Below are 67,633 nucleotides of genomic sequence, written 5' to 3' on the forward strand. Positions count from 1 at the left end.
TTTAGGTCACCTAGAGGCTATGACACTGAGGATGAGAAACTTGCATGTTCATGCCCGCATAAATTTTCTCCTCCTAAGTATAATACATCCTATACTCCCCACCATGAGGAACCTAAAGACAAAATACTAAAACACATAAAGGTTGAGGCCCCTACTAATCCATGGCTATATACATCCCTACTAATCCCTACAAGTCATTGGCAAGACCTCAACATAGACTTTATTTTAGACCTCCCGCGTACTTTTCGAAAGCAAGACTTCATTTGCATCATTATAGACCGTTTTCCAAGATGGCAAATTTTATCCCTTGCACTAAAACGTCTGACACATAGAAAATTGCTTGACTTTTCTTTAACAAGATCGTTAAGCTATATGGTCTACCTTAGACCATTGTATCTGATAGGGATGTCCACTTTATGAGCTATTTTTTGAAAAGCCTCAGACATTTGATGGGTACCAAATTGAAAGTTTCCATTGCCTACTGCCACCAAACCGATGGTTAAATCGAAGTTGTTAATCGAAGCTTGGGAAACCTCCTTCCTTGCCTCGTAGGAGAGCACCACTGCAGGTCCATCTGCATGAGTCCATTCCAAGTTGTCCACAATTATCAGCCTAAGAAACCATTAGATCTCATACATGTGTCACCTGATGCTAGAGTTTCAGAGTCTGTTACAGAATTTGCACATAGAATTCAAGACCTGCATGTTGAAATCGCTAAACAATTCCAAGCAAGTAATTCTAATACAAACTTTAGACAGATATGCATACGTCATAAAAATTTAAAGTGGATTACTACTAGATCTGCCTGAAAGTTGCAATCTCGTAGTACAATACCTTTTAAAGTGTTATCCAAAATGTTTATGTTGTGGATTTGCATTAGAATCGGGCATTAACTCCACTTTTAACATTGAAGATTTGGTGGCATATAGGACCACCTCTCCATTTTGGATGACCACTTTTCCTCACCTTCTGACTCCATGCCATCCTTCTTCACCTAATATTCCTTCGAGTCCTATTCCATTATCCATAGCACTAGCACATAAAGAACATATTGATGCTACTTTGGATGAACAAATTGTTTTTACCAGGAGTGGCGGGCTTCAATGTTTCCTAGTGCCATGGACATGGCGTCCAGATTTTGACTACACATGGTTTACCAGGGACACATTACAGCAATTGGATCTTGATTTTTTTGAGTACTACCAGAGTCAACAAAAGTCTGAATTGACAAGGTTGAGTTTTTCCCAGCCCAAGAGAGTTGATGGGGACATCTTTCATGTGCCACCGACTACTCGAGACTATACCCAGAGACATCGGACTATGACAAGACCCACCACGTTCTGGTTGGGGAGTGAAGCATTTTAGGACATATTAATTGTTATTTTATTTTTATATTTTTTTATTAGGAGTAATTATTTTATTTATTTAGGAGTATTTTGGTTTTTAGGTACATTTTTATTATCATAGGTATTTTGAAATATTTTAGGGTTTTGGGTTGCTATTTAAACCCGTTATACACGTAATTGAGCAATATTGAATGACTTGAAACCTTTCTTCTCCTGTAGTTATTCTTCCTTCTCTCTTCCTTTGTTATTCTCCTTCTTCTATTTTCTCCCATTCTCCTTCATTGCAACAACCCGACTCTCGTCCCACATCATAAACAAACCCAAAAAACAACAAAATTTTCTAATGATTGGAAAAGAAAAATACCTTGTCATGCATTTGGAGTTTGCATCGTGACATTAGAGGAAATTTATAGGTAAAACGACAAGCATCAAATACAGGAAATTTATGGGTAAAATGACAAGCATCAAATACAAGTATCCCAAGCGTCAAACATCAAATACAAGTATCCCAAGTGTCAAACATCAAGTGAAAGTAAATTCACTAGTTTCATGGCATGAATTCACTTTTACTCGTTTTTTCTTTGAACGAGTGAAAGTGAAATACCTACATAATTCACTTTCACTCCCCACTTATACAATAAATCAACCCTTTTGGGACCACTTCCCCAAATGAAAGTGAATTTACCTTCACTTACATTAATTGTTTGTAGGTGATACGAAATGCCTTTCGTTTTCTAAGATAATTACGAAATTGCAAACTGTTGTTTAATAGAATTAAGGTCTGCAATGTGCTCCCAGTTACGGAGAAACACTCTAGGCTGATGCTTGAGAGGTGTCTTTCCGAGTATTCAATCATTCCAAAACTGTCCATCGGTTTCATTAAATATATTCAGAAATTGTTGAACCTTGTAATTAAGACAATGTCAGACACAAGGATCAAACATACTGAGTTTCGTTAACTCACATGAAAGCCATCAAACTGATATCATAATTTTACTTCATACCTCTGCTACTGCTGTAAGAAGACCAGGCTCACACCAAACGAGGGAGAGATCATCCGCAAATTGATCAATTGGATTCTTTCACCAACAGTCTGGTGTCTTCATTGAGCAAAACCTTTTGAAAGCAACGCATCTGACTATAATTCAACATTACTCCTTTTCAAGATTTTGAAAGAGTTCTATATCATGTAGGTTTCAGAAACTGACACAAAGGGGTATGTTAAAATAATATTTTTTTTACTTTAACATCATATTGCCGGACGAAAAATATTCCACGATGTGACAACTGAGGTCGCCCGTACAGGTAAAGTGGCCATAGATAGTCTAGTAACCGAAACAAAGTTTCACCTTCTCAAGGCTTTAACCAGCTGTGAAACGTGCCGACAGAACCTTAAAATCATGCAATGACCAGCTTCAAGATTACAAGCCAGATCAGCCATTTCAGCTATAAGTGGTGGCTGCTGTCCAGAAAATTGAATTTGCAGCTGAGATGGGTCAATTTCAGATGGATAAACTGCACTGTTAATAAAAGCAATAATATCAGTATGTTTCGCCACCAACTACTACGTTATATTCCAAAAGGCATGCATGTACATCTCCAATAAGTGTTAGCAATTGCACAGGCACAGGTTAGGTCAACTTTATTGGCACTCAGTTAGTTGTTCCCGAGTTAAACTAAACCTGACACTGTCAATCATGTTGAACATCCAACATTCCGATTCATGTCAACCTGTAGTAGATATAGTATGAGTAGGAAAAAGTTTTAAATAGGTACCACAACAAAAAGAAGCGCAGGACCATATACTTATTATAAATGAAAAAATGTTTAAATTGGGACAGCTCACACCCATGCCTAAAAATAACTAGGCCCATAGCATAGGGCACATAGACTTGGGCCACAAGCACACGTGCCACAAGGGCACGAGTCACAAAGAGCATCTACACATGCCTGTAAACAAAAACAAACAGGCTGAACTTGCTTTCTTATAACATGTTGAAGTTAGGCCAATTCATGACTAGCCTAAGTTAAGAAGTATTTTCCAAACTAATAAGTCTAGGATTAATCTTCCCACAACTTTAGTGGAATTAATCTTCCACTATAATACCTTTCACTCTCAAACAATTAGGCTACTGTCACAACTCTCCCTCAATCCATCATGTTAAATTACTATTTTCTAAAAATTAAGAGGGAGTGTTAAATTACTATTTTATAAAATTTAAGGTGGGTGTTAAAATTTAAAGGTTTGTTCGATATCTACTCTCCAGCTTAAGGGGGAATGTTAAAATATCAGTTTGGTATAAGGGTATTTTAATCATTTCCTATATTATATTTTTTTCTTATGTTATGACTATTTGATAGACAATGTTTTAGTTTATCCATGATTAAATTTTCATTCAATTTGGACATGTATTTTAGGAGATAAATAATTTTGAATATTGAGGGGGATTTTTTCTCTTTTTGTAAAATATCATTTAAACCCTGATTTAAAAGAGGGGAGACATGCTTTTTGGGCACGAATTCCATGGTAACAAGGCTGCTCTTCTCCTAAGTCGTATTTCCTTCTTTTTTCTCTTTCTATTTTCTTTCCAAATGTCATATTTTTCACAAAATCACCTTCTTTAGGAGACAAGGAAAGAAGAACAAACGATAACAAGAATATTAACAAGACTTGCCAATGGGAAAAATATTGGGTTGATCATTGTGAGGTAAATAAGTTTTCCCACAAACCTCTGATATTTACCTATATCAAAATATTCTCTAGAGGATGCACAGAGCTTTGAAAACATACTTCCTTTAAGATAATACAATCCGATGCTTTGACTAGAATACCTCAATACCCATAAAATATTTTAGTAGTCCAAGATCTTTCGTTTTAAATTATTTGCATATCTTCTCTGACTTCTTTTATGTTGTTCGCATCACTACCAATAAAGACGATATCATCCACATAAACTGCCAATAATATTTTTCCCTTTAAGGTATTCTTGACAAAGACAAAATGATCTACAGAGCACCGACTAAATCCAAACCGCAACATTGCTTGGCTAAATTTGTCAAACCAATCCCGAGGAAACTATTTAAGCCCATATAAAGATTTTCTCAATCTGCATATCGACTCCCCCTCAACCACAAAACCAAGTGGTTGATGCATATATATCTCTTCTTTAATATTTCCATTCAAAAGGCATTTTTTACATCCAATTGTTATACCGGCTAAGAGGAATTAGCGGCAAGAGATGATAAGACGCATACCGAGTTTAATTTAGCCACGAGGGAGAATGTTTCCTCATAATCCATTCCATAACACTGAGTGTACCCCTTTGCAACGAGTCGGGCTTTGAGGTGAGCAACAAAACCATCCGGATTGTGCTTGATAGTGAAAACCCATTTACAACCCACATGTTTCTTGCCAAGAGGAAGAGAAGAACTAGAGCCCAAGTCTGATTCTCATATAATGCATGCATTTCTTCTTCTAGTGTGGCTTTCCATCTTGGATGTCTCAGAGCCTCCTAATACGACTGTGGAACAAAGATGAAAGAAATAGATGCAATAAATTAACAGCATAAAGAAGACAATCGATGGTGAGAAATAAAATCGGAAATAAGATGAGAAGTGGAGGGCTTAGTGCAAGTCCTAGGCTCCTTTTGCAGTGCTATGAGCCATGTATCAAATTGTGGGCCAAATACAAGAGGAGAAAACAGGCTTACCTTGAAGGGATTCATAAACTCCATTAGGTGAGGTGTCGACTGATGCTTCAGGGGGCTGAAGTAGTAGAAGATGTAGAAGAAGATACCATCACAGTCTACATCCTCTGCAATAACTCATAATCATCTTGGTTATAATCTTCTTGCCTTTTTGTAACTCAAATTTATCTTTTTCTTCTCATTATAATTAACTAAGGCTTGGTTGGCAATGACTTAGTCTAGTTTGCCATGAAGCTTTCAACAAGAGTCTACTAGATAGTTTAGTCCACCATAGTGAGTGCAAACCCAATTACCTGACCTTGAAGAACCAAAGCCAGTTGTACCACCTCTTACTTGGTCTCCTCTATAAGGCTTGGTTGGCAATGACTTAGTCTAGTTTGCCATGAAGCTTTCAACAAGAGTCTACTAGATAGTTTAGTCCACCATAGTGAGTGCAAACCCAATTACCTGACCTTGAAGAACCAGAGCCAGTTGTACCACCTCTTACTTGGTCTCCTCTATAATTTCTACAGTGTCCTTGGGTAGTAGAAGATATACCCTTATTACCTGAGTACATAGTAGATGATACTTCAATCTGAGAGGTGGAAGAAGGCTTTCGTATCCAAAGTAATATTGCACTTATGTCATCGAATGAGGGAAGTGTGGATGAGCTGAGAAGTTGAGTTTTGGCCACTTTCAAGATATGACTTGATATTTGACAAACAAATAGCAACTGCTAAGACCTTCTGCTGCTTTTCTTGAACTGAGATATCAGTGGAGTAGGCCTGAGTAATCTTCCACTTTTAAATCAATCCTCTAAATTGAGCCAAATATTCATGTAGATTGTCCCTTTGCTTTGTATTGAATATGTTTTGGAACACATCATATAACTTTTGTAAGTTTTTCTATACTAAAGTACAACTTAACACAAGTGTCCCAAATTTGTTTTGCAGTCTCAAGGTGAACAACATTGTTGGCTTCATGCTCCTCCATGCTATTAATTAGCCAACTAATGACCAAGGTGTCATTCTTAAGCCATTTCACATAAGAACCATCTTCTTCATCAATCAGTGGAGCTAGTTTGGTTAAGTGACTTAAGAGGTCTCGAATAATGAGAAGCCTCCTAACCGATTGTGACCAACTTAGGTAATTGGACAACCCTCTAAAGGGTATGGTAGTAATTTTGAGGAGGTCACTCTGACTTCCCATGTGGTCTTCAGCCATTAAGTATCACAACATGACTACTCTTATTCAATGTATGTAAGGAGTTGCAATAATTCAAGGCTTAATATCCGAGCCTTAGAAAGTCTTAATCACGTCTTAATGTACTCCTTATATGAATAAGTGAAATAACTCCAACAGATGACCCAAATATGAACCAGCCCGAGATCTTAATCAAGGCTCAAACTAACTAAACTAACCCGAGATCTCAATCAATTATGCATTAAGTAAGGAAACCTTATGCTGGCCAAGATCAAATAGGCAACACATATCTTTTTTAATCAAGGAGTAATATTCAAGGACATAATCAAATCAACTCATCCACTAAATCAAAGTATGGAAGATCTTCCACTAAATCAGCACTACTTCACCAAAATATCTCAATCTTCACTTGCCTTAAGCATTTTAAGCAAGAGGATAATTAATCAAGGCAAGTAATAATCATACAAAAAACAAGGGATCTTGAGCAAGCTAAAGGATTTTTCAAGAGAAGAAGCTTTCCTCTTATGTTTTAGGCACCAACTATCATCCAAAAGACAACCTTTTATTTCCTTTTTTCCTTGAATCATTGGGTAAGTCAATCCACATTTTATCTCAACGTGGAATACTTCCCAATGAGAGGAAAAACACCAACATGTATTCTCTATTAATCAAAACAAATTCAGCGCTTCCAAAGAAAACTTCACGAGTTCAATTTTGAATATCAACTAATCATCATCAAACAATGAAACTTCAAGAGATCTTAATCATGTATGCATGACTTCTTTAAATCGTATACTCATGAAAGAGATGTATCTTTCAAGCTTTCTATCCAAATTAAACGAGAATCATCATCCCTTGCTCACCTTTCAAAGATCAAAGCCTTGGTGCCAATAATAGTGGAGAAAAAAATAAAAAACGATAAAGAACTTATCTTTGGCACGTCCTAATCCTTGCTTCTTCAAAAGAAATTTACATAAAGCTTGATAATCTTAATCACCATCTTAATGTTGGAATCCTAAATCCACTACTCTGATACCATGTTGGATTTAGGATCCCATGACAAGGTCCTCGACCAAGGTGATGAGAGAGGAGAGGAAGAAAAAGAGGAGAAGAAAGGAAGAGGAATAAAGAAGAAGAGAGGTACAGGGAAGAGACGGCTAGAGAGATGGAGAGAGAGAGAGCTTGGGAGAAGAGAAAAAGCTAGGGACGAATTTGAGAGAAAGGGGAGAGACTTAATGATCTACCCCATGCCTTGAGCCTCTATATCTATAGTTGTGTAAGGAGGTTCACAATGACTACAATGTCCTTAGGGCTACAAACTTTGAAAAAGAAAAAACTTAAAGTAGACATACATCTTTAATTACACCCTTGCGTCATCCTTATGAGAAGACCTTTTAATTACCTCATTTGCCATCTCTTTGACATGGGAGAGGTATTTACATTGATGCCACTTCGAGATGTCTTCCAACAATGTTCAGAACCTATCTTAGTAGCATGGAATTACTATAACTACATAAGTATTCCTCAACAGTCAAGGACTGTAAATTTCACAAGAAAACCATGTGCTCTTGGAAGGAAGATATTTCACTTCAATATTTCAGAGAAAATTTCTGGTTATGTCCATGAGATACCCATTCAATTTCACAAGATGTATTATGTCACAGGGATACAAAGAAATTGAACCCTGTGAAAAGCCAAGACGAATACAAACAAATAAAAGTACAAAAATAAAATAAATAAAACTATTTAAGATAATAATAAATAACAATTTCTAGTCAGAGTATTAAAACTTACTGCATAAGGTCAGTCATGTCAAGAATCACCTTCACTTTCCTGCCGATTCCGAAATCAATGAAACAGAGATGCAATTGGAGCAAATCAGCTGCAGGGAGCCCTAATGTCATTTTAATAGAAATTGGAATTCTGTAATCACTTCAAATATCTATAAACATGGATGTTGCTAGTCTCAATAACCAAGTGAATATGTTAGTTTTGGTGAAATGTATCCACTAGCATGAGCCTAAAAACATTAACATCGATGCCAAAAGAAAAAATTTATGCTCTACGATTCCCCTCGTATGAAAAATGCAAGTTATAAAATGTAGTCGAGACATACCCAATGAACTTTGAAGACTGAAAATAAATGCTTAAAAAGAGGAGAGATAAAACAGGACATAATGTCTTAATATACACCACTTTATTGATTCTGAAAAATATCCAACAAAAGAGTCTTAATTCACCATGCAAAACCTGATGAAAGAAAAGAAAAGAACCATCTTACAACATGAAGAGTGGAAACTAGCATGTGCAAGATTTGAAATTTCCATTTGTGCTTGCTGTACTTCATTAACCACATCCAGCAAATTACCCAAAAGGAAGCTGGTTACCTTCATAGAAAAATGGAAACATAACAGATCAGATACACTAGACATTTGCACAACAGAAAAAAACAAACTTAACGAACAGTATTCAGTGAATGAGCAAGTGATGAGAGAGAAACAGAGAGAAAGTAGCCCCTCTAGAGCCTACTACTCTAGGTACCAAGTCAGGTATATAAATCTTGATGCTAAACTCTGTCAGGGAGAGTAGCCCCTCCACTTATCAAAACCCTGGAACTAGAGTTTTAGTTCTGTAGACTTATTTTGACCATGTTCAGGTCAGTTAAGAGCCCAAGATGTTTATTTTTGTTAGAAAATACATCAAAAGATATTTTGGCTATTTTACCTCCAGGGGTATTTTGGTCATTTTACCACATTAGTGGTTAATTTTCTTTATATAATCTTGTTCTGCATGTTAAATTATGTCAGTGGCAAATTTTTCATGTACATAGGATGTATAGTTAGGGAGATATAAGGAGATTAAGGTTTATTAAGTGTATAGGGGCATTTTCTGTAATTATCACCTCAAGACAATTATTTAAGAGAATCTGGGAATTCGTGCACGATCCCCAACGAAGCCTTTTCAGGCTCTTCAGAGAAATTTTCTTCACCATCCTCTTTTTCTCTCAATTTTCTCCTCTTCCTTCACCCAGATCTTGATTTTTACAATTGTCAAAAGTTAACATAATGATGTATAATGTAGAACAGCAAGGTTCTAGGATTCTAATAGGTGTGGCATTACATCACAAGGGGTTGACTAAGCAAATAAGGAAAAGGGTACATTAATTGCATGCTAACACCATAAAAAAATAACTTGCACAATGAAAATATACTACAGTTACTACAAACATATATAAAAAGCACTAAAGAATAAAATACCTTAGGAATAAAAGTTCTTAAAAAATCTGAGAAGGTAAAGAATGATAAAGCTTAAAAAGGGCCAACGGGTTAGGAAACAAAAAAATAAAAATAAATCCAGGTCTGTCCTATGACTAAGGCAATCCAAACAAGAAAAAGACCTATGCAAGAACTAAAGGTGAATGTGAAATCTAATAGAGAGATGTTGTAATTGAAGCAAAACAGTCTTAAGTTGAACAAAAAGTACTTCAATTTGAAAAAAAGAGAGAAAAAACGGTAATTTTAGGGTTTGCTGCAGTAAAAACGAAAATAATTGGCTTCTTTTTCATTGAAATAAAACTGGAATGAAAGAAGAATATTTTGAAAGCAAAATTTTAAGAGAAAAATAAAGAAAGAAGGAGAAAGGGAGGCGTCACACCTGATATTGGAATTCACTTCCAAGAGAGAGGTAGTTTCACACTCAAGCAACACAATTCTGGAATTTCATTCGTTGAGTGTTAATTATGAGACTCTGGTGGCTTTAGATAGCCACAACCCTAAAATTTAACTGTCTGGATAAAAACACCTTATAAATTCAAACTAAGGGCCAAGATTAAAACTTCAAAAACCCTAACGAACCTTAAACCAATACTAAAAAAAGCCCATTAAACTAAAAAACGAAAAATACCAAAATAACCAATTAATTCTTATGGGCTAAAACAAAGCCCAACTAAAACATAACCCACAAAAATTAAGAAACTGAAATAACAACTAAAACCCACCCAATTTACTAAACCTATTAACTAATAAAACTCAAATCTTGGGGTCCTAGCAGAGAAAAATAGCCACATTTATCTTTTTCTTCCTTGTACTTGTTCAGAATTTTTGATCCTCATAGTAAACAAATGGTCTTTAAAAGTCTTTTGTTTCAGAAAACTGAAAAATCAAGATAAATGTGGGAGACACAATTATATGGAAGGATTAGAACAACTAGCATGCAAGAGATACAATTATAAAACAGTAAAAAAGTCACAGAGGCTCTTCTAATCTTTCTTTCCCAACTGATCTCTCAATGACCATAGGAGCATTCTGAGCAAAAAATTGGTTTGGGCAGCATACTCGAGCATAAGCATGCATTGTATCTGCTCTGCTTTTCCATATCAAAAGCTACAGTTTTCTTTTCTTAAGTACAACACTCACAAACTTACTTGAGTCTGCTTTCTGAAACTGTTGGGACTGCATTTCATGTGCACACCCTTCTGACCAAAGACAAATGCAAACACTGTGCATGCATTCACAGTTGGAAAGTTCTGGTTGGCAATAAAAAGCTCATATTAAAATTGGAAGATGTTACAAGTTTGAAGTTCTCTGCTGATATGCATGATACACACCTGCTTGATCTTTTCATCATTCCACTGATTGAACAAGAATATACTTGAAACTGAAGCTGTGAACCTGTCCACTATTGAAACTTAGAATCATACTGATGAGGAAAGCATATTGAGTTTCATCTCTTCCTTTTCATTTTAAGGTCCTTGAAACATATGGAGCCTTCTGAACCTAAAACTACATTTGAGTGTAGCAGTTTGACCAAAAGGTAATCTATAAAAGCTAAAAAAAATAAGCACAAAAGGAAAACCAGTCAGCATACTTTTGATACAGAAGACCTGAGTAGTTAAGAATAATGCTCTGCTGACCATCCTTGTTACATGTGTCCTCCAACTCCCACAACTGACAAGTGAGAGATCAACCCAAACAGTTAAACCAATTGCATAAAATAGACACCACATAAAATGTTATTGTAAGCTCAACATGATTGGGAGAGAGATTTTGAAGTTTACCCAAGGAAAAGAAAAGAAGCATCAAGAAGCTTTTAAATGAACCCAATATTTGAGCCATGCAGCCCTAGTATAGAAAATACAGTTAAAAACTTAGAAATATTTCGGTCCACTTGGCATTCTGTATACTTTATTTTATGTTTTAACTAAGTTTTAATTTCTGAGTTTGAGGCTGAACAGGTAATATTGTTGTCATGCTTTACTAAAAACTTTTATTTTAGAAGGCAGTCATTAGTAGTTATTTCATGGCTATAGGCTTCATCTATCTCTGCAGTACCAGGTGTTTCAGAGATATTTATGAAGAAATTATTACCCTGACATCAGGAATTGGTGTTTTTTGGAATCATGTTCTCTGGCAAGCCAGTCATCTCGCAGATGGATTGACTAAGTCTGGTGTTTCAAGAGGATATATTGTTGTTGAGGATTTCTTTCACTTTGGGCCTTGACGGCTTCCCCCCGCATAATTTAGTTAGCCGCATTTTTTCCTTAATGAAATATGCACCATTTTAAAAAAAGAAATGAGAATAACATTTTGTGATGGTCTTCATAGATTAAGGCTGTCTTGGTTTAGTAGAGTTGGGTTTATTTGGATTAGTTAAGGGCTTTTTCATGTTTTAATCTTGACGTCTACTTCTAAATCATTTTGATTTTCTAACATGCAAGCGTTACTAGTCTTGCATGACATTAGAATGAATAAAAAATTCAGAGAACGTCTTATGAAATTGGTTGGAAAGTACTGTTGGATGTGATATCCCAAATCAAGGTGTGAAGCTCCCCTTTATGTACTTCTTTAACTTTAATCATCCAATCCACTCCCTCTATAGAGTTATTTTTAATTCTGCTCTCTCTATTTTAACTACACTTCTCTCTTCTAAGTTCTCTTTATAAATGTCCCTTTGAAAAATTATAGCATATTGTTGTGGCAAACTATGTGTCATAACAGTAAGATGCTTTAGGTGTTTCTCTTTCATCTCTTTCTATGCCACAAACTCTAAAATTTTAGGAGTTTCTCTTTGATCTCTTTAAGGATCAGGGTTATTTTGGTAAATTCTCCAGAGGGTAGATTTGTAATTTGTTAGGAAAAAGAGTCCAGATTAGAGTGTTTATAGAGATGTGGTTTGTAATTCCCCCTGTTTAGCAGGCTGTACGTCAGCCTTCTTCTTCCCCCTTGTTCCCCTCTTCTCTCTATTTTCTCTGCAATTTATCCTTCCATTTCATTCTTCACAATGTTTCTACTGTACAAACTCTAATGCTTTAGGTGTTTCTCTTTGTCTCTTTCTACACCACAAACTCTGAAATTTTAGGTGTTTCTCTTTCATCTCTTCTACACCACAAACTCTAGAATTTTAGGTGTTTCTATTTCATTGCTTTCTATAACTAACTGCTCTAACTATTTGGGATCTCTCTCTTTTTTCACACATCCTCTTTTTCTTCAATTTTCTTTCTTTGGAATAGTTGTCCAATTCAAATTTAGGGTTTTTTAATTTGTAAACTCTTAGCTGTTTTGTAAGATCTAACTTTTAAATCCTCATCGAAATTAAAGCCTAATTATTGTACTATAAAAATTAATAACCTTTTTGAGAGAAAGTACGGCATACAATAAAGGTTCCTTTTTCCTTCTAGAGTCTTTTTTCTTTCTGCATTAAAATATTCTAGAATCAAGAGGTTATTGAGGTTACTTATTTTCTAACTTTCAACCTTAAAACATTGTTATTACCATCTTGTGCCCTTAATTTTGATTAATACTTATCTTCACCCATCCCAATTTTTTAATAAAATATCCCATCTCAAGAAAAAATATACTTAAAAATAAAACGCGAAAAAATTTAACTGGATAGTCCCACAATGACTGCTTTAGCCCTCCAGAGAAAATTATTTATACATTACACACCACATTTTGGCAGGATAGTAAAAAAAGCATACTTGGATACTACCTCACTGTTCAGGAATATCAAATAAAGAAAAAGAACAACATCATGATCATATGTACCTGCAAATATTTCAAGACATTCCTACGAGAAGTATGCTTTTGCACAAAATCTGTGACTAGCAAGATGGTCTCATCATTCTCTTTATTCCCATTTATATCACAAGAAACATGAAAGGTTGCAATCTTCCTCTTTATACTTTCATCCAGCAATGCCAGCTCCTGCCTCATTACAGTCACCCTATGACGTACTTCCTAGAGAAAAAAAAAAAATTAACAGGACGAATGCACATGTTAATATCATATAAGACAGCTTTATAAAAGATGATAAGTAGACAAATAGAATAGTCCTGTTGAAGAATTATACTTCAACCAGAAGTTTTGGTCTATTTATTTTAGGTAATTTTGCATCAACTAATTAGTTGATAGAAGACAGAAGATCATTTGTTTTCAACTTAGTCAAAAGTACATCTACTATTTCCAAGTGTTTTAATGCTCTCTCTTGTACTGAAACTTTTACCAATGGATAACCTATTTGATAATATCTACTGATCATCTCAAAACCAGTCAGCCAGCTCTACTTTCCTTTCCTCTCACTTCATCTTTCCTTATTCTCAAAGATTTTTATTTCATAATTAATAATTAACTACCTGATTTTCACTATCACTTTCAGCCGAAACTGATGCAAGCCATGTTGCCCTAGTTTGAGAATCCCCAGTACCGCCTCTTTGATGTTGCAAGAAGTTATCTTTTAAGGCATGACATTCTTGTAATCCAGAGTGCAATTGTTGATAGCTTTTCTGTAAGCACCAAAGCACTTAGTAGCTGAAGGTTATAGAAACAGAACTAGATTATGGAATATGTGATAAATACATATCGTCCATCGGGCAATTGCATACCAGGTTTCAGGAGTCCAATAGAGGCCTACATGGCTTCATATCAGCCAGTATTGGAATTACAGTCCTTGATACAGTGCCCGATACCGATATGGTGAACCTTGAGAGAGAAGGAAAAGAAGATTACTTGCAATCTGTCTAGTTTCAATTTAAGTAGGCAATGCTTAGCCTGTTCATACATGAGCTTATGTAGTAACCATCTTGCTTCCGTTGCTCTGAAAAAATAAAATAAAATAAATAATATGTTATCAACAAAAAATCAATGGGTAACTTCTGAATATGACCCTAAGTTTTTGTTATCTTTCCTAAAACAGCCTCTGCAGTGAAACTGTGTTGGCAATTACAGCTTTGCAATAAGTGAGCTCTATCCAAAAAGTTAAAAAATATGGTATGTATCCTTGTTTTTTTTAAGACAATGAGAATTGCATTAAAGGAGAAAGAGAGAGATTATAAGAGAGGAGACCATAACAATAAATGCCACTAGCAAAATGGCCAGCCGCAAAGGGCCAAAAGACAAAAACAAAACTATTAAAAAAGACCCAAAAAATAATTGAAACAAAAATGAACAAATCGGCCAGTCTCGAACAGAGAGAACCCTTGCGAGCAAGTATAGTTTCAACAAACACAAAATATATTTGAGGCAGAGGTGGACCCTGCGTCTTTCCATTCTTTCTTGCCAAGTAGAAAGGAGGCCTCACTTCCCCCTCCCCTGGTCACAAGTGAGAGAGAGAGGGCCACTCACCTGCCATAGAGAGAGGAGGGACAAATCCTCCTCTAAGCAGCAAAGACCAAGAGTGTGGACCTCATACCTCCTCTTGTTTCTGCGCAGAAGGAGGCTCTCCATTCCTTATAACTAAGAGAGTTAAAAAGGAAGCCTTCCCTTCCTCTAGAAAGAAACCCTGCATGTGCTGCTCATTTTTGGGAGAGGAACAAGTGAGCTCACTCTGTTTTACCCACAATTATTGTTATCAATTAATAAATGAAAATGATCTTATACTCCTCATATCACAGATTCCATTAGGTTCTGATGGCCATAATTGGAAAATGGCATTTAAGTGGCCTTATTTGGAATCAAGCTAAAGTTAACATGCATATTTGATCATTCAATGAACGAAGGTTTTATTAAGGAAACCATCCAAAGAAAGAAAAGAAGCAAAAAGAAGAATAAGAAAATGGAAAAAAAATCTCAATGTTGAAGTTCTAAATTAAAAAAATGCCATGATGTTCAGTAATGGAAACAGCTTAGGAACACATTACTTTTCATTTTGCACTTGATCTCCATGAGAATCCACTGTCTAGGGAAAAAAAATTGATCAACATCAGCGAGAAACCACTTCCATAAACTTAAACAAAAACACTTAAATGTGTAAAAATCCAAAAAGACTCTATTAAAGAAAGGAACCTGAACAAGTACTTAGTTAGCTGACCTGGGACTTGATCTCATCACAAAGCTTCTCATACTTTTTAACTTCTTCCCACAGAGATAGCCTGTCCTGCAGCTTGCTAAGCTGTACTCAACAACGTTGAAGTCCAGATCAAAATAAAAGAACTATTGTTATGTAAAGCCTCAAATTCCATGTCATAATACTTTATTTAACTTGCAATATATGCAAAGTAATTGAATATCTAGCTCAGGCTGAATTCAGAGAGAGAAATAAGTACCTCTCTCGGATTAAGAAAATCAACTGATGTTTGTAGAAATTTTCCAGCGGTCATCGAAAATCTTGAGCAAACCTGTTATTTATTATTGGTCAAAGTTTGACACTAGGCATATTGAAGTTTACAATCATGCATGTTGCAGAAAAATGACTGAAAAAATAGAAGATGAGCTTACATCTTTCCAATTGTTAATTAATTGTTCACAGTTGACTTTGCCCACCTCACAATGGCTTACAGTGTTAAGTTCAGAAGCAGATTCTATAAGTCCATCCTCCACTTGAGGTAATGGCTTCCATCTCTTTTTACCACTGTTCTGCCCATCCACAGACTGTAATTCACTCAGAGCCCTATCTTCACTAACTTTTCTTCCAGAGCTATCAACATTGTATATAGAAAATGATCTTTTGTAATTCTGCAGATTTTGCTGGCTGTTATTTGAATCATGTGACCTCAAAATTCCAATCACTTTAGGGGAAAGTGGACCCTTTAAATGTACAGCATTGGGACTATCATTCCCCATTATATGATAGGTATCTTTTCCACCTATAGTCTGCACATTATTATTGACCTCTTCTGGATGCAATGCGGTTGATGTCATTCCCAAGGTGATTGCTGAAGAACCTATAAAAGAAGCATGTAACTCCCTTTTATGGAAGGGACTCCTTCCAGACATGGCCAGGTCTATCTTTGCATCAACCCTCCTCTCACGGCATCCAGAATGCAAGTCAACAGTAACTGCATGGTCCAAAGGAGTTTGATAGCACCGTGAAATTTCAGGCGTTTGTTGCAAGCCAAGAAGCAAAGGCTGATCAGCTTGGACAAAGGATTTAGACAATTGCTGTATACTTTTTTTGCACAAAGTACTTGACAGTGAGTAACCTGCAGTTCCTGGAGTCAAGGGTGTCGTTTTCACAATATCTTCTCTGTGAAGCCTTGGGCTTGCATGTTGATCATCTAATTGATCATGTTGATTCAAAATCCTGAATGCGGTATCCTTTGGCCCCAGCAACACAGGTTCCTTCTGTCTCAACATTTTAACAGAAGAATGGATAAACTCGTTAGGAGTTCCAATTATTTGTGTATCCATCCTAAACTCTGGGGTCGCCAGCTTAGGCAAAAAGTAAGGAAGAGGAGTCAAAGGAACCTTTTTATCAGAATCAGGGTCCTTTAATGCTTGCATGTGCCTAATATTTTCTAAACCTGATACTTCATGTATTGAAGAGGAATCCACTGTCAAGCTCCCATTCTCCATGCTGCAGAGAGCACCAGCATGTATCGCACTTGCTTTTTCATGTGATACAGATCTGGATCCTCCACAATGTTCCAAAATAACAGATTCCTTTGATGTCTTAGTCATAGAAGTAGTGTCTGTTTCAACTTCAGGGGTTATGTTTCGATCAGCATTATCAGATGCATTATCCACTCCTAGACTAGCAACAGAAACAGTTTGCTTTAATTTTAGATTTTCAGCATTTTTTTCCAAAAAATCCTGGAAAGAAGAAGCATTTAGAGCAGAACCAGGAAATGATGCTTTTGCACTGCCAATTCCTATCCCTTCTGTTCCAGAAACCTCAAAATTTAAGAATTTCTTCCTCGTGGAAGATAAACTCTCACTGTACCTAGTGTCTTCCTTGTTCAAAGAAGACAAATGCTGCTTTGTTGGAGGACTAGAGAAATCATTGCGGGATAAAACAGCACTACCATAAAAGCGCAGTCTCCCCTTAGCTTGCAAAGACGACACAGATAATGGATTTCCACAGCCTGGTTCAACAGCAAACTTGGGAGTATGTCTTCCATCCTTCAGAGATGCTGAAGACTTTTGAAGACTTGTTGCAATTTGAATGGTAGGAGTTCTTGCAAGAGGTAAAGGAGAAGATTGCAAAGGGTAATTAGTTTTTTCAATTTCATCGTTGACATGATTTAAATGTCCATCAAGTGATACATCTTTATTCAGAGGTGAAAGGGTGATATCTCTATTCACATCTCTCAACTTCACTTGAGGCAGATGGGCATCTTTGTTTGACTCATTATCTTGGAAAGAAAGTGCAGCCTGCAAAAGAATGGTGAAGTTTTAACTAAAAAGATTGTAACTTATTAACTGGAAGGAGGTACTGGTGAAAAAATCCTATAATTTCTCAGTGTTGCAAGTATTACTTGATAGCATTAGCATCAGATATTTATTGATAGAAAAAATGAATAAACAATAACATAGACCACAGAACATAAGAAAAGAAACAAATGGAAAAAGATGCCAGAACATGAAAGCAAAATTCTTGCAATAGAACAACTATAGGATGATGTAGGGTGTTGCATACTTTCCACAAACTCCCTGCTAGAAAAGGTTATGCAGAACATGACAGCAGAAGTCTTGCAATAGAACAAAAATAGAATGATGAGGGCTTTCCACACTTATTTTGTAAAAATGAGAAGATTTCCACAAATCACCCTACTAGGAAAGGTCATGTGGCTTGGATTGCTTGTTGAAATCTACTAGGCTGCACTAATTTATTACCAATAGCAATGTAGCTTGTCTGCACAAAGCTAGGCATGACAGAGTTTACACTTGCACCAGAAAAAGGGAAGCTTAAAAACAGTTGCCAACAATTTAGTTGTCTAATCAACAAAAGAAGAGGATCAAAGAGAACCCCCAAGTACTAACGGATATTGAAAGGATGGTTGTTGCACCAAATAAAAATCACACACTAGAAAGCGTTATTTGTATTCCAGGGAAGGAGGTATTTAGAAGTTCACATATTGATATGCGGCCATCAGTCAATAAGGTTGTCTGTAAGTAAAAAAGTTGCAAAAGTAAGTTACGATTTACGACTAAACTACAATAGGATAATAGAAAAATAAGATAAATGAAGTAATTTTAATAGTGAAGAAACTTGTGTAGGAGAGAATTTAAAGAAAAATCTACAAAAGAGTTAGTAGTAATGATGATGATGGCAAAAATGAAATTGTACAAACAAATAACTTGAAAACAGGCAGGAATTTTGCATAAGCCTCATGATTTCATTTATACAAAGAGTATGTCCCAAAGACACCAAACTCCACCCAAGAGTAAAAATGACATTTGAATCCAAATCCATCTACACCCTAATTTAATACATGCTACCTATTCACCATGGTAAATTTAGGCACATTATAGTTCAGTTTGCACAAAATTAAAACCCAGGGGGAAAATGCACATACAACTGACCACACAGACTATCTAACTAAGAAGGTTAGATGTCATCCGAGGTCAGTTGTTTTGAGCTTATGTTCCATAGATCAGAGAAAAAAAAAATAATTAAGGAATTTGTGACCTCAAAGGATTCATTATGCATTTGATCCTGGTGTACACCATTGGCATCAGCAGGTACAGTCCCTTTTACTATGGATGAATTATCACAGATACTGTGACCAGACAATTCAGCCTTTGCATCCAAAAATCCATCATGTAATCCTTTCCCAAAGGGCATTCTTGAACTTGAAAGATCATTAAATGCCTGAGAGTTTTTCTTGTCTCCTGAATATTTAGAGGGGGTTGTCGAACTGTCTTTGTTTGAGGAACAAGAAGGCTGCAACTCCGACACACTTTTAGCTAGCAATGCTTCCAACTCTGGAGATATTTTCCCATAATCATATCTATTTGGATCTGTGACCATAAGGCTCATGTCACTAGATTCATCACCATTAATAGACTTTCCAGCAAAAGAAGAGCAGGTTACCGGCTTTTTTCCCATCAAAACCATTAAACTCCCAGGATTGGTTGACTGAGATTCTCCAGTTGGCATCTTTTCATCCAACAAAATAGGAAGCTTGGTTGGTGTCAGGAAATGTTGTGATGGGCTGAATCGATCACTTAACGGCATAAGACTACGAAAATGCAATGAAAAGGCTGTGGAATCAAGAGTAACATCTTTTTGATTGCCTGAATCAGCAGACTCAGTTGACAAGCGCCCGGACCTTATAAATTTTGTCGATACAGGTCCAAAAAAGTTCTCTTCTGCAAAAGCAGAAACTATCAGTTAGTAACGCATGCAAAACCAATGAGCTTCTCACTTGCAGACAGATGGCTTTCTTCCCTCTCTTTCGACAGCTAATCGTCTAAAAAAACTTATCTGAACGACAATGCAGTAACGACAGAGGTAATAATACAGGAAGAAAACTACGTTATGTGCAATCCCATAGTACGACAAAAATATGATCTTGGAGTAAAAACTCAACCATGCCAAGCGAACATTACCCTATCGTTTCTTAACAATAAGTCTAAAGCAACTAACGATTACCTTTACAAGACCTCTGCACAATAAGAAAAGTCAGAGAAAACTAAAGCTTGTTTATATACCGTCATTTGATGTCAAAGAACCAGCGACGCTTCCAGGAGAGGAATAATCCATACTTTGCACAAACAACGCTCGACCGTCTTCTTCTTCTTCTTCTTCCACTTCTCTATCATCCTCCCGGCGTGATGAATCTTTGGAATCATCACTTCCTCCAATATCTGTTTGAAACCCTACTGAGCCATCGAGTTTCTCTGATTCAGTAAGTTCGTCGCCAAACTTCTGCTCCGGCGGAGTCTCGAAATCTTCGTCACGATCAAAGACGTGAACAGAAGTGATATCAGCGAAGCTCACGCGCCTCGATCGTTTTCTCTGCAGCGCAAACGTTTCCTCCTCAGGTTCGGTGGTGTTCCCAAGCTCGTCCGCATCTCTTGGATCCATTGCCAGATTGCAGGAAATCGGAAATTATAGTAGGTTTTGGATCATAGCTTGAAAAAAATCCAATTTGCAGGTATTAACTACTAGGATTTCGAGAAAACAAGCTCTTGCGAGAGAAACTCAAGTCTGTCGCCCGTATCACGAAAATTTTGAACAGAAACGGGAGAAGGTCTAGTGCGGGAAAAGTTTTGGCGGTTCCAATAAAGGAAACAATTAAAATGACGAGACTACCCTCAGAAGCAAACGTCGCTACTCGCTCGCGATGAAGGGATAGCACGCCTCTTGCGCTCTTCCAGCACGCATATATAATATAATACCTTCGAGGCCTCTGCGCTTGCCTTTTATCTGGTATTAGGGCTGAGAAGATCGCCTTTTCTGAGTTCTCCCTCGTCTCGAGTTTTTCGAACCTATTGGGCAAAAAATTTCGCTGAATTCGATTGGGACCTTGCTCTTCAATTTCTGATGGGCAAGAGAAAAGAGCGACGTCTCGCCGCTTTAAGCAATGCTGGACGAAGAGTGAAGCTCGAACTTTTTGCGGAACCCTCTGGTAACCATATTTTTCTCTTAGGTTTCGTTTTTGAAGTTCGATTTTGTAATTTTTTTTTTATGAGTTTCTTTACCTCGTTTCTTTGATAAGGATAATAATCATGCGATCATGAGAGAGAAGAGAAGGTTAATTGTTTTCTAAACTTTAAAAGGGCGCAATAATCTGAATATCAAAATTTTCTTCTATTGGCCTCGAATTTTTGGAATTTCGTGAAGGAGATCATTGGAGTTCGATATGCTCGGCATTTAGTTGCTTCTCTTAATCCGTGGACTTGGTTTCAAATCTCACGGGCATCTGCAGTTCTACACATAGTTTTTCAAAGTAGTGTCTTTCTTTGTGGAATCTGTTTAATGCCACTTCAAAAATCTTGCAGCTAGCTAATATTTTACTACACTCTATGTAGGAAGTGTCCTAGCAACCCTGGTACGAGTGCAGTGGCCAAATTCATGCTCTATTATTTTATTTTTTTTGAAAAAGCATGGTTCGTCTATGTGCTAATTAGATCTCAATGACAATTTTGGAAATTAAAAAAATAAAACAAAACAATCCATGATGCATGAGGTAAATTTACAGACTCTTGTATTTTTATATTTACTATGGGTTGATTTTTTTGTCTCCGTAGGTTTAGGATTGATGGATTTACTGTTATTTTAATTTGTTGATGTCTCCAAATTTTTAGGAGATGTGGCTGGCACCTCCATACATGATGAAGTTAGAGAGGATCTTGATCAAAATCATGGTGCTGGGGTCCCCATTTCACCATCTTCAGGTGGGTTCCGTCAGTTTTTCTTCAAAGGCCCATGTAAGGAAGATATGCGTTCTCAGCATATCTTATGGTGGAAATTTGGAAATTTTGTACAAGATAATCTTTTTTGCTCCAAGATTGGTTTGAGACTGTAGGGTAGCTGAGGTCTTGGGAACATTCAATGGTCACATCAGATCGAGCTGCCACGATGAAAATTGAATGACTCCCAACCTGTTATGGTCTTTTTGACAGAATCTAAGCGTTTTGGAAATCTCAGCAAGAATAAGTTGCACTCTCGGTTCGTATATTTCTAGCTTTGTTTGATTTGTGCCTCCTAACATCTTCTTTTCCTACTCCAGGTAGCTGCAGCACCAGACCTATTAGAGGCTTTACATTTTTGTCTTGACTCTGACACTCTAAAATGCATGGTTTTTAATGCTTTAGTCCTGTTAGAACTTGAGACATGGATTACTTTATTCTCTACAAGATCTTGCTTCAGTAAAAGTGTATGATAAGATGATATTCTGCCTCCAGGTAAACAAGCAGAGAATCCTTTGCTATTACTTGGACAATATAGTGACGATGAATCAGATAGAAAAGAGAAGAAGATTCTCAAGCATGCTTCAATGAAGTCTTCCCTGGAGAACCCCAATGAACAGGTGTTGTTATAGTCTTCTACAAATGTATCTTCTTTTTACTAATTGTCATGCTTATTCATCACATGTCTACAGATCTGCGGGGTTCTTGTTTTGTATTTTTTTAATGATTAAATAAATTGTTCATAGTATCGGAAATTCTTACAAGTCAAAAAATAAAAATAAAAAAAGGTTCAGTTTTTGGTCCAAGATTGTTTGTGTTAACTTATCTGGTTGATTTAAATTTTCTTGGGTTTTTTAATGTTTTTACCTATCTATTTTTCTTCTTTTTGCTTTTCTTTGTGAAACTAGGGGAGTGATTTTTGAATTAGCAGAAATTTGCTGAAGGATTTGGGACAATCCAATCAAAAGGGTTTTTAAAATCTTGGTTCTGTTATAAATTAAATTTGTTCTTGTGCAGACTAATGAGCACATGGATGCAAATGGAGTCATCGACCAGGACAGTAGCAAACCTCTCCCTGCAGATTGTCTCAGCAATGAAATTTCTTTTCACAAGGATATCGGCACTATCAATAACAATGAAACAGTTGCTACTGGCAATATTGATGAAAGTGATGGTAACTGTGTACCTGATCAACATGGTGGTGCTGAATCTGTAGAACATATTTATGCTACAGTGACTTCTGGTGCACAGGCAGTTGGGGATGTGGCGGGTGGGTGGAAGCTTGTGATGCATGAAGAAAGTAATCGATATTATTACTGGAATACTATAACAGGGGAAACCTCATGGGAGGAACCCAACCTTTTGATTCAAGCAACTGAAAATGGGAGTACCCATGTGGTGCCACAAACGTCTGTCACAAGTTTGAGCATGGAACCTGATGTGTGTTCAGAGGTTCCCGATGGTGTACATGGGACAAATTCAGTCCCCAAAGTAGACGCAAAGCATGGAAATGGCATGAGGCTAGGATCTGTTACTAATCAAAATGGCATTGTTGGGGCAATTAATGGATCATGCATGGAATCCTCAGGATTGACTGATCCTGTTTCTGCACTGGATTTGGATGGAGCAGTAACCCGAGATGCAAGCAGCACAGCTGAGGAGGATCCTTATGTGCCATCAGGTGCTTATGAGGATATTCCTTCCTGGCTTGTAAAATATGGTGAAGTTTTGTTACAACGATTAAATGATCTAAAGGGGTATGTATGTCTATTTCACTCAATTTTCTTTAAATCTTAGGACATTTTATTTTGTCTTAACATGTTTATTGTATCCTATGTTACTTAATTTGGAGAATTTTGTCTTTTGCAGATCTAGTAGCTGGAGCTCTAAGTACATAATGGAAGTCGAGATCAGACTGTCTGACTGCAAAGGTCTTTCCTCATATGGTTCGACCTTGATGCCATTTTGGAGGCACTCTGAGGCTCAGTTTAAACGAATTGAGTCAGCAATTCTTGAGCATGAAGCTTCCCAAGTAGGTAAATCTGAACCACTCTCAAGAGAATCAGGACCTGGTTCTCCATCCAGAGGCAACACTGTGGGAGCTGAATATGTGGTGGACAGAGATTATAGAGGTCCACCTTGCTGTATTGAAAGTGGTCGCACTTCTCCTACTACAGAGTCTGCAACCCATGCAGGCAATGGGCCAAAATTCGAGGTTCTAGGAGAAATTGGCAACTCTTCGGCATCTGTTCCTCTCACACCCAAAAGTGAGCCTGATGTTTGTGAGGATGTTGATATGGATGTAGACATGGAAGTCGATGATGAGTCTGGTGCTAAGCATAATATATCTCAAGATGTCCCAGGCTCTGTACAATTTTGTTCCTGGCAACCTGTACTTTACCCGAATGCAGACCTACCACTATTGGAACCTGAATCTTCAGTGCCAGCAGAAGAGTTTAGCATTCCACCTCCTCCAGATGAGGAGTGGATTCCTCCACCTCCTCCTGATAATGAACCTCCACCACCACCTCCTCCTGATAATGAATCTCCACCGCCGCCTCCTCCTGATGATTTTCCTGTACCCTCATATCCTCCACCACCTTACCCTGAGACCCTTCCTCTTCCCTACACTGAACAATACAACCTACCTTACCAAAGTTCCACCTATGAATATTACACACCTCCTATGACTGAGGTTGTTAGCACAAGCTATTACATGGCTGCAGAAGGGTCACAGATTCCTGAATCTCAACCACCCTCATATTATGGACCACTGACAAATGGCTTTACTGAAGCTGCTCCTTCTGTAGTTAATCCAGTGGGCTCCAACATTTACTATGAGCTTCCAAATGGAAACATTTCTTCAGTTTCTTCTCATTACTACAGTGAACCAATGCTCACTAATTTTGATAACAATACCACTTCTGATCATCCTGGATCCCACTCTGTAATTCCCAAAATTGGAGTGTCAGATTTGTCTAATGAAGTGGAGCTAGGTTCTAAAACAGTCTGCAAGGAGCCTGAAATGAGTGCTGTTGGGGGTGCATTTTCTACAACAACAGGCAAAGCTGTCGGAACTGTTGTAGAAAATGAGACTTCATCTGTTGTACCTGCTACAGCATCTACTGCTAAGAATCAACCCAAAGGCATGACACTCTGAAAGTGCTTTTTTTTGTTCCAGTAAATTGCCATTCTTATAAGCAGGCTCTCTGTTTTATTGCTAACATACTTCTGATTCTTGACCAGTTATGCGCAATAAGAAGCGTACGGTTGCAGTAGCACCTACATTGAGATCTAATAAGAAGGTCTCCAGTCTAGTGGATAAGGTAATTGTGCTATTATTTTCTGCTTATAGTAGCTGCTGGAACATCACTTGGGCATGCTTCTTTTAATGTCTGTTACACGTGCACTCTACACCCTTCTCCCCTGCTAAGACTTGAACCAAAGACCTCGCACTAGAGACCCCCTTACCAGGCCAATGAGCCAAAGGCATGCAGAAAATTGTAATGCACTTGTCTAAAATAAATCCTTTTATCTAAATTTTGAAATGAAAAATATGTTTTACAGGAATATCTATCAACCAGTATCTTTACTGCACCAAACTTCTCCACAATGGGTTCATTCTCATCCAAAGAATCTTTTGCTTCTTCAAAAAATAAAAAAGTATCTTTTGCATCCAGTTGCAGCCAATTCCAACCTAGTCCTATACTAGTTCACCTAATATATTTTCCTTTCATGGTACCACCATCCAATATATTTCTTACGGAAATTTACATCCAAAAAAGTATATTTAGTATTTTAATTTTGTCCTAGTATGTTTTCCTTCCACAGGATCCACCATTCAACATATTTCTTACAGAAATGTAATCCAAAACAAGTACATTTAGTACCTTAATTTTTAAATTAGTTTTGAATTCGAACAGATGACTTGATGCCGTATTGTGTTTTATCTTTTTGTCCAAATTAACTGCTAAATGTAACCAATTCTAATATACCCTTGTTTGATGCCTTCGATCAGTGGAAGGCCGCCAAGGAAGAATTACATGCTGAAGAAGATGAACCAGAAAATGCATATGAGCTATTAGAGAAGAAGCGGCAAAAGGAAATCGAGGTAGAAAACATGCTCAATGACTTTTGGCTGCTACTCGGTGATATTTAGCTTCCATTGGTCTCCCTTCTTGCATAGTGTGCCTCTCTCAGTGATATACTTTCTCTATTGGATGTAGAAATGGCGTGCGCAACAGATTGCTAGTGGAGGAGCTCTAGATAATGCTAATTTTCAGCCCCTGGGTGGTGATTGGTATGCTTTGGGCAATTTCATTGTTTAAACCTCACGATAGGCAAACTTCTCTAACATTTTATTGAACAAATAAGTAGATACAGAGGGCTATAAATCTAGGGGAAGAACCTGACTGTTTTTGCTTCTTGATAATCTCTCGGTGTGCAGGCGTGAACGAGTTAAGCGCAAGAAAGCTGAATCAAGTCAAACCAGCGAAGTTACCAATACTTCATCTGAGATGGCTAAGACAGGAAAACAGCCCGACTTAGTGGAAATTTCGAAGGATCTTCCATCTGGATGGCAGGTGTGATGCTTTTTACAAGTCTCTCTCTCATGTTTGAATGCAGTTTATTCAGTTTTCATTATGGTTGCGGGTGAAGTACCTTTAGGTTGATTACTGTTTTATTGACTTGTGGACATATACAGGCTTACTGGGATGTATCCTCAAAAAGAATATATTATGGGAATGTTATCACCTCGGAGACAACTTGGACCAGACCTACATGAGACGTCCGGCCAATTTTTTATTGGGCCATCAGTATTCCCCACTTATGTTAGAATGTACCACAACCACAGTTTTGGTTTTCTCATTTAGAATATGTTTAGGAAATATTTAGTGGCAGAATTTAAATCACTTAGACCATCATGTAATTTCTTTATTAATAGTGGGCCATGAGCTAGGTTTCTGCTCGATATTGGAAAACATTAGCTCAAACTGAAAAGATGGATACGAGAATTATGCGATGAAAGCCGCGAGACCGAATCTCCCAAGAAGTAAGGGGACAAAAGGGTTGATAGCACGCTTACGGAAGCGAGCCTAAGGGTCGGCTGTCTTTCTTCTCTTTTTAAGAAGTAGCTGCCACTGTTATCATATCTGCTGTTCGCATATCCGCTCAAGCCAGCCTGATACAGAATCTGCAGAACGACTAAGAAGGTTTGAGCAATCCACCACTGAAGTGAGGTGAATCTATAGATGATTCGCAGTTATAAATATTGCGTCAAAGTATCAACATTCCGAAACCTTAGACGATACGTTTGATATTTACCATGTGTTGCGCTATATATACTTTGATATGTACCATGGAAAATCCCATATATTTTACCTATCAAAAGCTTGTCTGAATCAACATTAGTGTGGATGTCACTAGACTCGGTACAGTGCCCACTTTGAATGACCTAATGTTAAATATTTCTAACTGGCAAACAAGAAAATTCGCTTATAAACGCCTACTTGCATGTGGGGAAACTCTTCCGCCACCACAGTTCGAGCAGAGCAGCAACCGCCATTCATCATGATCATTAATTTCATCGATGAAGACAGTCGTCAATCATCATGAGCAACTTTTCTGTTGCTCATGTACCTCTGTAGAGGAGCAATCACCAATGCCGAGCTAACAACTGCTTTGTGCAATTCCAAATCCAGGATGCTGAAGGAACCAAAATTGATTATCAAAATTCATTAGCTGTTTGTTTTTCATCACTGCTGCCTACGATGATTAATAATGAAGAGATACATGGTATGAAGCTTCCGCAAGAACGGAAACTCCATAAAATGCCCCTACAGTGCTTTTCTTTCCATATAAAACAATTACACAAGCTTATGCAGCTCGATTCACTCTGAAGAATGTGCAGGAGTTTTAACTTCGATGATTCTGTCAGGTGGGTGGACCATATGCTCAATCATGTGGTGACTCACTTCCAAGAATAAGTTCTACGGTTCTAACCTTGACTGCAGACGTTCTATAATTCGTGTGGCTGAACTGTTTTCATATTTTTTGAGGATATTGTTAATAAACAGATATACCTAAGATTTGTACTAGAGTTTGGGGCACCCAATACAATATCCAACACCTTTTGTCAACCAGATCTTGACTGTTTCTTACCTATATTAGAAAGACAAAAAAGGAATGTGAATTTTCATTTTTCCTTCCATCGACAGAGTTAAAGATGACATGAAAGAAGCAAACTCAGCAGTTGCTTACCAAGCAGAAGAAACTATTACCATTCATTTGGGAGGGATGTCTTCAAAGGAAAAAAAGCTCCAGTATGCATTAGAAAATTAGTAGCATGTATGGCGTATGATGGACTATCTGTAGCCAAAAAAACACCAGTTCTCATGGTTTTGATGCCTTCAAACCCGAACCTCCATCAGGCTTTAACCGTACCATGCCTGCCAAGGCTCTTGATGTTCCTTCAATTTCTTTGCTGTATTCAGACAAAGTAAGTCTTTATGGACAGAAAAGCCTAGATGGCTTGCTGTGAACTCCACAACATTGAAAAGTGCCTAGACAAAAGAAAAGGAAATTAGTATTGCACTGCGTAGCAAGCATCCACCACTAAAGTTGTTCAGGAAATCCACAGCAACATTCACAAACTTGATTCAAGGGAGTCAATATGGTGAAAACAATCACAAAGGTAATGGTACTTGAATTTCATTTTTCACCAAATACAAGTAATACTAATGATCAATAACGAATACAATTGTGATTCTTTCCTCCAATTCATACTGAAATCCTCATTCTCAATATCACTTGTAGTATACTTTTAACTTTTTAAGCTTGTTCTGTTTCATCTTAACAATAACCAGAATTCTTTAGGAGAACTCTTTAACGAAGTCACAAAATTTTGGTAGTGATTACCTCAAGCTCTTGGTCTGTAGAACTTTCATTTTGATGTGGACGAACAGATCCAACAAGAAGAACAGTGGGTAGCTCCAGAACCCGAACAACTTGAAGGAAGCAAGCCAAAGGCTCAGAAGAAACCTGAAAGTCAGATGGCAGTTTCTGGATTTTGTTAACTATGGACTGAATGAAGTCTGTTACAGGCCCAACTTGGGCTCCATAAATTGTAGCTTTCTGGTCCTCCAATAAGAGATCTGCTACTTTCTGAATGAGAGTGAACTTTGGTGAAGAAACAACAGATGGGAGTAAAAACTCAGACACATTAGAAGAGCTCTCTGTCAGGATAGTTGTTAATACTTCAAAGACGGCACAAGCAGCAATAGGGGGCTTGTAATTGTGCAGAAGTAATATGGATACCTGAAAAGTGCACAACAGTGTAAGGGACTGGTGAGGCTTACCAGCTGAGAAAGGTCAACAAAGATTCTGAACCAATGTCAGCTCAAATAGCCTCATAAAAGCACAGATAAAAATTAGCAAGTCAAAAGCACAGATATGCCCACTTCTGGTACTCATTAAGAAAAGATAATTTGAATCCAGTGATTACTAATGTGACTATTGAAATTGCAAAGATCCATGGCTCAAAGCATCATGCACAACAAGAAAAGCAACATGTATGTAATCAAACAAAAAAGCTAGTCAAGCGAAAGAAAAAACTAGCTTGACAAAAAACTGTAGCAAAGACTGAACAATCCAAGTCCCCACAAATAATTCATACAGACAGCAAGTACAACCGCACTTAATTTAACTCCAGTGATTTGGTTTCTAGGAAGCAGAGGTACTAAAATTAGACCTCCCAGATTCAAGAGAAAATCACATGTAATGCTCCTTTACTTATAAGATTGTTAATAATACTTCCAGCCAAAGTCAATAGGACTTATACGGTCTTACCAGCCTTTGCCTGCAATCAACAAACAGTCTAAGCAGTTCAAGTCAGTAGGAGCTTCTAGAAAATGCGCTTCTATATCATAAATCACACAATGATTCGTTTCTTGCTTATTGTTCAACATAAACCTGAAAAAAAAGGCTGTCCTCAACCGTTCTCTCTCCCCGAAAAGACAAATTACTGGTCCCAAACAAGCAACATTCAATAAAAACTAAATAAATGTCGCCGCGCTGTGGTATTAGTATCTTTGCATTAATAAACTTTATTATTTCACTCTAACATTTCGGTAAAGTTTGATTTAAAACGGTATTATCTATGGAATTAATACATTTTCCGACTCAAATTCAGAATATACAAGTTTTCATAGCTGTAAAGGACAAATAGACAAATGACCTATCACGTTTTACTCTTTCTTGCTCCTGACAAACTTCCATTCTTCCGTAAAAGATTAATAATTGAAAAGGTCTGTTACCTTAGGGCATTCCTGATCGTCAACAAAATTCACGACCTTCCCCGATGCTTTCTGTTTCTTAACTCCGTATTTCTCAAGGGACAGGTCGAATGGAATTTCTCTGCGCGAAACATACGGAAAGAGAAAGTTGCAAAGTCAAAAAGAATTCTACCGACTGCCATTAAGAAAAACAAATAAAAGAAGTTGTCGATAAAGGGAGGTTACTCTTTCCGCAGAGAGGAAATGGGACTTGGCTGCAGAGCGTCTGAGATTGCATCTCCATAACAGTCCTTAACCAGAAAAATCACCTTGGAAGCTACCTTCATTCTGTTGTACACTATGTCGAGAGAAATGACAGAGTTCGTCACGAGGAACACCGCGACAAGAAAAACGGAGCTGGTCACACAAATTATATATATGACAACTTTGCGTGTAAAAAGCCATCTGAGTTGAGGCGCCGAGTTCTGAGCTTGAATCCGATTCCGATTCTCGTGAACCGCCGTTGCCCTCCGCAACTGCCACAGCCGCTTTTCGCAATAGCAACCGCTGCACCACCCTGACTTCCTCCGGCTATGACAAGCATGGTGTTCCACCCCGGACAGAGAATCGATTTGAACCGAATCGATTGTCTGAGCTAGATTGAGTTATCAGCCAAACTTGGGACGAGTCGGATTGGACTCACCTAGAAAAGAAAAGGTTAGCCGACCTCTTGACTTGAACCGCTCTTTTCCAGATCTTATTTGACTCATTCAAAACTCAGGTCGACTCGCTAGGTCGGAACACAATGGTTCCAATATAAAAATAATAATTAAAAATAATTATTTTGGAAACCCAAGCTTGTACTCACAGTATATATGTATATGTATATACATTAAAATATTTTTTAAATAGTATATATTAAAGTAAACAATCTTTGCGTCACAGACGAGGCAACAGGCAAATGCAGGAAGTGAATATGATCATTTCAACGGTCTCCAATGTAATACAGAAGGAACGATCATTTGCGTCGTCAAAGTCATAGGATCTTCAACAGCTGCACCTCAAAGATTAATGGCTCATTTGCATGAGAGAGAAGGCTCCTACGAGGGCCAAACTGCAATAAAAGAGCTTTAGTCAATAAGCTAAAAATATTATATCATTCATAAGTCTATATCAACATTTCCACCACTTTGCCATGTTTATGACACATTAAATCCTCAGCTTTGACAGTAAATATGGCCATTTTAAAGCACAATCAAGATCGTCGGAAAAATTCACAGCACCCAAAATCATTAAGATTAAAGGAACAAATGATCCAACATCGATACCTCATCGGGGATTGGCTTCAAATTCTCATTGACATATCCAACTTCAGGGGGAATCAATGCTCTCCTCTTCCCTGCAAAGAACAAATGTCCTTCCATTTCTCTTACTGTTGAAAATCACATACTGAAATAGCCATTGTTTTTGTTTAGGCAATCAAGGCAATGAACTGGTGTTGAGACGAACGTTTGGATTTAATTACAAAATATAGAGAAGAATCGGTCATTTGCAGATTAGGTTAGGTTACTATCTCAAACTTTGGTTCAAAAAGCCTACCTCCAACCTTCATCCCAAGTAAAACCTCCTTCAGACCCTTTATGATCTGGGAAACAAGTGCAAGAGATAATCAATATTCTGAATTCAAATCACGTATTTGATCAACGAGAAATACAAATCATATGGGTTCCTGAGGCACAAATGAGGTTCCCATCAGAGCAGGAATTCCATCCACTATCTGATTGGGAGATCCTACAAGATAATCAAGGTGTCCAACAGATAAATTTTCAAAAATTTCAACAGAGTCACCCTTTGACCAGGATATGCACTTAAGACTTAGGCAAAGCATTGCTGAAACAGTTATCAGATGTACTTTCAAACTAAAAAGAATTTATCTTGTCTGTGGAATCTTTTCCATTTCTAAGAGTTCATATGGGTGCAAATGTTAAATAATAATTAATGCTGGTTGTACCCAAAACAGTTACTATTCTTAAATGCAATGTGCTGTTGACTTGAGTGTTTCATAATGTACGTGATGCCTTGATCTGTGTCCAGTAGCTTGGAAACATGTCTCAGCTCTGAGGTTTTGTCACGTTAGATCACAGTTGTTCTGATGGACAGAACAAGAACTTCAATCCAGGGAGACTATGATAATAGGGCCATGACCTACATAGAATTTTACTGAAATTTTCCATGAGTTAAGGGTGGGCGTGGTAGCTGTAGGCCCCTTGCTCCGACCCTTCATTTCCAGAAATGCATGTATTGATGGGGCCTGAAACATGGTTCAGGCAATCGAGATGGTGAGCCTTACAAGTCCTGGATTAATTCAGCTACATTAAAAACCAAACAAGCCTTTTGCTTTCGCAATGCATGTCAATGATCAAGAAACGAACCTGTTTCTCATTTAAAGGAAGTATCACAGGGCTACTTTCTCCACTAAACTGATCTATAGTGCTTCAAGTCAAAAACAAGAGAAAGGATCAAAATCCTCTGTTAATATATAAATAAATGAAGTTTGAATGCAAAAAGAATCTACAATATGGAAGATAGTGCCCCATGACATAGAGTGAGAAGTAGTTTAATTTCTTCAGAAGTCAACAGCTTTTCCACAATTAATTAACAAACGAAAAATAACAAGTTACCTATGAACAAAATATCCATTTGCACGCCGACAGACATAATTAAATTCAACAAAGTCTCCATCATGAGCCTCTGCCCCTTCTCCATCAACAATATCTTCAAGTAAAAACCACAACATTACGAAGTCTTTAAGTCACAAGTTTAAAGAGAGAAACATATGTCATGAGCTAACTTCTTTTAGTGCTTGAGATATTATTCAATGGATCACTGATTTGATAAAACTGTTCCCCCATCGCATGATAAGAACCAACCAAGCTCATCTAAATGTAGTGAATTTGTTCATGTCATTGCCATTATCACATAACTGTGATTGAATAAGTTGGTAAACAAATAACAGGAAGGAGCAGCTGAATAGAAAAGAAACATCGACTTCAGGAGGGTTTTTTTTTTAGATTTGAAAGAGACAAATGGAACATACCTTGAATTCTCACTCCGCTGGGTAGCTTCCGAGACCTGGATGCTTCAAATGCCAAAAGAAGACCAAAACCGAGTAAGCATAATTTGAGACGAAGAGCACAAGTTCAAACCTGGAGCCAGAGCAACTTGGATAATCTGAAATTCACCCGGCCACCAAGTAAAACCAATATTCTACAACTCGCTTGGGAGTAAAGTAGCCGTCTTAGGAGTCGAGCTAATCAGCTCTTAAAATTCGAGGTAACAGTAGCCAAGAACCAATTATCTTAAGTTTTTACCTGAGCACCTCGGGTTCCTTCATCTCCGGCAACGGCACTGCAAAAGACGGACTGGAGAATAGGAAGGTAGCTGCACTGAAGCTCACAAGATCCAGTAATAACCTCCTCCTTAACAGAGGGTGAACTCTTTGGGAAATGAGACTATTAGACACCACAACCAAAGACTTCCTCAACCGCCGCTTGTCCCTCAAGCTACATGGATGAGAATTTTTTCTATCAGACTAGCAACAGAAACTCCATAAATTGGTAAAGACTCATTCCATTACCGTTCCAACTCGATTTGGATTTCTTTTGTAAAGCATCAACTCTAAAAAATAATGCTGACCTAGTTATCATACATAATTTACAGAAAAAAAAAACAAAAAAGAAAAGAAAAGAAAATCTTAGTTCGTCAAATTTAGAAGCCGACGGAGTTGCTGCAATGCTTTTGACAATTTTTTAGTCTGAAATTCTTAAAATGTAACATGAATACTACTAAGAAATAGCGTAGTAGATTGTGCAAATCCATCAAACTGAATAGATCAACTACTCCTGTAAGGAAAAGAAACTAGCAAAAAATTCACGCACTTTTGCCGGTCGCAAGTCGCCGAGAGCAGGTTGCATTTGAAGAAATGCACAGGAGCATATAGCGCGCAAGCGTCCATTGTCAAGTAAGCCTAATGAGGATAAGAGAGGTTGCAGACTGTGACGATCGTCCCGACTGAGTACCGGCGTTTGTCTTTTGTTGGAGCTAAAGCTCACCCGTCTGACCCGCCTTTTACATTAAACCGACTGAGTCCCGGGTAAAACTGCAAACCGTATAAGATGAAACAGACTAGGTTTCAATAACTGTATTTTTTTAAGGCATTTTAAATGTAGATGACGGCATTATGTTATAACCCAAACTTAAATCCACGTAATAAACATTAGATTATGTGTAATATCTACTAATTTTGTATTTTATGTAAATCCTATGCAAACGCCTGATGAGTGATGCTAATTCCTACTTTATGCATAAATTTACAAAATATTTGGAAATTATAGAACTACCTACCTCGAATACATAGAACAAAATGATAGCAGGTTTAACAGATGCTTTTTGACCGGACAGAGAAACCCTCTCACACAAAAGCTCCCGAAGGGCTTCTTTGGAGGGTCTGGCTGCCTGTTCTTGTTGTTCCGAATCTGCCGACTTCCGTGTTCGGAAATGGCGGAAAAAGGAGGTAAAAAGTTTACCGTGCCGAGCGAAAAGAAGACTGCGAAGAAATCTACCACTAAGAAGCAAGGTAATGTGGCAGCCGAAAGTTTGTCAATGTATCTTCCAAATTAGTTACGTATCTTTATATCCGCATTTAGGTGCTGATTTCTATTCCTGTTGAATGAACTTCATTTTATGATCATCATGCATTTTCATCATTTTGGGCAATTTGTGTATTAATGGGAAATTCGTATTCGGGGAGAGAGTCTGGGTTTTGTCTACCAGATATGCACATTAGTGTGACTTGCGTTAAAATAATGGGTTTGTTCTCCAGCAGTTGAGAGATTTTATGTTTATAGCGAAACACTATATGGTCCCGTTTCGGATCGTGGTGAGACCTGGTTCACAGAAGAGGGAATCCGAGCGGATCTTGAGCTTTCTTGATGTTCTTGGTTGGTCAAATTGAATTCATTATTGCCTCCATGGGATGCAGGGATTTGTTTATTTTATATTGATGATGTTGTGGTGGAGTTTGTAACATTTCCATGTCACCCGTCCCTGAAACTGATAGAACCTGTGAGAGTAGAAACCTCGGTTTGTTGTTCCTGCGTTGTAGGCTGGAGACAGTGGAGAGTTCAAGAACTACTCGATGCATATTTGTGTTTAGGCATACGTGTATGTGTTTATTTGGTTTCTCGTAAGTGTTCTCATGTTTATGCTTCAGATTAGTTCACTTGAGTGAACTCCGAAATGTAGCAGCGATGATAAATGTAGCACGGTAATCACTCTTAAACTTACAAGAGAATTAAAAAGATTTGAATTCATCTTTTGGATTAACTTGTGCATGTTATTATGCATTAGTTTCAATTGAGCATGCATCATTCAAAAGAGTTTTCAAGTCAGTTTAGTATGTCGTAGCAGCAAATAAGGCTTATTTTGCTGTGGTTCGTAGTCAGTAAGTAATATTTGAATAAATTCTCTGTTTGTTTAATAAATTTATCTCCATATAATGCCCATTTGAAATTTTTTCATATGTGGGAATAAATGAAATGTAGGCTTTATATCAGTTTGTTGGTAAAGAGTTGGCTGGCTTTTTAAGGGTAATCTAAGTGACTGAAGATTTTTTTTAAAACTATTTACTAACAAATAAAAATGGGGCCCACATCTGGGCAGCTTTCCAAGAAAAGGAGGAAGACATAGGGGGAGGGGCAGTGCCCATCTCTGGGCAGAAATAGGCACCCCTCCCCTTGTTGGACTGAGAGGATCTTTCCTCTTTGTTGAACAGCGAAGTTTTCTCTCTGTTAGATAGAGAGGAAAGGGGTCACTCCCCTCTTCCATGTCAGCAGGCAGTCCTCACTATAATAAGAGGTTCCCACAGAAAGAAGCATATCACTATAATGTGAATCCGTGGAGAGGGTTGTGGATTGTGTGTTGGCCACATTTTTTCTTGGCTTCTTACTAAGAAGGTTTTTTTTCTCTTTTGTGGGCTCGTCTATTCCAGATAACTGGAGCTGCTTGGCTTGGATGGCGATTGACATCAAGGCCCCAATCATGAAGGCATGAACCCCGCCGAACCCAGGATTTCTCGAGTTAAATTTTGATGGTTCTTCTCTCGATAATCTCGGGATTGCTGGCTTTGGGGGTGTTATCTCTGATTCATCGGGTAATCAGTGTCTATCCTATGCAGTCCCGCTGAGTATTTCTGACTCAACGTCGGTTTAGTTGCAAGGCCTCCTCAGTGGGCTCCGTATTTTTAGGGACAACTGTGTGGGCCCTCTTCACATTGAAGGAAATTCCAAGGTGGTTATTGGATGGTGTGATCGAGCATCCGCAACCCCCCCCCCCCCCCCCCCCCCCCCCCCCACTAGGATGCCTTCCTGAATATTCTGGATATTACCTCTCACTTTTCTTGTATTTGGTCTCACATTTCGAGATCCGCTAATTTTGCAGCTGATGTGCTTGCCAAGGAGGGAGCAACCCTCCAATCCCTTGTTGTTAGGGGTTTGCTCCCCTGATTTTGTATCATTCTCTCTTTGTTAATCTATACATCGTTTCAAAAAAATAAAAATAAAACTATTATAAGAGGTTCCACAAGAGTGGGGCCTCATGAATTTTATTTTATTTTTAAAATGTAAGGAAAACTTAGAATAAGGCTACTGTAATATTTTTTTTATTTTACTTAATAGCAAAGCTATAATTGGACATTAAATTTAGTTGAGTCCTTATCTGGTTGTAAGACATTTAGATTGCCGTATTTGGAATTATGACATCTAAGGAGGCTTTTTTTTTTTTTTGTTAAATTTCTCTTCGAGAAGGTGTTGAAATTGTTGGTGAAGTGTTTTTGTATTGTTGCAGTTTTTCTTTTTCAAATTTTAATTTCTGGTGGAAACAGCTATGCTGCTTTGGTTTTTCATTAATTAATGAAACTACATCAGATGCTAGATTCTGACACTGCATGGGGATAGATTAGAAATATCATCGCATAAGTTGTGTTTTTCTGTGTGCTAGTTCTTATTTATTTCTGTTTCTGTTTTTGTTTTTATTTCTCTATGTAGCATCACTGGAGGGGAAAGATGGATACACAACCAAGAGTGTGAGAAAAGGTTTTGTGGACTCAGATTCAGAAGGTTAATCTTCGCTTTATTTCATTATTTCAACCTTCGTGGTTCTTTAGGTCCTGTTTGCAGGGTTTTAACTCGTAATTGCACAAGTTGCTAATTGAGTAATGCAATTCCAACTTTTTCAGATTCAGTGGAAGAGATGCCAAATTTGAGTAGCAAAACTCCATCCAAGTCAGGGGGAAAGGTTTCATTTGAAGCACCATCTTTTAAAGGTTCAGATTTCTGTAATTTGTCCTGTCTAAGTTGTTTGCCTCTTTCTTCGTTTAATTGTTTTCCTTCTGGTTAGTTCTGTTTCTATGTGTCATTTCTTATTTCTATTTTAACAGATTTGGGCAAAGGAGGCAAGACAGATGGGATGGGGAAGTTTGGGGTGAAGAGCAGCACCTCTGCAAGTGCAAAAGTTACAACAGAAAAAGTTGAGCTGAAAATAGAAGATGGTCAATAATCTTTCTAATAAAAACTACTCTGCTTGCATTTTCTTTATTCTTTTCACTTTGGTTTTCCTCTTTTGCACGAGAATTTTGAACCTGATGGCACTCCTAGCATTTCTTATTTTCTCTATGCAAGTTGGAAAATGTGGGAGATTGGTTGGTAGGTTGTCATCCAATTCCATAGGAAGCAGGCTTTGATCTAATAATATTTGTGTTTTGTGAGAATACTTTTCTTGTTGCATGTCTTTCTTTCTTTCTTTTTTTTAATTACACATGCACTCTACACCCCAATACCCTTGGTGAGACTTGAACCATACATCTTCTCACATATGTTATAAAAGTTGTCACAGTTATGTTCTGGTAGATTCAGAACAGTTCTTCAAGGGGGCACCCCAGGTGGTTTGGCCAATAGTGGGTCAAGAAATATTGAATGGTAATGTGGGTGAAGGTTTCCTAGGAATACAAATAACTTGTGGATTTTTTCAGATTTGGAGAGCCGTCTGAACTAACCAGCTAATTACAACTCTATTGTACCACAATTGGTGCATTGATATTTGCAGCATTAATACTTTCTGCCAGTTGGTTCCATTATGACATATTTAGTGTGGAAGGAAGATGAAAATGGGAGGATCTTTTTACACTGCCACAGGAATTTTATTCAAATACCTTACTATTCTGCTCAGCCCAAATGTTCCAGTAGTGATTACTCAACAGAGAAAGCGGGGGGGGGGGGGGGGGGGGGGGACAATATCATGAACTTGCTTGATGTAATGCATTTCTAGATTGGCCAATCATCCCATTACTAACAAATAATTGTGGTCAAGCATTGAGATGAACGCAAGGGCATCCTTGCCCCATAGGCCAGATAAAGCCAATTACCCTCAAAGGAAGTAGAATCATGAATTGACATTTGATAATCCGAAAGATAAGAGGGGAAGGAGTATCAGGCCAAAGTTACAAAGGGGCCCATCCTTAGCACGGTATCAGGCAAAAGTTTGATGCAATCACCACCATAGGTGTGGATTTTGGTTCTGTGAGTTATAGGGGCTTGAGCTTAAAACTAATTTAATGGGTTGGAAGTATAGGAAGGAATAGGGTTGGGAGGAAACAAGGGCTTGTTAGAGCACTTGTATTTTAGATTGATGCTACTTATCCATGTAGCAAATTTTTTCTGTGCCAACAAGTTATAGCCATTTGGTGAGGATCGAGTGATTCATTTGCTTGATTGGCCTAATTTCAGAAGCTCCCGTGGGATTTGGGAGGCAAAACTGCTTTAGTTGACTAAGGGTCGCAAAACCTCATTAGGATCTCTCTGGGGGAACTTCTCTTTAACTGTAGGACGAAGAAGAAAGGAGAGCAAGTAGGGAGGCTGGCAAGGGCAAATTTAATTAGGGTAGCTCTGTCAGCAAAGGTAAGCATGTTGCCTTTCCAAGTGGAAAGAAGCCTTTCAAATCGGTCAATAAGGGGGCTCTGGAAGTTTTGAGTCGCTAATAGGGTAGGAGACCAAGATATGTGGAAAGCAAGGAGCTGATCATGCAATTTGGAATTCTGGCCATAGGAAGGAGAGTCCTTTGGAACATGACCAACTAAAGTTTTGGCCATAAATAATCTCATGGATAGTTGAAAGGGCTTTCATAAGGAGAATTTAGTGTAGAATACCTAGTAGAAGCACATTTATATGTGGCTAAAGAGAAGCATTTGTATGTTGTTAAAGTTGGGTCAAAGTCCATCCCAAAATCACTATTCGAATTCAGGAGACCTCTTCTTAAGTAATGAGTGCATGATCTTTCTAATCTTGGATCTGCTGTAGTTTTTTATAGACCCCTCCCCCCTCTCCCCACATGTGAGCCATCTTTTCACTCCTACACATGAGCAATTTTGGGTGGAGCCCATGTGATATATGCTCTGATACCATGTTAAAATTGGATTTAGGTTCATCTTAAAATTACTAGTCGAAGTTGGGAAATCATCCAACCGTTGTGCTGGTCAATTAACTAAAGAGGAAGGTTCTTAGCTTCATCTAGCTGTGGGATCCTCTTTTCCCTTTAAATTTTGGAGGGAACATCTTCTTGTATTTTGATCTGATTCTTAATAAAATCATTGTACACTGTTTCAAAAAACAAAAAAATGGTTAAGAGGCATCTGCCCTAGTAATACGTATAGGATTTTTCTAATCCTGTATCTATGTGAGATTATTTTTAACATATATAAATTCTAAGATATTTACTAAAGTTAGCAATAGTCTATTAGTTGTGCTTTCTGCTTTCTCTTTTTCAAAAACTTACTCTTTTGCCGTTCAGAGTTGTTCAGTAAAATTTCACTAGTACTATATTACAGTCTCACTGAAGCCATTTCAAGCTCACCAGTACCATCATTGATCTTCAGCTGTCAGGTTTTAGTTATGCTTCTTCTGCTGCTATTGTGCTTCAGATTTGTTACGAACTTACATATGGCATTATGAACCATCTAACCAACCAGTCTATTATTGTCCTTTGAAGGTAATGAGTTAAAATGTGCTCAAGTAGCATTTAAGCTGGCAAGGATTCTATGGCAATTTTTTTTTTTTTTTCATCTGCTCGCATGTCTACATTCTGGAATTCTCTCTTGTATTTTGATAACTTAATTAAGATGAGATTGACAAATTCTAGCATATCTGATTTTCATATATTCACCCATTTTCAGATATTCTAGCATACACCTTATTTCTTAATCATTAAGAGAACATTGAATTGTTTAATTCCACTTGTATTTTCATAATATTCACCCATTTGCATATATTCTAGCATACAACTTATATTTTTTAATCATTAAAAGAATGTTGAATTGTTGACTGCTGTCTTCATATGATTGTGGTGATGTTCTGCAGAGCTTCCGAAAAATGCTAGGTGTTTAATGGATTGTGAGGCAGCAGATGTTTTACAAGGAATTCAAGAACAATTATCAATGTTATACAATGATCCGACAATAAAAGTCCCTGAGTGAGGAATCTTTTTCTTGCTTTCTGTTTTCATTTCACTTTTTCCTCTCTGTAGTGTTGTCTGTTACTTCTCCTGAAGATATCAATTTTATTATCTTTAAAAGATTGTTTTGTAATTGTCTAGGTATTTTTCAAAGGGGTTACAGTATGCACAATCTGGCACCACTTATAAAAGTTCTCAGACTGTGAGACAAGCTCTAGAGTATCCTTTTGTTTGGAGTATAATCTTGTTGGTATGATTTTTTTTAGCAGTTAAGTGATGTATGATTTGATTTATTTGGATTACCGGTTGTTTGAATCATTAACTCAGGTTTAGAAAGCTCAAAAGAAGTAAGGTCTCTGAAGGAGAGGTATATCAATTAACTTATTCATCTTGTGCTTAACAACTGGGGATCATTTTTTCCTAACTATGCTGATTGAAAGTTTTGTTTGTACAGATTTGCATCATTGCTAATGTTTGTCCTGAAACTGTTGATGAGGTGTTTGCTCTTTTACCTTCATTGGAGGTAAGTACTGAATAATTAGAAACTCTGGATGCCAGTTGTTACTTTCTTGAGTTCAAGCAGTCATTTTTTCTGACAATTTTTGAAAGATTTCAAACAGAAATTATTATAAGAAATATATTCATGCTTTCTAGGATTAGCAAATATGTCACTTGACCTTTTCAGAGGTTAGCTTTGGCCATCTAGTTAGAGAAGTAATAGCATTTTGTGATTGTGTGGTTTAATCTAAGAGTAATTCACTACTGTTAGTGCTCAGTGCACTTACTTCCTGTTTCCTGAGATGAACTTAAAAGTTTAAATAGGCAAGCAAACAACTTGGTCTCGTGCTCTGCATATTGAATGGAGAACAAATGTCCAAGTGTTTTGCTGTACAGACAATCAATACTAAGGGGAAAAAATAACAACAATCTGGTGTAATACATATGCAACCATTTTTACTAGGGCAGTTGCCCTCCGGACTTACATTTGTGGAAAAGGAATTGCAGTGACAATGAACTTTGCTTGCTATTTAATAGTAAGTTTTGGTTGAATCAGGACTTGACTTATTCTGCACTGAGCCTTGCGGCATATTTTTCTTTATTTTTTAAGTGGCAGTGATGCTTAATCTTTGTATAAACATTTTAAACATGAAATTTAAATGTTTTCCCCGTGACATATGTTTACAATCTGTGAAATACAAAAAACTGTTTTCTTTTCTTTCTTCAGGCTACCAAAGTGCATAATGAAGGCCCAATAAGGGATGCATTAGCTGAGTTGGCAGCGCTTAAACAGTCTTCGAAGACATACTAGTGTACAAATCTATGTAAGTAGTTGAAAAAGTATATTTCTAGAACCTTTTTACTCTTGTTTTTGTTATACATGGTGTGTTTAGTCTGGAAGGTTGTGATGTTATGGCTATAATATTTTATCTATGAACTATAGGTGGATTTGTTTCTGCGTAATACTCGTCATCAGCTTCTTTTGCAGAGTTTATTCTTTGTCTGGCTCAGTGAGAGCTTAGCTTGTCAATGTTTTACTTCTTTAAAATTTACGTCAGCTTCTTCCAAACCTTAATTCCTCTCTGGCATTGCAAATATTATCTTTGTTCCTTTTAGACAAGGTGTGATCTCTTAGACAGCCATGGCGAAGCTAAGGGACACAGGAGATACTGACTTTTCTTAGACGAAGCTGAGGGGTTCTTTCTGATTGCAGGAAAGTCTACTAAAGGAATGTGGCAGGTGCTGAAGTCTGAACAGAGAACTTACCCAAACTATCGTAGGTAGCTTTCTTTTTGTTTCCTTCATGAAAAAAGGGAAAGAAGGCCGGTGTTTGTTGCACTTCAGTGACGCGTTGATGCCGTTTTTGTACATATTTTCTGGATCATTTAATGCAGGACTGCTCTCATCGTCCTCCCCGAATGGTTAGCTGTATAACATTCTTTCCCGGCTGCATCTCTTTCGTAACGAATAATTAAGCAAGTGCCTCTCTAAAACTCATATAAGCGATTATAGTTCCTTTAAAATGAGAAGAAATGCATAACATGTCACTAGTTTTAGCTGTTTCTGTTTGTTGGAACTGGAATCATCGTGGGCACTGATCACGTCTCCTAGCCCCAGACCTCCAAAAATGACCACTTCTCTGAATGGTAGCAGCTCATACGAAGGACAATGACCCTTGTCCATGTTCTAACGTCTATCCTAGCTTCGTCCTTATGACTGCTGGCTAATCTTGGATATCTTTAGTCCACTGTTCATTCCATTCGCAGATGACAAAAAATTAAAGAAAAAAACTACGAGAAGAAGTTAGTTAGGAAACAGGAACAAAGAAGAGAGCGGAATGGGGGAAAAGAAAAGCAGGGCAAGAAAGACTCGCAGCTGCATCACTAAACAGTCTTTAAAAAACGTAAAAAATAGAAATCTTACTGATATGGCACGACAAGTGGTAGGTAAGGTCTTCACCTACACGGTCCAAGTGTACTTTAAGCTTTTGCCCTCTTTGATCTCTCTGTTCTACTTTGCTACTCTGTTCAGGATTAATTCCGGCGACCCACTCTTCTTGCCATTTCTGTTTCAATATTAACGCGGTAACGCACTAATGGCAGTACAAGAAGTCGAATTGCTTTAGTGTGTTCCTGCAGTCTGGTCTGAGCCGTAAAATACGTGTGCTCTCCCTATCTGCCGCTCCGTGTCTCTTCTCTCTCTCGCTGTCTGGTCATGCAGAAAACTGCGCAAGCTTGGTTTATGGCGGGGCCGAGCGGGACCGATCAGCAGAAATCCTCTTCTCTTCTTGCCGACTGGAACTCGTATTCGGCGTCGAGATCTGCGGAGGAAGCTGGATCTTCGAGCCTGGGGTTTGACATTGAAGCTGCAGTGAGGACCGCTAATGATAAAGTCGCTGGAACTTTCAGTGTGTAAGCACACCTGGAGCTTATGGGAGTCTCTATTGCTTAAACACCGATCTCTTTCTTCTATCGACTTTTATAATTTTGGAATTTGATCTATCGCTATCGAGTTGCTTCTAGGTTCTAATTTCCGTGGTTGAGCATTCGGTGCTTCTGAAGTTTTGTGTTTTTTATGTTTGTTCTAACCGAAATTGCTTCTTCTGAATTATTGTGTTTTTTTATGTTTGTTCACTTTTAGATTTGGGGATCATGGGTTGTTTTCTTAGCTCCTCCATTGACATTGTTGCAGCCAAGGGATTTCTAATTGGCGATATTTATGTCTTTCTTTCAGTTAACTAGCGAGGCTTAGTGAATTAGAGTGAGCTGGTCCATGAATCGTGAATCTTTACACTGGCATTCGGCTTTTAAGGACTTCACCCATTTTTCTTATACTTTTTGGAATTTTGGCTTCTACGACCTTTAGTAATCATGTCTGCGTTTTCGTGGAGATTGGTGTCTTTGACGGGCTGGGTCTTTTTTGCCTTAAGAATTGACCGTGAGTCTCCTTGGATAAGTGCATGGTTCATTTTAGTGTTTAAATAGACTTAATCGGTTGATTGTTTTGCATGGATGTCATAGCATTCAGGATATTAATTATTTCTTATCCTTTAGTGGTCTGAATTGGCGAACGCATTATGAAAGACCAAATCCTTCCTATCAAAAAAGATTTACAAATTTCCAGTATTTCAGATCTTCTTGAATTGCTCTCAATGGCTCTGTGTGTCACATGGCAAATGTTTACTGTATCTTACACGTAGTTAGGAAACCTTTACTAAATCTTACGATAGTAAGCATATCTTTACTACACATGGTTAGCAAACCGTTACTGAATCCTACAAACCTCTCAAACACAGAGTTTTTCTTACTGTTAGAAAACTGATAACAAATTTGAAGAATAAATGGACAGATATCAATTATTCAGCAGTAGGGGTGGACACGAGCCAAGCTTTTGCAGGCTCAGGCTCAGCTCAGTCCCTAAGCTCGAGCTTGGTTTGACCGTAATCTATGGGCTCTAGTTTGAGTGGTTTCTCCCTTCAGAAATGTGAGAGGCAACACTGCTCTCTCTTTGGAGAAGGGGCACAAGACAGGGGAGTTCTCCTATGGGTTTTTTGTTGGAAAACTGAGAGAAGTGCCCTTCCCATTCCCCCTCTCCCATGTGAAAACAAAAACGACTTAATAGTGGTAGAATTAGCCTCGACAGGGCTGCATTAGTGGATCTAATGGTCAAAATTACTACAAAAATGTGCCAATTACTTCTTACCATTGCTGTATGAATGGAAAGAAGTATCAATTCTTTGCCAATCTGTTACAAGTTCTCCCTCTCTCAAAGAAAGGAAGCATTACTTAGCCACCAGAGCATTAAATATAAAGAGCTCTACATCTCTAAAAACTATTAAAAAATAAAATAATGACAAAGAAATGGGACGTTGTGTCCTCTTGTACTTTATCAAATTATGAAGTAATGGAAAGTCAACTGTCAAGAATGAAATGGACCGTGATGTTCCATTCTGTTAAAAGATTATAAAATAATGAAAAGCTGTTTGATATTAAATGTAAGAGCAAATAACTTTCTAAAATGGTCACATTGAGGAGTTTGTAATGTGAGGTCTTGGGTTCAAGTCTTTCTAAGAGTGAGGGAGGGTGTACTTCTGTATTCAACATTCAGAAAAAGAAAAAAAACAAATGACTTTCACCATTTAAAGACAAGGGAAATTAACTTCTGTTTTTCAGTTTCCCTCTATATCGTGGGCCAATATATTTCTAATATGCATTAAAAACAAGAGTATACTAGGGGATGATACCTTATGGTTTGGGAGCTCCAATTCCACTGAGCCCCATACTTGTGCAGGGCACTGAAGCTCAATCCAGCTCACGGACCATTGACCAAAGCTAAGGAAGGCTTGGGCTCGGCTCAATCCAGCTAATGGGCTTGACTTAGGGTTCAAGGTTGGATTAGAACCGAGCCAAACTGAGCTCAAGATGACTCAGCTTAGTGCCACTGCTGTTCAGCCATATGTTATCACTAAAAATGAGCTGAATTAGTCTAGTTTTGGTTGAGACCGTCTCAATATCACTTGAATGACCATGAATCTTCAGTTGCAATTTTTTACTTGGATTGATTAGTTATCATTCAAAAAAAGAAAAAATTAGCTTGGTTAATTTTTGAAGGAAATTGGATTCTTGGCTTGAAAATTCTAATAGTGGATAGTGTAGCTAACAGAATTTATCATTATTCAATTCTGTACTTCCATTTTCTAAAATTTCTCTCTCTCTCTCTTAAACACTAACTTAGGATTGATAATACTTATAAAAAGGAAAAAAATAGGAAGGAATTTAGAGAGAGTATCCATTAGGAAGTACATCACTTGGGATTTCGTTTTAAAAAAGTTATAAAGAGGAAGATATGTGTATTTTAGACAGAAATTGTTTGTCAGTCATACAAAGCGAGTTTGTGTTTGGCAAGAAAGGTCTTCATTTGGTATGTTCTTGAATGGGCAGAGGCTTCCTCATGCAGTAGTTTTTAGCAGTATGATCTGGTGTACATGAGATAATTATTTGCCTTTTAGGATTTTATATTGTTATTAGTATAGGGATCTGTGAAAAGAAGGTTCATTCCTTATTTTCTTTTCTATTGGTATGTTCTTTTGTGGGTAGAGGTTTTCTTTCCTCATATAGGAGTTTGTAGCAGTGTGCATCAGTTGGCTTTGGGATAATTATTTGTCTTATGTTGTTAGTGGGGTATGCATCACTGAATCATGAGATGAAAGTCTGCATGATATCATAGATCTAACAGAAAATGGGGTACTCCCTTTCTTTTCCCTTTTTTAGGATGAAAATGGAACACTGTTTGGAATTTTGAAGTAAAGCCATGAGTAAAAGTACTAAGCTGTGTTAGTCTGATCGAAGTGGGCTGCTGTAACTCATCCACGTATTCTATTGACTACTGATGACTGATTTGGCAGAATGGTACCAATGAGCTGCTATTCAATATCTAATGATCCTTTGTGGAATTGTGTTTTTTATATGTAAGATTCTTTTGTTCTGTTATTGTATCTTCTTCATTGGTTATATTCTGAAGAAAGTTTACCTTGAGTTTACCGTTGATATTGGAATGCCATGGCAAAGAGGGTTCCATTTTTTTTGTTAAGTTCCTGCTTTCCTGGTGAGCAGGGGGTTTCTGATCCTAGTACTTGATGGGTGCACATTTCGTGTCTGCAACAAAACCAGAAGATACACAAATTCTAAAGTTGAAATCATTTGACTTATTGCAGGCTTTGTATTCTGTGATTGCTTGGTTATTCATTTATAAATCAGGTCTTGTTGGTCTTAAGCTAATTTTGGTTGACTACTTATAGCTTCCTATTGTTGTGCCATTTGCTAGGGTGTCTAAAGGAGTGAGGGACTTACCAGGCAACTACCAATCTGCCACTAGCAGTATTCCCTCTGGAAAATCTCTGATGTATTTTGGACTGCTCTTGGCAAGTGGGGTTTTCTTTGTTTTCATTGCCTTCACTATGTTCCTTCCTGTTATGGTGTTAATGCCTCAAAAATTTGCAATCTGCTTCACTCTTGGGTGCGCCTTTATTATTGGTTCTTTCTTTGCTCTCAAAGGCCCAAAAAATCAGCTTGCTCACATGTCAACTAAAGAGGTAAGTCTGCCACTGGTACATGTGTTTGGGAAAAATCATCTTCATTATAAGGTTTTTGTATGAAATAAATTTCTATCATATAAAAGGAAATCTTCGGATTTTAGTTGCTCAAAGAATATTTGAAAGGAGAAAATGATCTGGCAAGAATTTTATCCTGTTACTATTTCAGGGATTGTGGGTATGTAGCTCTGAAAGCATCTGTAGTTGATTGGCAGCTTCTCTCTCTCTTTCTCTCTCTCTCTCTCTCTTTCTCTTTCTCTTTCCTGGTAAATGGTAATGTTTTATAACAGGGCAAATCTTTCATTCTCAATCTGTTCTCTTTGCATGTCGTTTCCCTCACTTTTTCTGAATTCTAAGTGTGATGAGTCTCATTTCGAATTTCGACTATCTTCACTAGTGTTATTGAATACTTATAATAATTTAAAACTTATAAAATACAAAACTTGTTTCAAAAGAAACTTTCTGTGAACTAGCATAAATGAGCTCTGCTCAGCATGATGAATATGCTTTCAACTGCAATATGGACAGACAGTTTAACTTGATTTAAAGAATTGCAACATGAACCCTCCTCTGTGTCATGTCTATCTTGATTTGTAGAATATGATATTGAACCTTGTGTCCCACGCTTTTAGGCTGATCCCAATGGTATCCGTCTGTGTAAGCTGCAAATACTAGGTAAAGCGAATATTCTTAAAACCTTAAATTACTGTTCCTTTAGAAAAGGATATAGTTTTATGAGGGGCTTATAATTGGGAAATATTTATTATAATTTTTTTAAAAAAAGAACTGGAAAAAGAATGTCTGGTGTAAATAGAGGGTGTAGATTTTCTTGCTGGTCTCTCTTTCATGCATGCTTTTACCATATTGGTTTAAGGTAAATGATGTTTTCCCATTTATTGAATGGATGTTAGTACAGTAAGGAAGCAACTCATGTGACATGCTTTTTTCCCCTTGACAGAGGCTTCCTTTCACGCTGGGATTTGTTGGATGTATGGCGGGTACCATATATGTGTCCATGGTGCTTCATAGTTATATCCTCTCTGTGCTTTTTTCCGTATTACAGGTAACGAAAATCTTGTTTTGTAGAACTTATTTCCCCTAGAAAGCTCTTCTTTTCCTCAAAATCTATCATAACTCTCGCTTACTCATACACACCCACACACATATTTTCTATTCTCTTCATCTCTTTCCTGATTAAATGAATTGGTACAATCTTTAACCCTATTTCTGGGTCCAAATGTCTAATTAGGGTGCTTAGAAGACAGTACTTCCTTCCACTGTTAATGCAATTATGAAATAGTTATATCAATGTCTTTTGCTCTAGGTCCTTGCACTTTCTTACTATGCAATTTCTTACTTTCCCGGCGGATCAATGGGGCTGAGGTTCATTACTTCATCTCTAACATCTTCAATACTGAAATGCTTTGGAAGGTGAAATTGTTGCTTGATTCTCATTCATTTTTGGGGGGTCCTATTTTGTAGTGTGGTCTGTAGTGGATTGTTTTACATCAACTCTGCTAACAACATTACCCACCTTAATTTTGTATATTTTTCTTTACCGGTGCTGCTATAACTGGCTTAACCAGAAACTCTTAAGAGCTTCAACAACAAGTTTTACAAGTTATTTGCTTGTGATAAAGATCCTAAAATAACTCCTTTGTAGCCTAAATTCTTTCGCCCTGCCAAACAATAGTCCTTGTGTAGATTGGTGTTGCTGAAAATCCCTTTACTGTTCGAGGCTTGTATGGCCTAATGAGTTAGTTTAGGCTACAAAATCCCTTTTATCTCTCTAGGTTCAATGTTAAGTTCTTAGAAAGGAGGAAAAAAGAAAAAGATACATGTTAGAATAAACGTGTGTATTTAAAATTATTTATTATTAAAAATTGAGTAATATAAGACCCTATGTAATTAGATGTAAATATCGTTTGATATAAATTAACTTTTAGAAGTGGATTATTAATTATTATAAATTTTTATGTGTTTTTTATACGATTAATCTCTCTAGGTTCGATGATATCTTAACCCCAGATTTCCGAGGTTTAGTGTTTCATTTGTCTCTTCTATTGATGCTTCTTAGGCTCACTTCTTCCATCGCTTTATGCTTTTAATATCTGATTAAGAATTTTGGTAAGATCATGCTTCAACGCATTCAGCCTCCGAATGGAGAAATCTGCCCGGCAATCTGATTATAAGGAATTTTAGTATCTTTTGCCATATGAAAATTTAACGAAAAAATTTGGAAGAGTGGCATTTGCAGACTTAAGAAACTGAACCCACTTTTGCCACTGTTGATATTGAAAATGGAAAAGGAAAGGGAACGAGCCTGAAATTAAGGGAAGAGCTGAAGCTGGGGAGACAACAAATGGACCTCAATCTCTTTTGATCCCATAAATTAAATTGGTCAATGAAGCTAAAATCTTGACATTCATAAACTTGAAATACAAACAATGAGTGTTCCGTCATCTATTTGGAGCACCAACCTAAACTATCTTAGGCAATCCGGGTCAAATTGGGTGTCAGTGTCGAAAAACAGTTTTTAGTGTCAGTGTTCTAAAATGAGAAATACAACCAAAACAAGATTATCATTGATTGATAGTTGACAAGAAACTTTACGGCATCAAATGAATAACCTAAATAATCAGGATGAATTTTATCTCCTGATTCATGTTGACTAACCCCCCATAAAAGATAAATGCAACTACAAATGCAACTATCTAGCCAAAGCCGTTTTGTCCAAAATCTAGGTCAATTTAATCGAATCATGGTTCAACCCAATTAAGATTGTCAAGTTTTTTCTTCTACGTTTACGTGTGTATGAATAGGAAACCACCCAATTTTTTTGTGTGATTAAAAGTTGAAGGAGATAGGAAACCACCACAAAAAAATTCTATTATGAAGCCCTTGGACGTGCTCATCCTCACAGCCACCAATCTCACCGGAACAATACCCAAAGAGTTCGGCGACTACATCGAATTAAGGCTAGTCAATGTCAGCAACAATGGGCTTTCAGGAGAGATTCCGGAGGAAATTTGCAGGCTGAGCAAGCTGGAGAGCCTGGACCTGAATTCAAACTCACTGGAAGGCGGGATTCCTCACGACATAGGAAACCTCTCGACTATTGTACATTTGGCTATCTATGATAATCAGTTAAGCGGCGAAATCCCGAAAAGCATTGGAAACTTGCAAAATCTCGAAATCTTCCGTGCAGGCGGCAATGGAAATCTCAAAGGAGAATTGCCGGCGGAGATTGAAAACTGCACCAACTTGGTCATGTTGGATCTGGCCGAGACTGGACTCACCGGAAACCTTCCCAAGTCGATTGGGTTGTTGAAGAAGCTTGAAACTTTGGGAATCTACACCGCCTACTTCTCCGGTCCGATGCCGGAGGAGATTAGAAACTGCACCAAATTGCGGAACTTGTATTTGTACCAGAACTTGATCTCGGGTCCAATCGCAAGCCAACTTAGGCGGCTTGAGAATTTGCTATTAGCCAATTTTCCTTAAATACCCATTTAAAATAAAATATTTTTAAAAATACGGACGTCATCAAAATATTTCTAAAACTACCTAACTTTGTGTGGTCAAAAGCAACACATAAGTTTTGACTGCTTATGTGTCACCACGTAATCAGTGCAATAAATATAGATTGACACGTCCTCTGCCACGTCATTATTTTACCACTGTCATATATGCCACGTAAGTTGACATATCATTAAATAAAAAATTAAATAATCCTCACTATATTCTACCGCATTATTTTTCAAAATAAATTATTTTAAATGCCTTATGTGTCCCCTCTCATCTTTCTCCTCTCCTCTCCTCTCCTCTCGCCCTCTCGCCGTCGCTCGGCCTCGGCCTCCTCTGGCCTTGCCCTCTCTCCTCTCACTATTGTCGCTTGGCCTCGACCTCCTCTCCTCTTTCCCTTGGCCTCGCCCTCTCTCCTCTTGCTGCCGTCGCTCAGCCTCGGCCTCCTCTCCTCTCTTCTCTCGCAGTGCCTGCTGCCGCCGCGCCCCACCGCTCAGCCTCAGACCTCGCCCTCGACGCCCCCTCTCAATTAAAAAATTAAAAAATATTTGAAATCAATAATAAAATATGTTAAATTAGTAAGAGTAAGATTTTTTAATTAATTATATATTTATTTTATTTTTAATTATTTTAAATATAAGGTAATAATAAATTTGAAAAAAACGTATTGATAAATTTGATTTTTAAACTCAAAACTAAAATTTTAAATTTTTTTTATTAAAATAATTTTTAAATCGATAATAAAAAGGTGTTAAAATGGTAAGAGTAAGATTTTTTATAACTTATTATTTTAAATATAAGGTAATAAAAAGTGTACCGGTACATTTATTTTTTAAACTCAAGTAAAATTTTCATATTTTTTCAGTTAATAAATATTTTTAATTGATAATAAAAGGTGTTGTAAGATTTTTAATTAACTAATATATATTTTTAATAATTTATTATTTTTTAAATAATGTAATAAAAATTATACAAATAAATTATATTTTTAAATTCTAAAATAATTTTTAGGCTTCGAGACATAAAACTTATTACTTTTCCCAAAGATAAATGTCCAATATTGTAGATATTAGGTAATAAAAAATGTATCTGATTCTTTGATTTTTTTTAAATTATTCAATTTTTTCATTTAATGACGTGTCAGCTTATGTGGCAGATGACATCGCAAGATCTTACGGATACATGGCTCCAGGTATATATATTTTCCTTAATGATAATAAATAAGTATATTATTTGTGTAGTAATTAGTTAACGTAGTGGACAATTATGAATTTCAGAATACGCATCCATGCAACGGATAACGGAGAAGGTAACGCAATGGCTACAATCTATACAAAAATAAAATGCTCCTTAGGAGGTCTTCTATGTGAAACTTCTGTCAGAGTATGGTTATCATTGCCCACAAGACTCTGGCTACTTCTCCCATCCCTCCCATATCAGATGGGCAATTCTCTAAAACCAGCTGATCAGCAAACAAACTGGTTCTGTTAAAAGAGATTTAAGATCGAGCTTCAAGTTTTTTTAAGATAAGACTGGTAACTGCCCAGTTGAACCCACGGTATTGAAGCCACCTCACAGTTCTTGATTTACGGGTTTCAAGTGCAACATCTTTACCTCGGATCCACTGCTTCAGTGCCTGATCGAAAAGGTGGTCCAAAGCATTCTTCGACATTCCGAGAAGAGAGACTTGATCATGATCACTAACTTCAAAAACCTCTTTAATTGCTTTATTTGCATTTGCTTCATTAACCCCCTTCTGCAAAAGTGCCTGATCCCAAAAATGCCAGGTTTTGCTTAAAAGTTGAGCAAACATGAACCATAAAATGTTGAAATACAAGCAGATCACAATATCCTACATATATAACTTGCCTCACAATTCATTATTACTCTCATTTCTACCTTACATGTGCATACACTACAAATTAGGAAGACACTAGTGGTCTATTTTAGGTATGAACTTCCAGCTTGTAAAATGTTAATTTGAGTCATCAAAGCTTTCATATTCGAGTATTGATACCTGACCTTGACCTGTTCCAATGACTCCTAGTATAATCTAAGTACAATTCTGCAAACAATCTGGGAAACTCTGAAGAGATCCACCACCACCACACTCCTCTCTGCATTTAGTGTTATTCTTTCTCCATGAATGTAGTAACTCAAAGTTCAAATAGATTTTTCTTATTTTTTTACCAAAAGAAAATCAAATATAATTCTCGCTCCTAACTAATTATCATGATAAGAATGCTATTCCACACGCCTTTCTTGAGCATACATAATTTTTATGGAAAACTAGAGTACTTGCAGTAGTACCCTTCTATCCATCCATGTCATTTCTGGCATTTCTTCTTTTCTTCTAGATCCCTCAACAAGACCTCTTCAATTGGTCAGTGCCAGGTCTCTGTAGAACATATATACTCGAACAACTCTCTTATTATCTCATTTATTGGTGCTATCTGTAATCTAGTAAATGATCTAGCAAATGAATGAGTAAAATAGAAGATTCCAGTAGCTGACTCTAACATAGTTCGTAGGAACCTATAATGAAGATAATGATGATACTAATTATGTAGACTAGTGCCTCACAGTTTTGGAGTTAGAGATTATTCCTCGGTGCCTCTTAAGAACTGCTGTTTGAGTCCAGATTCAGGTAAGACTCCAACATAGTCAGGAGATATTTATAGCGATTTAATATAGATACTGATGATGGAATAGATTATGCCTCACGGTTTTGGGCTTAGAGACATAATTCCTCTGATTGTGCTTCTTTAGATTTGCTGTTGTGCCTCCATCATGTCTCCTTCACAGCTACAAGACTTTTGTGATCTTTCTGTGCAATGACTTCATATCTGTTCAAGCTCTCCTTCCCATTATGTTTCTAAGACGAAGAAATATCAAATCCTAACACTAGTTTTTTCTTGGAAATATCTTTCTTCCAAACTTTCAGCTATAAGTTTCACTGTGTGAAACCATAATATGAATTTTCAAATCCTTTCTTCTCAGTTGGCCACATAGCAAATAAGAGTCACCCCAACATCAGTGTTTCTCAGTTTTGCAATAAAGATTCTTGAAGGTATTCAGATAATTTAGAATAGGAAACAAGATACAAAAGAAAATTTAATGTTAAATAATATAGATATATCTTTTATTTTTGCACCTGTGAAATTTAATAATTTTTTTGCAATATTTGAATACAACATTAGCAGAATTAAGATCAATCCCCTAGAAGGAGCGAAATTCAAGATACAAGACCAAACTTACTTGCTTGATTCGCCTGGGCCCCCAGCTCAATGAATGCCATCTAGAGCGTGAAAATGATTCTGCATATGAATAATCATTAAGCAGTCCCCTACACAAAAGGAACGGCTTTCAGAAAATTGCAGACAGACCCAGCCAGTCTTCCAATGGTTGTCAGGAGATAAAAAAAAGTACAATCTCCTCGGTATTTGAGAAACAGGAGCAAATTAACCAAACAGGCTAACAGATAGTAGAATAAGAGGAACAGAAATGGCAGACATGACAGCTTCTCCAAGTGTTACGGTCAAAGGAGCACTTCTCAATGATCAGAGAACCAGTTGAACAGCTAGTTTCTCTCTACATTTTGTTTTTCTTTTTATTTTGTAGTTCAGTGTATACTCACAAAACAGCTCCTATTCTAGCCAAAGAAGTTGTTTTCCGGGGTCAGCTTGCCTTTGAGAACTTCCTTCCTTTGTAAACTGTGCACTATGCCCCTTGTATCATGTAATTTGTTCTGTCTCTCATAAGTAAATGCCATTACCATTTTCCAAAAAAGTAAAACATCTCCAATTTAATAACCCTTGCCTGAATGTATCCTATCAGACATCAAATCATCTGCTTTTGAAACAGATATTAGAGATAGGGGATGCTGTTTATTGCCTTAAAAGGAAAAGTCAGTATATTCAGTGGGGCGGTGCTGGTAAACCCCTGAATGCATTATCCAAGCCCATGTAGTTATTAAACTTATTCTTGAAGCTGAAGTACTTAATCATTTGCCTTTTGATTGAACACAAAAACATGTGTGGAAAACGTATCTCAAAAAAGAAAAGTGCAAAAGAAACCAAAATCAGCCTCAGATTGGAGAGCTGAGAAGCAGATTGAAATATCTAAAGAGAGTAAGGCACAGACCTTTCCTGGAGTTCAGCTATGACTGCCTCGATTACAGCAAGAGGAAATTTCTTTGCACGAAGCTTTTTTTGTAGCTCAAATACTGAAAATGCCCTGTGGGCCAGAATCAAATTAATAATATAGAAAAGTGGAACAGTAAATTAGAATAAGCGCTAGCAACAGAGATATAAGAAGATGCCTGTACAAAAGAAAGTGGTGACATGAATTATTAGATTGCCTCAACTTTGTCCGGCCCCAAGGACGTCATCTAAATAAGTAAATACCTATTATTGGCAAGCAACTTTATGCTGATATACATTGATTGTATATCTAAATTGTCCCTAATTCCATAACTAAGAAAATTTCAATTGACAATAAAGAAGAAAAAAAAGAGCATATTCAAGCCACTAAAAATACCAATTCTTTTTCCGTTTTGTTTTGATAAAGGTACTGATTCTTGTCCATAATAAAATGATAAGTGCCCAGCTTAAAAATTAGTTACCACCATCAATAAAGTAAAAGTATCACCTTTCTCATCATTTGGGCATTGGTGATGATGGGCTGACTGACATGGATCAGCTAACAGTTCATATCAGAAGGCAGACCAAAGGATTAAGGACACCTTTAAAGGCCCCCTTTCTTTCAAGAGGTCTTTCTGAGAAGGTCTTTATACACAACTCTTTAAAATATAACTCTTTCAAGATGTAAATTTTGTTTGGAGTCACCCTACTAGAAGATGTTTTTTCTTTGAATGAGTTAATCATATACTTTTTATTCCAAAAAGTATAAAACAGCCTTTTCCAAGACTAGAAACCACAGCATCCAAGCTTCGATTTTCAATGAAAGATGAGTTTGCCTTCCAATGGGGAGGCTTGTTGAAAAGAAGATAGAGTGGATCACTTTTCTTTTTGGAGAACTTCATTTTGTAGCTTCACCAAAGAGGTGGTTTTCTCCTATTTGGAAGATGAGCACTTTCAAAGAAGAAGCTACCTAAACACACTTTTGAATACTCAAAGTACTTATTGGCTGAAAGAGCCGTTTTTGGTCTTCAAATACCGTGCCAAACATTAGCTTTGTCTCTAGAAATTGGAATGATAATGGAGCGATCTATCCTGGGAAACCAAGATCCTGAGTAGCTCTGGAAAATGGCCCTTGGAACCATGATGAATGTAGCTAGAACTCACATATAGGGATCAAACAAATAAATTAAAATTTAAAACAAACTAGTAATCAGTGAAGATTTTTGAACCTTGTTGCAAGAGCTTCAATTGCCAGCTTTTCAGCATCCTGCTTAGTTTTATTTGTGGAAGTCACATTCATCTCACAGTCCCCATCCTCTACAGAGATCTCAGCCTTGTTATTGTTCATTTCAGTCTCTTCCAAGAAATTTAAATTGATGAAGTCCAAATCATGGCTCGTCTCACCTTCCAACTCTGAAAAGTCCACCGTATGATATTGTTTTTCATTTTGCTTCACTGGATGAAATAGAACAGTAGGCAAGATCAAAAACATCAGAAAGTTTAAAAAAAAAAAAAAACTATAATGCTCTAATTGAAGAGATAAGTAGAGGATGGTCTACCACTTTCAGCATCTGATCTTCTCTTTAAACAATGAGGTATATCAGTTAAGTGATTCTGGGGATCCTCCTCATCCAAGCTCCAGGTAACTTCTATAGTTCTTTTATCCCTTGAGAGTGTCATATCTAACAAACTTGAATCGTCCATCTGGTTGTTCATGGGTTTAGAAGATTGACTCTCCTGGTTCCTAGCATACTTGGGTATGTATCTAACTGGCCCCAGGGATTGTGTATAAGGTCTATAATAGCCAACAGAACAAGCTTTTTGAACCCTACAAATTTAAACAGGGAAAAGCTTATGGTTGACAAGACTGAAAGTCACGAAGCAGAATTCACGTCAACATACAGATTAAAAAGGAAAAGATAAAGAAGCCTAAACAAAAAGTCAGGAAGACATTTTATACAAATGCTACATTAAATGACCATAAACAAAGTTGATAAAAAACTTCTGCCAGGAATTTCCAGAGAGTAGTTTAAATTTCTCACTGGCATCGCTTACATTATATGATACATTAAACTCCATCCGACATCATAATTTTGAGCAATCCATGGAACTTCAGATAAAAATCATGCGGTTCACTGGGTCAAAAACATGGAATGCAGTAGAGTGGGCACCAAAAAATGTGAACGGAGAGATGATTTCAACCAGATATACATTCAGACATTATACTCTTCGTTTCCGACGTATAAGCCTCTTTTCTTTTTCTGCCCACATATAAGTTTCTTTGCTTGCCATCTTTTATTGCCAAATTCCCAAGAATGAAATGAACAGCAAATATAAGTTGCAGATATTCAATTTTTCACCGACAATTTGAAAATTCTTTTCTAGTGGTGATAAGTACAAACCCTAAATCCAGTGACAACGCAAGATTCACATACCCTTCGAACAAAAGTGGAACCAAATACTACTAATTCGATAGAAATCGAATTACTTTTTCCTTTTAACCTTCCATTACTTCAAAAAAGAAAGGAAAAAAAAAGCCCAAGAAAAAGTCAGTAAACCTTTCGATTCTACTAAATGTTATCTTATCCAAAAGCTAGTGAGGCAAGAAGTGATTTGAAGGACATACTAAACTATATAATGGGAAAAGATAACCTGCAATTATAGAGGAGCAACTTCAGCTGCCACCATATGAGAAAGTTAATACATACATTACGCTCGACATAGGCAATCCACACTAGCATCAGTCAAAAGAAAATCCCACTAACTGCAGGTTTACAGGAAAAGAACTCCAATAAAGCGAAGTTAATAAATTGGATAAGTTTTTACTGCCCCTGATTCCATACCACGGAATTATTAAGCGGCTAAAGCGAAGTTCCTTTGAAATTCTAATGCCGGCATTTCCACAAAAAGCCGCCATTTTCTCTCTCAGAAGAAGAACGAAGCAGACACTCAAACCCCTAGGTTGAGCGGGAATATTTGATGCCCAGTTGCGACAGACTCTGCAGAACCGGTAAAATGGCGTAATCACGTCCACAATGGACCAAAAATTGTATATGAAGCTCTTATACGGATCTTCAACACTTCAAGAATAAAATATGAATGGTCGCTACCCTGGTTTTTTTGTAATCATGGGTTGCAATTTTATCCATTTTGACTAACTATTTTGATGGTTTGACTGATACGATAGACATCCGACAAAAATTCTTCTTACTCCATTAAAGATTTAATTAATCTTATCTATCTACTTATTTACCTCTTGTTAATCTTAAAATATTTAAGGTGAGTATATTTATATAAGATTACTATATTTGCTCTTTTATATAAGATTTTGTATATGCTTATATTCTATTTATTGTTCTTCACTCTCCTTCATTATTTAAATACACATTATAAACTAATATTTTAGATTAAATTTTTTGTTGGAAAATTGGGCCTAAACTTACACGACCAAGGAATGCCTACATATCTAAGAGTATTATAAAATGGGTCACATAACAAAGGAAGAGTCATAAGATGGGCCGAAGCACATAAGAAATAAGATTCACTATGATTACCACGAGTTGATATCTTTATCACATAAGTTGGAAAGTCAAGAATGACTCACAAAGGCATCGATATCTTATAGTCACATCTTAGAAGAGTTATAGTGTTAGTTATATTTGTTTTTTATCTATATTAATTTATTTAATTATGCTAGGGCCACATGACCAAAGAAGACCACAAGATGGGCCCAAACCCATAAGAACTAGGACCCACCATGATTATCACAAGCTGACATCCTTATCACATAAGTTGGAAGGACTCACAAATGCATCTTTATCTTATGTTCGCATCCTAGAAGAGTTTTAGTATGAGTTATATTTGTCTTTTATCTATATTGAGTTATTTAATTATGCTATGACTTTTAGAATTTGGGTGTAATTGGGACAAATGTAGTTTTATTGTAATAGGACTCTACTACCTTCGTCTATTATAAATAGAGGTTTATGTACTTAGATTATGATAAGTTAATGAAATCAATGAAGTATTTATCTTTTTCATAAATTCAACAATTTTAAATGTCTTTGTCTATTACAATTATTGAAAAATAAAATATAAAAAAATATTTTAATCAGCTCATAAAAAATAATATAAGTGTAGTTGTAGATTTAATGAGCTCCTGCCTCTGAGACATCATGAATATATCAAACCTCGATACCCATTGACTGATGAACATGCCCTTTTGGAATTCTTTGAATTTTTCCGTGTTCATATCATACAATAACGAATTAGAACAAATTTAACAAGAACATCATTCAACCCTCCAAGCAAACAGAAGCAAGCAGAAATCTTGACCTTGGGCAGAGCTCTGAATTCTGCCATGCTTCTTGCTTCCATCGTTTTTATCTTCTCCACCATCTTCGTTATCTGACCAAATCTCCGGTCCTCCGAGCTTAAACATGAATAACCCAAGCGCAGTGCCTGGGTTGCTGAACAACCAGCCATGGACATCCCAACAGACCTGCATTGGGAGCTTGTCTACTAGTATAGTCTCATTCCCCCTAAATTTCCATTTTAAATTTGATACATGGATCAACACCAACCCATCTATGCTGATCCACATCTCAGAGATCGTGTTCTCCACAACAATGTCATGATCCTTCTTCCCGTCACCAAAATTGGCTCTGCTGGCAAAACATTTCTTACCATAGATATTCTCTCTTTTGGAGACTAGCAGAGGATCAACCAGGGAGGGTCTCGATTTGGTTCTGATGTAAGCTTCTTTGTTCCAATCACCCAGCAACAGGAGTACCTCTTGATCACAGACAACTGCCACGTAGTAGTCACTTGTGGGTTCAGAGCCGCTGGAGAATTTTGCAAACCGGAGGTCCCAAAAGATGTCCACCCTTTTCCGGTCAATCTCGAGAGATTTGAGGCCCTTCTTACTCGAAAAGGGCCAGGGCTTCAGCTCAATTTTGCAGGAGCTTTGCTCTTCTCTTTGAGAATTCTCAATGGCAATGGAGACTGTATGGTTAATAAATGTCTTTGACCAGATGACTGTTACATAGCGACGTAGTCCCAAGAGTTTGGTTTGGTAAACTGAAATTACATCGCAATTGCCCCCCTTGTTCGCTGTTGCATCCTCCATCAATTTGGGCCCAGAGAAAATGGGCAGGCTTGGTAATGCGTCCTGCATCAGTAGAATTCCTGTTATCAGGTTCTCTGTCGTTGCTGCCAGATAAGGGAAGATGGTGGACATTTAGCAATTCTGTAAAGGCTAAAGTGTCCGAATTTTTGCCTCGTCAATCACCACAGACCCAATCAGTAATGGCGGTTGTGGTCAAACTTCTCTTCCATTCGAAGGGAAGCTCCTTACCTTTACCGTCTATCAGATTCCCATCAAATTGCACACACCCCAAAAAAAAAAAAAAAAAAAAAAAAAAAGACTCCGTAACACCTTAATCGATCGAAATGCAAAAGTTCATCCGATTCCCATGTCCGTCTCCTCGTGTGTGGAATTCAATCTCCTTAACGAAAACAAGATTCCATATCCAAGAGTCGACCAAATACTAACCCAAAGAGCAAAGCAAATAAAGAATCAAAGTTCTATAATCATTTCCAAAGAAGCAGCAGGAACCTGAAGCTGCTGAACAGAGAAGACGATGGTAAAAACCAGAGAGATTCTTACCAGACATCCGCGAGGAAAACCATGAGAGAGGATTGGTGGAAAAAATTCGAAACGACGGATGACCTTGCCGAGTAGCTTAATCACCCGTCGTGTTGAGACCCCATAAGAGATTTTAATTCATGCAAACATAAGAGAAACATGAGGATTGTAGGCGAATTTCCCCTTTGGAAGCGCGGAGGGTATCCGAGGTAGAAGCCGCTACGTCCTTGGACAGCAAATTCTTTGCGACTTTTCCCATTACTTGCGAAAGTTCCGCAGAATTTTTTTGAATTTTCACCCATTTGTTTCTGGTTAATTTCCAGTAACAAAAATAACTTTTTATAGTTTTAACTGAAAAGACTAAATAAAGAAAAATGGTTAGCCAAATTAGCAATTATGTTTATGAAGTGTTTTTTATTTAAGAACCGATCAACCACAAAGTTCGGATGTATCAATGCGATCAGGGTTGTTAAAAATTCAATTTTGTTGTTGCCTTGTTCCCAATTTCCTCTACCCTGTTCTTTTCAAGTCACTTTAAGCTTGGATTTCTTAGCTTCAGCTTTGGTAATATTTATCTTTGATTAAATGGAAGGATAAATCATAAAAGTAAAGAGTATCTTATGAATCAAGTTGCCCCATTTTATATTTATCCAGATGTAAATTAAAATAATTTTACTTGTATGAAGCTGAATATTTAGTAACCACGCAGTACTTTAATCAGAAACCCCTATTTGTTAGTTCTTAAATGGGGATTACCAGCTTGTTCTTGCGAGTGTTCATAACTGGTTTCTACGTACCAACTTAAATCAACTATTTTAGCGCTAGAAATTCTCAAATGGCAGAACAAGGTTACACGAAGCTTGATTCTCATAAATATTTCATACGAAGAAATTTCCTCAGAGAACTCCTGACTAAACATCATATGACATTTATTCCAAGCTTCTCCTGTTTCAAAATTTCCCAAGGACTTTACCCTCTTAGACACTGAATCTTTTTAAGTTCATCCCGTAGAAATTAGCACCACTGTAAATAGCAAAAACAGACAATGAGATAACAAAAAAAAAAAAAAAATTGAGACAAGAGGAACCTAGAAAAAAGGCTTGAAATTTTTGCTGCTTGCATCTCAAAACTCGTCATGCTACCGACTGCAAAGTTGCTCCACTGCAGTCACTATCTGGGCTGGCTGAACCACAGTCCAATCTTCCAAAGTCCCTGCATATGGAGTCGGCACATCCTGTGATGACAAACACATGATGGGAGCATCCAAGTAGTCCCAGAAGTTCTCCATTATGGCTGCCCTCAGACTTGCACCAATCCCACCGGTCCTCATGCACTCCTCCACTATAAGCACCCGGTGAGTCTTCTTCACCGAGTTTCCTATGGTGTAGAGGTCAAAAGGTTTCAGTGACCTTATGTCTATGATCTCTGGGTCATACCCTTTATTAACCAATGTCTTAGCTGCCTGCATCACGTGGTACCTCATGCGAGAGTAGGTCAAGATAGTGCAATGCTCTCCAGGACGTACCATCTCCGCCTCTTCGAGGGAGAGGACATATTCCTCATCAGGAATCTTCTCCTTGAGATTATATAAGAGCACATGCTCGAAGAGAATGACTGGATTTTCGCTCCTGATTGCGGCTTTCATGAGGCCCTTTGCATTGTAAGGAGTCGAACAAGCAACCATTTGGAGGCCTGGAACTGACTGGAAGTAAGATTCCAAACGCTGTGAGTGCTCAGCCCCAAGCTGACGGCCCACACCTCCTGGCCCACGGATGACAACTGGAATGGTGAACTGGCCACCTGAAGTGTAGTGGAGCATACCACAGTTATTGGAGATCTGGTTGAAGGCCAGAAGTAGGAAACCCATGTTCATGCCTTCCACTATAGGCCTTAGGCCAGTCATGGCTGCCCCAATAGCCATTCCTGTGAAGGAGTTTTCTGCAATTGGAGTATCAAGGACTCTCAGATCACCGAATTTGTTGGCAAATCCCTTTGTCACTTTGTAGGATCCTCCATAGTGGCCAACATCTTCACCCATAACACATACTCGAGGATCCCGGTCCATCTCTTCTTCCAGGCCTTCTCGAAGTGCCTCAAATAAGAGGAGCTCATGGCTGAGGGTACAAAAAGAAACACAGATGGCACATTTCAGTTGGATGGACGAATGCTACAACAATTTCAAAAAAAGGAAAGCTTTATATTTAAGTATACTACATGTCAGTTGTCAAAACTCAAAAGGACACATATTCTCCAAGGTATGAAAGAGAATATCAAACTGTTTGCAGAAGTATGGTTGAGGAAATACATCAACTTAAACCATGGAGAAAGGAGTTACTCTCATTTTAAGTTATGCACTAAATATTCAGCTAGACCACCACGTTGTTTTCGATATTTTCAGTGGATTTAAAAGAAAAAAAAAACAAATGAATGAGGCATCAAGCTCCTTCGTTGTGGGACTAAAGAGAAAATGCTTCAAGTTTCCCATATATGGGAAGAACAAATCGAATCTACCCAAACATGGAAGTCATTCTCCATCAAGTTGGTTGCCTTCAGAAGCTCACAGCTAGAACCTAACAGATACACCAAAGGTTCTCAAATAGGGTCACTGAGTTCTTAAGAATGTTGAGGGCTTGGAGGTGAGATGCATGAATTATAATTTCAGATATATCATCATCGTAAGACAGAAAAGGGAAGCAGAAAACAGGATGTACAATTCAAAGAGGAGGACCCTCATGCATCCCTGTGTTATGGCAAAGCCAAGGTATCTTTGCTTGATACAGAACTTACATCAAATAACGTGTTTCTTCTATTCCCCTCTCTTTACAACAAAGAGAAGGAACAGAGAAAAGGTTGATAGAGAGAGGCTAACTTAATTTCCTAGACCTCAACAAAACTAAATTCCTACATGAATGTAAGAAATGCAACTCCATAAGTTATCCTTTAACCTCCAACTCCGTGAGTGCATATTTTAGATACAAATATAGCTCATTTATTCTAAAATTTTACAAGCAGTCTAGCAATAGGTAGATCATCTTAATTTGGATAGAAATCCTGAACAATACCACGAGTGAATAAAAAAAGATGCAAAGCATCTCAATAGATAAACACTGGCACATTCCTTTGTTTCTTCCAAAATTTAATCACCAGTTTTGGTTTTGGAACTAAACTACTAACCAGATTTCCAATTTTATTAATTCCTGCACAAGGCATTTTGCCCATTTTCAATAATAAGATGCAGGACAAATCGTTTATAAAGAAGGGAGCAAATCCAACAAATAAATAGACAAGTAGAGGGAAAAACAGAAGTATGGAAAGAACAATTTTCACTCCCTCAACCGAATAAAGAGGGCATTAAGCAGAAAATTGTGCTTTTTTTTTAACTTATTGCAAGCAGGAAGCAAATAGAAAACATGATTTGTCAAATGCACCAGGATGTTTAATTGGGATATTGTAGGGAATTATTCTGATGATGTATGGGCATGTAGGGTAAATCATCTAGTTTTTTTCTGAACAATAAGCTCTTATCATCCCAGTTCCCCGAAAACTTCACAACAAAGTTATATTACGACCAAAAACAAGGATAGTTAAATAAAAATCAGAGGAAAGTATAAAAAAAAGCTATTTATATCAAAATTTTAATTCTTGTAATCAAGAAAGGTAAGCCATACCCAGGTTTGGAGGAAGCAGCAGCTGCAGATGTATCAGCCTTCGCCTAATAGCAGAAGTAGAATTCTGAAGTCAGAAATTAGACGTAAATTCTTTTCTTAATAGAAAATAAATAAACCTTCTGGTGAAGATTCCGAAGAAAATAGACAATAAATAAAAGGAAAGGCAGATAAAATTTTCTATTCCTCAATCAGAATAATCGATGCCATTCTTACTTAAAAACAAAACAACCCTAAAGGTGTAGGCATAAGCAAATTCATTCATTTAAAAAAAAAAAAAAAAAAAAAGGATGAGAAAGTATTTCCTCATTGGATCCCTATAATACGCAAAAGAGAAATGCAAAATACACATAAAAAGAGGGCAACAAAATTTCCTCAACGTAATATTATTTTAAAAAAACAAAAAAGAATACAAGATACGAAACCAAGACAAAAGTTCGGAGGTTAACTGCGACTGCACGAGTAATTAACTTTCCAGCACCACCACGCGAGGTCTTATTGACGGAAGCAGAAAACGATCCGTCAGATCTGAAAACAAGGACTATAGCGCTACTCTCTGCAAATGAAAAAGGGACCAGTAAGATCCAAAGCAATTTAGAAATGATCTACATTTGAAAGCACATCATACACACCGTAAGTAAATAGAGAACAAAAAGGCCAAAAAAAAAAAAAAAAAAAGCCAGACCTGTGCTGCACTTAAAAGAACCCCCAAGCTGCAATCTCCTGGCATTGAGAGATTCGAAAGAGGAGAGAGCAGTCTGACCCGGAAACCCTTGCAGAAACGTCGCCATAGCTGCCAACACCGAAGAAGGGGCAAACAAGTACTATTAACTGCTGAGAAACAAGCAAGCTCTTGGATGGAATTATAAAGAAGTAAACAAAGGCAGCCTTAATGGAGAGGCGGGAGGCGGAGCGGCGGAGAGGCTGAGGTAGCGGAGCTACGATTTTGTCGACCTCTTGCTGTTACTCTGTCCCCGTGTTTGAGGAGTGATCTATTTTATCATTGGATCTGCAAGAGGACTTCGTTTCCATCGCCCGACACAGAATTTACTCATTTGGGTATTTTGGGTTCTTCTTCTAGCTAATATCGAATTCGCATTCATGAGATGTGTCATTCACTACCGTCCACCTATACTCACCCAACTCTCACCGGTTCAACAAATGCCGGAAAACGAGTTTCCTAATACTCGAAACTCTATTTGTTATTAGAGCAAATATTTGTATGTGGGTCTTCACCTAAATTATTCACATAACGTGAAAGTATTAAGAAATGATTAGTAAAAATAAATATATTAAATTTATTAGTTAGAAAAAAAATTTCTAAGATGACTAATTATTTTGAGATAGGCTTTGACCCAAGTTCATAGTGTGAACCCCTCTTCATAATTGTCTATTCCAATTCATGAATTTGTAAATCAAATATGTACAATTAACAATTGCCATAACGAAAATATCCCTATTTTTTATTTAACATATTATTTTTATTAGATTTTTTGAAGTAAAACATCCCTAATTTTGGTTTAACACATTATTTTTATTAGAATTTTGTATTATTATGAACTACATCTATTTGATAATATAGTATTTTGGCCTGTAAGATAAAATTGTTATTTTTTATTATTTAATATAATAATATTGTGTATTTGTAAATGGTGTCATTGCCACAGAATGAAAATTCTTCTTCTAAATCTGTAGTGTATATAGCTCAATAATGCTACTTTATTTTCGGGTTGGTATCTTACTATTTCATAACCGATGACACAATATTCAACTAGATTGGAAACAATAAACACCGTTCTCTTTATTGTATGTTATTATAGTTTCACTTTATACTGTAGACATTGTTCTTGATGCTCTTTAAGATAGTGTCAAACTATAATTTATCGTATTCAATTATAGAGGGGATGGTTGAGTTACATGAATAAAAGACAAACTAGAATAATATGTTGAACCAAAATCAAGGATATTTTTGTCGTAAAATTGGCATCTTTGATCTATGAATCATGAATTTGACATCAATTACTCTAGGATTGATTAATTTTTCCTCGATTATCTGTCTTTGCATTGTGGTTCCATTGCTTTAGGATGCTTCACTACTTGCTAATTTTTAATAAAAATTATTGATTATTTGATGAAATAATGATAAACTTACGATTCTTCGATCAAAGATGATGAAATGATAATATGTTGATTTTTAGAAAAAAGTGTCTTTGGATTCCAACCCAACCAAAGCCATGAATATCCATGCATTTCCTTCCATAACAACCCTCGAACCCTTTGTCTTCTTGCTTGAAATTGACCTTGTCTCTTGTTTCTTCCTCTTCCAAATCGTCCTTCTCATTTGAAATCAACAGAAGACCTGTGTCAATAATATTTTAATACTTCTAGATATTTTATTTCTTAGGCTAGCATACACATTTTAATCATTATTTTTTTCTTTTCTTTTTCATTTTCCATATGCATTCAAACAAGAGAATTTAATCTCACCATGCACGGCACGACTTCTCCTCTAATTAATCTTTATACTACTATTAGTTTTTTTTTTTTTTTTTTAAGTATGAAATTGGAAGATACAATATCGATTGTCATTCTGGCTAGATTATGTTAACAGCATTTAATTAGAGAAAAGAAAAAAGCTCATTCCACCTTCCAAGCATACAAAAACAAGCAAAATTGTGGTCCTTGTCCGCAGCTCTGTACAGAGAAATACCTGCTGTTTTCACTTTCTTCATCGTCTCCATCACCGGCCTCATCTGAACAGGAATCTGCTACTCCTGACTTGAATACGAATAAAGCGTGGCCGGTGCCGGGGCTGCAGAACAACCAGTCATGTACATCCCAGAAAACCTGCACTGGTAACTTGTTCACCATTACCGTCTCGTTCCCCCTAAATTTCCATTGTAAATTCGTTACATGGATTAAGAGTAGACCGTCTATGCTAATCCACATCTCCGGGTCCTTAGGCCCTGATATCGAGTTCACCACAACGATCTCATGTTCCCTCCGACTATCCTCAAACTTGGCTCTAGTAGAGAAGCATTTCTTGCCGGAGACATTCTCTCTTTTAGAGACCAATGTAGCATCAACCAGAGAAGGCCTTGCCTTCGTTCTCTTGTAAGCTTCCTTCTTGTAATCACCTAACAAGAGGGATACCTCGCCGTCACATACAAGTGCCACGTAGTAATCGCTCGTGGGTTCAGACCCGCCGGAGAATTTCGCCGATCGGAGGTCCCAGTAAATATCCACACGTCTCCCGTCAACTTCCAGGGACTTCAGCCCCTTCTTGCTCCAAAATGGCCACGGCTTTATGTCAATTTTGCAGGTGCACTGGTGCTCGCTACTGTGATTTTCTATCGTAATCGAGACAGAAAGGTGGATAAGTGTCTTAGACCAGATGACCGTCACATTGCGACAATATCCTGCGA

General features: G+C 37.3%; 10 protein-coding genes across 14 annotated transcripts in view; 3 read left to right on the top strand and 7 right to left on the bottom strand.

Annotated features, from left to right (window-relative positions):
• Positions 1 to 2,322: 2,322 nt before the first annotated feature.
• LOC137936347 (uncharacterized) lies at positions 2,323 to 20,599 on the bottom strand. Of its 2 annotated transcripts, none has more exons than XM_068780942.1 (15): positions 20,104 to 20,599; positions 19,484 to 19,761; positions 15,946 to 17,820; positions 15,774 to 15,845; positions 15,539 to 15,619; positions 15,369 to 15,406; positions 14,239 to 14,326; positions 13,866 to 14,015; positions 13,279 to 13,470; positions 11,102 to 11,181; positions 10,842 to 10,905; positions 10,659 to 10,760; positions 8,517 to 8,622; positions 8,030 to 8,117; positions 2,323 to 2,866 (listed from the first exon to the last, which is right to left on the bottom strand). In XM_068780942.1, exons 1-15 carry the CDS (start codon positions 20,477 to 20,479, stop codon positions 2,692 to 2,694), a joined length of 3,765 nt encoding a protein of 1,254 aa, XP_068637043.1. In that variant the 5' UTR covers positions 20,480 to 20,599; the 3' UTR covers positions 2,323 to 2,691. The 2 variants fall into 2 exon arrangements, with proteins under 2 accessions (XP_068637043.1, XP_068637042.1); XM_068780941.1 differs by having other exon boundaries at positions 19,079 to 19,761.
• Positions 20,600 to 20,830: 231 nt separating this feature from the next.
• On the top strand, positions 20,831 to 26,777 carry LOC137936431 (uncharacterized). Of its 2 annotated transcripts, XM_068781093.1 has the most exons (10): positions 20,831 to 21,023; positions 21,703 to 21,792; positions 22,303 to 22,427; positions 22,825 to 23,564; positions 23,677 to 24,953; positions 25,054 to 25,133; positions 25,826 to 25,918; positions 26,034 to 26,107; positions 26,255 to 26,390; positions 26,513 to 26,777. In XM_068781093.1, the coding sequence occupies exons 1-10, from the start codon at positions 20,939 to 20,941 to the stop codon at positions 26,591 to 26,593; spliced, it is 2,781 nt and encodes a 926-aa protein (XP_068637194.1). In that variant the 5' UTR covers positions 20,831 to 20,938; the 3' UTR covers positions 26,594 to 26,777. The 2 variants fall into 2 exon arrangements, with proteins under 2 accessions (XP_068637194.1, XP_068637195.1); XM_068781094.1 differs by lacking the exon at positions 20,831 to 21,023 and having other exon boundaries at positions 21,722 to 22,066.
• Positions 26,778 to 27,597: 820 nt separating this feature from the next.
• Positions 27,598 to 30,718, bottom strand: LOC137937014 (uncharacterized). The gene is made up of 4 exons (XM_068782030.1): positions 30,327 to 30,718; positions 30,123 to 30,222; positions 28,726 to 29,124; positions 27,598 to 28,370 (listed from the first exon to the last, which is right to left on the bottom strand). Exons 1-4 carry the CDS (start codon positions 30,425 to 30,427, stop codon positions 28,242 to 28,244), a joined length of 729 nt encoding a protein of 242 aa, XP_068638131.1. The 5' UTR covers positions 30,428 to 30,718; the 3' UTR covers positions 27,598 to 28,241.
• A 222-nt stretch (positions 30,719 to 30,940) lies between these two features.
• Positions 30,941 to 34,115, bottom strand: LOC137937174 (peptidyl-prolyl cis-trans isomerase FKBP16-1, chloroplastic). Of its 2 annotated transcripts, XM_068782269.1 has the most exons (8): positions 34,019 to 34,115; positions 33,452 to 33,643; positions 33,178 to 33,212; positions 32,762 to 32,855; positions 32,513 to 32,573; positions 31,680 to 31,725; positions 31,409 to 31,479; positions 30,941 to 31,194 (listed from the first exon to the last, which is right to left on the bottom strand). In XM_068782269.1, the coding sequence occupies exons 1-8, from the start codon at positions 34,093 to 34,095 to the stop codon at positions 31,117 to 31,119; spliced, it is 654 nt and encodes a 217-aa protein (XP_068638370.1). In that variant the 5' UTR covers positions 34,096 to 34,115; the 3' UTR covers positions 30,941 to 31,116. The 2 variants fall into 2 exon arrangements, with proteins under 2 accessions (XP_068638370.1, XP_068638371.1); XM_068782270.1 differs by lacking the exon at positions 30,941 to 31,194 and having other exon boundaries at positions 31,475 to 31,529.
• Positions 34,116 to 34,505: 390 nt separating this feature from the next.
• On the top strand, positions 34,506 to 42,572 carry LOC137936348 (DNA-directed RNA polymerase II subunit 4-like). The gene is made up of 10 exons (XM_068780943.1): positions 34,506 to 34,716; positions 37,184 to 37,255; positions 37,375 to 37,461; positions 37,576 to 37,686; positions 40,547 to 40,658; positions 40,782 to 40,859; positions 40,974 to 41,007; positions 41,095 to 41,163; positions 41,866 to 41,962; positions 42,352 to 42,572. The coding sequence occupies exons 1-9, from the start codon at positions 34,638 to 34,640 to the stop codon at positions 41,947 to 41,949; spliced, it is 726 nt and encodes a 241-aa protein (XP_068637044.1). The 5' UTR covers positions 34,506 to 34,637; the 3' UTR covers positions 41,950 to 41,962; positions 42,352 to 42,572.
• A 570-nt stretch (positions 42,573 to 43,142) lies between these two features.
• LOC137936507 (protein transport protein sft2-like) lies at positions 43,143 to 48,932 on the top strand. The gene is made up of 4 exons (XM_068781226.1): positions 43,143 to 43,549; positions 46,962 to 47,229; positions 48,188 to 48,292; positions 48,554 to 48,932. The coding sequence occupies exons 1-4, from the start codon at positions 43,353 to 43,355 to the stop codon at positions 48,662 to 48,664; spliced, it is 681 nt and encodes a 226-aa protein (XP_068637327.1). The 5' UTR covers positions 43,143 to 43,352; the 3' UTR covers positions 48,665 to 48,932.
• A 3,093-nt stretch (positions 48,933 to 52,025) lies between these two features.
• LOC137937726 (uncharacterized) lies at positions 52,026 to 57,911 on the bottom strand. 2 transcript variants are annotated; one of them, XM_068782855.1, is made up of 8 exons: positions 57,740 to 57,911; positions 56,456 to 56,724; positions 56,301 to 56,351; positions 56,126 to 56,213; positions 54,898 to 54,990; positions 54,013 to 54,100; positions 52,369 to 52,522; positions 52,026 to 52,238 (listed from the first exon to the last, which is right to left on the bottom strand). In XM_068782855.1, exons 1-8 carry the CDS (start codon positions 57,811 to 57,813, stop codon positions 52,207 to 52,209), a joined length of 849 nt encoding a protein of 282 aa, XP_068638956.1. In that variant the 5' UTR covers positions 57,814 to 57,911; the 3' UTR covers positions 52,026 to 52,206. The 2 variants fall into 2 exon arrangements, with proteins under 2 accessions (XP_068638956.1, XP_068638955.1); XM_068782854.1 differs by having other exon boundaries at positions 52,026 to 52,522.
• Positions 57,912 to 59,187: 1,276 nt separating this feature from the next.
• LOC137937451 (uncharacterized) lies at positions 59,188 to 60,135 on the bottom strand. Its single transcript, XM_068782511.1, has one exon. The coding sequence runs from the start codon at positions 60,133 to 60,135 to the stop codon at positions 59,188 to 59,190; it is 948 nt and encodes a 315-aa protein (XP_068638612.1).
• A 1,313-nt stretch (positions 60,136 to 61,448) lies between these two features.
• Positions 61,449 to 65,345, bottom strand: LOC137936976 (pyruvate dehydrogenase E1 component subunit beta-like). Its single transcript, XM_068781969.1, has 4 exons — positions 64,894 to 65,345; positions 64,658 to 64,764; positions 64,212 to 64,255; positions 61,449 to 62,657 (listed from the first exon to the last, which is right to left on the bottom strand). The coding sequence occupies exons 1-4, from the start codon at positions 64,997 to 64,999 to the stop codon at positions 61,682 to 61,684; spliced, it is 1,233 nt and encodes a 410-aa protein (XP_068638070.1). The 5' UTR covers positions 65,000 to 65,345; the 3' UTR covers positions 61,449 to 61,681.
• A 1,605-nt stretch (positions 65,346 to 66,950) lies between these two features.
• Positions 66,951 to 67,633, bottom strand: part of LOC137937452 (uncharacterized) — a gene marked incomplete at its 3' end in the record, with an annotated part of 1,299 nt that continues 616 nt past the window's right edge. The window contains exon 1 of the mRNA XM_068782512.1: positions 66,951 to 67,633. This exon is cut by the window's right edge and continues 616 nt beyond it. Coding sequence (XP_068638613.1) covers positions 66,951 to 67,633 — 683 coding nt within the window.

This window comes from Aristolochia californica, unplaced genomic scaffold, assembly GCF_029961685.1.
Source record: "Aristolochia californica isolate CCGP_79_NKW_82.1479 unplaced genomic scaffold, dmAriCali1.0.hap1 SCAF_7, whole genome shotgun sequence".
NCBI lineage: Eukaryota > Viridiplantae > Streptophyta > Magnoliopsida > Piperales > Aristolochiaceae > Aristolochia > Aristolochia californica.

What these genes read in the sequence shown, in the direction of transcription:
- LOC137936347 (XM_068780941.1), bottom strand. Translation starts at nt 20,479, where the DNA reads ATGGATCCAAGAGATGCGGACGAGCTTGGGAACACCACCGAACCTGAG. An exon ending in TGCATAATGAATCCTTTGAG is followed by an intron (nt 17,821 to 19,078) that starts GTCACAAATTCC and finishes ATTCTTTTGCAG; the next exon opens with GCTGCACTTTCTTTCCAAGA. An exon ending in TAGTTTCCACTCTTCATGTT is followed by an intron (nt 8,118 to 8,516) that starts GTAAGATGGTTC and finishes GGCTCCCTGCAG; the next exon opens with CTGATTTGCTCCAATTGCAT.
- LOC137936431 (XM_068781093.1), top strand. Translation starts at nt 20,939, where the DNA reads ATGGGCAAGAGAAAAGAGCGACGTCTCGCCGCTTTAAGCAATGCTGGA. An exon ending in CCCCATTTCACCATCTTCAG is followed by an intron (nt 21,793 to 22,302) that starts GTGGGTTCCGTC and finishes TTCTGCCTCCAG; the next exon opens with GTAAACAAGCAGAGAATCCT. An exon ending in ATCTTCCATCTGGATGGCAG is followed by an intron (nt 26,391 to 26,512) that starts GTGTGATGCTTT and finishes GGACATATACAG; the next exon opens with GCTTACTGGGATGTATCCTC.
- LOC137937014 (XM_068782030.1), bottom strand. Translation starts at nt 30,427, where the DNA reads ATGAAGGTAGCTTCCAAGGTGATTTTTCTGGTTAAGGACTGTTATGGA. An exon ending in ATTTCCTCTCTGCGGAAAGA is followed by an intron (nt 30,223 to 30,326) that starts GTAACCTCCCTT and finishes TGTTTCGCGCAG; the next exon opens with AGAAATTCCATTCGACCTGT. An exon ending in CTACAGACCAAGAGCTTGAG is followed by an intron (nt 28,371 to 28,725) that starts GTAATCACTACC and finishes TCTTTTGTCTAG; the next exon opens with GCACTTTTCAATGTTGTGGA.
- LOC137937174 (XM_068782269.1), bottom strand. Translation starts at nt 34,095, where the DNA reads ATGGACGCTTGCGCGCTATATGCTCCTGTGCATTTCTTCAAATGCAAC. An exon ending in AAGGAACCCGAGGTGCTCAG is followed by an intron (nt 33,213 to 33,451) that starts GTAAAAACTTAA and finishes TGAAGCATCCAG; the next exon opens with GTCTCGGAAGCTACCCAGCG. An exon ending in TTCCTTTAAATGAGAAACAG is followed by an intron (nt 31,726 to 32,512) that starts GTTCGTTTCTTG and finishes CTTGTTTCCCAG; the next exon opens with ATCATAAAGGGTCTGAAGGA.
- LOC137936348 (XM_068780943.1), top strand. Translation starts at nt 34,638, where the DNA reads ATGGCGGAAAAAGGAGGTAAAAAGTTTACCGTGCCGAGCGAAAAGAAG. An exon ending in ATCTACCACTAAGAAGCAAG is followed by an intron (nt 34,717 to 37,183) that starts GTAATGTGGCAG and finishes TTCTCTATGTAG; the next exon opens with CATCACTGGAGGGGAAAGAT. An exon ending in TGAAGCACCATCTTTTAAAG is followed by an intron (nt 37,462 to 37,575) that starts GTTCAGATTTCT and finishes CTATTTTAACAG; the next exon opens with ATTTGGGCAAAGGAGGCAAG.
- LOC137936507 (XM_068781226.1), top strand. Translation starts at nt 43,353, where the DNA reads ATGCAGAAAACTGCGCAAGCTTGGTTTATGGCGGGGCCGAGCGGGACC. An exon ending in CTCACATGTCAACTAAAGAG is followed by an intron (nt 47,230 to 48,187) that starts GTAAGTCTGCCA and finishes TCCCCTTGACAG; the next exon opens with AGGCTTCCTTTCACGCTGGG. An exon ending in TGCTTTTTTCCGTATTACAG is followed by an intron (nt 48,293 to 48,553) that starts GTAACGAAAATC and finishes CTTTTGCTCTAG; the next exon opens with GTCCTTGCACTTTCTTACTA.
- LOC137937726 (XM_068782854.1), bottom strand. Translation starts at nt 57,813, where the DNA reads ATGGCGGCTTTTTGTGGAAATGCCGGCATTAGAATTTCAAAGGAACTT. An exon ending in GGACTTTTCAGAGTTGGAAG is followed by an intron (nt 56,214 to 56,300) that starts GTGAGACGAGCC and finishes AGATCTCTGTAG; the next exon opens with AGGATGGGGACTGTGAGATG. An exon ending in ATTGAAGCTCTTGCAACAAG is followed by an intron (nt 54,991 to 56,125) that starts GTTCAAAAATCT and finishes TCTGGCCCACAG; the next exon opens with GGCATTTTCAGTATTTGAGC.
- LOC137937451 (XM_068782511.1), bottom strand. Translation starts at nt 60,135, where the DNA reads ATGTCCACCATCTTCCCTTATCTGGCAGCAACGACAGAGAACCTGATA.
- LOC137936976 (XM_068781969.1), bottom strand. Translation starts at nt 64,999, where the DNA reads ATGGCGACGTTTCTGCAAGGGTTTCCGGGTCAGACTGCTCTCTCCTCT. An exon ending in TTCTTTTAAGTGCAGCACAG is followed by an intron (nt 64,765 to 64,893) that starts GTCTGGCTTTTT and finishes TTTCATTTGCAG; the next exon opens with AGAGTAGCGCTATAGTCCTT. An exon ending in GCTGCTTCCTCCAAACCTGG is followed by an intron (nt 62,658 to 64,211) that starts GTATGGCTTACC and finishes TTGTACCCTCAG; the next exon opens with CCATGAGCTCCTCTTATTTG.